The following is a 71,805-nucleotide window of genomic DNA, read 5'->3' as shown; positions in this document are numbered from 1 at the left end:
GTCTGGAAAAGAAGCAACTTTTATCTCACTGGATTTGAACCCATGACCTCAGAGGTTTGGAACTAGTGCCTTAGACGAATGAGCCACATTTGTTAATGCTTTACAGAGAATTAAGTGTCTACAATATTTAGTAGTAGCTTATAAGTGGTGACTGTCAGTTTACATGCATATGACAGGAATTTTCAGAAAAATTAATAGAAGATGTAGTCAACCAGACGACGAACACTATTAACAGCAATTATTATGTGATTGCATAGTAAGTAACAATATTTGTTTCAGGGTTAGCATCATCTGAACAGACTTTCCAACACCCTGAAACCACTGGTAAAAAACATAGCCTACTAATGAAAATACCTCAAAAGATGTGAGATGTGGAATTTAATAATATATATGTCTATATATACACACACACACACATTCACAGACAGTTTTACAGATTAAGATTGAAATCTTAAATATTTTTTCTTAATTTTTCTTGATTCTGCTGTTTCCAATGATTCGAATATAATCATGGTCAAAAACTGATGTCATGGCAGTTTGAAGAAAAGCTCTGAATTAAACAGAAATGTTGTTTTACTGTGGTAATATAATGATCAAGGTAATATTGTGCATAATAGTGTTTGGTATTCCGTTCTTATTTTGCAGATAAAGTGAGATAACTCTTAACATTGGCAATGTTGACATTACAAATGAGGAATTAGCACGATAATTTGATAAATCACAACTGTTTCAGATGATTTGCATGCCAGCCAGTGATTGAATCATGTGAATACCATTTCTGATTGTGACATTTGAGGTACAAGGAAACTGTGTTATTTGCAACATGTTTGCTTTTACTTAAACATCAGATAGAAATGGAGAACGATTGATATATACAGTTACAGAGAATTGATGACTGGAGAATTCATGTGAAGTTCATGTGAAAGTCTTGTGTTTGCATTAACTTTTTTATTTATGGTAACAATATTATGGTTTTATCAGTACATTACCATGAAGGTTTAATAAATCAAAGTTAATAATGTTAAGAGATTATTCTAATTTCAGGAGGTCACAGACATTGCCCCCTGGTGGTATTTGGTAATTGGTACATATGTTTGTATAATTTTGTGCACAGTCTAAGGAAATTTGTAGAAGATATGTTCAAGAATTGTTCACTTTAAATTATTTTGAGCACATTTGTAATAATGACACTACACAGTGGCTGGTTTGTTCCCTTTTGAATGGTCTCTCCCATTGCGATGACACACTAATGGGGAAACTGCTGTTTACTCTGATACTGATCCCTGATTTGTTCTCATCCATGTAGCTGCACGAACCAATGTTGCTTCAACCTGCCAAAAGGAGGGAGGATCTGACCTATATACAGGTGCATCTCAATAAATTTGAATGACGAGGAAAAGTTCATTAATTTTAGTAATTCAATTCAAATTGTGAAACTGGTGTATTAAATAAATTCAATGCACACTGACTGAAGTAGTTTGTCTTTGGTTCTTTTAATTGTGATGATTTTGGCTCACATTTAACAAAACCTCAACAGTCTCAACAAATTAGAATACTTCATAAGACCAATAATAAAAAAATAATAATACATTTTTAGTTGTACTCAATACTTTGTAGGGGCCCCTTTGGCTTTAATTACTGCCTCAATCCGGTGTAGCATGGAGGTGATCAGTTTGTGGCACTGCTGAGGTGGTATGGAATCCCAGGTTTTTTTGACAGTGGCCTTCACCTCACTGCATTTTTTTGGTCTCTTGTTTCTCATTTTTCTCTTGACAATACCCCATAGATTCCTTATGGGGTTCAGATCTGGTGAGTTACTGGCCAGTCAAGCACACCAACACGATGGTCATTTAACCAACTTTTGGTACTTTTGGCAGTGTGGACAGGTGCCAAATCCTGCTGGAAAATGAAATCGGCATCTTTAAAAAGCTGGTCAACAGAAGGGAGCATGAAGTGCTCCAAAATCTCTTGGTAAATGGGTGCTGTGACTTTGGTTGTCAAAAAACACAATGGACCAACATCAACAGATGACACTGCACCCCAAATCATCACAAACAGTGGAAACTTAACACTGGACTTCAAGCAACTTAGGCTATGAGCTACTCCATCCTTCCTCCAGACTCTAGGGCCTTGGTTTCCAAATGAAATACAAAACTTGCTCTCATCTGAAAAGAGAGACGCCTCTTACATTGTCTGTGGTTCAGCAAATTCCTTGACACGTCTGTGTGTGGTTGCTCTTGATGCCTTGACCACAGCCTCAATCCATTCCTTGTGAAGTTCACTCAAATTCTTGAATCAATTTTGCTTAACAATCCTCATAATGCTGCAGCTCTCTCGGTTAGTTGTGCATCTTTTTTTACACACTTTTTCCTTCCACTCATCTTTCTGTCAACATGCTTGGATACAGCACTCTGTGAACAGCCAGCTTCTTTGGCAATGAATATTTGTGGCTTACCCTCCTTGTGAAGGGTGTCAATGATTGTCTTCTGGACAACTGTCAGATCAGCAGTCTTCCCTCTCTAGATTAGAAAAAGAGCAAATTCCCAGCAATGTTGATTCAAATGTTATGCCACAAGTGAGTGAGGCTTGTGCAGACAGGTAGAGTGAGTGTGTCTCATGACTGGCCAGCACCCACGCAGAGGCTGCGCTCACTGAGTCCTGCCCTCCTCCGCTCACGGATCGCCTTCTTTAATGAAGCCAATCATCCCCACTCTGCTCTCCTGTTTCCTCTCTCCCTTAAGAGAAAGTAACACCAGAGCAGCGTCATTTTAAAACCGGGCTCGTGTGAACTCACGCCGACACAGTCCCTGTGTGCTTTACTCCTACTCAATTCCTTGATTTGCTAGTGTGCTTCACACATGAGGATCATCGCCCCTCATCTGGTGTGAACGGCTTGATTTCCTTCAGGGCATCTGAGGAGGAAACCACCGTGGATGACTCCATATCATTAATGGGCTTGGATGCTGAAGAGTGTGTGTGTTCTGGTGAAGAGCCCGAAACCCTGCCTCTGATGCAGACAACATGGCCTAACAGGGACAGCGAGCAGATCCACATTATATCTAAGGCTGTTGAGGATTTCGGCCTGGCTTAGTAGGCTCTAGAAGAGCACACCCAACACTTGACGAGTGGTACCTGAAGGGACATTACTCCAACCAACGGCCTGTTCTGTTCCTGCTGGCAGTTTACAAGGATCTCACCAGGATGTGGTGTGGCCCCTGCTTGGCCCATGTTAATCACTCCACTTCCACCGCTCTTACTACTGTTGTCAGGACTAAAGAAAGAGGTTATAGCAAGCTCCCCCCTCTGTAAAAGGTGGTCACTGCACATCTGTGCCCTCCGTAGGCCCGGGGGTCTAAGCCCTGCATGACTACCTCAGCAAACAGGGCTTATTCAGCGGTTGACCAGGCTGGCTCAGTGCTTCACACAATGGTGATGCTTCAAGTGTTCCAGGCCAAACTTCTCAGTACCATGGACTAGTCTGGCCAGAGTTCTGATTCCTTTAGAGGGCTGCTCAAAGCAACTAACCTGGCTCTGCACTCTACTAAGGCCACTGTGCAGTACTGGAGCACCACCTTTAGCTAAATTTGATTGCGATCATGGATGCTGATAAGGTCACCTTCCAAGACTCTCCAGTCTCTACTAAGTGACTATTTGGCCCTGGTGTGATGGGTTTACCGAACTGTTTACAGTGGCACAAAAGTCATTGCAGGCAATGCATCACTTCTTGCCAAAGCCCTCCAGTGTGGCAGCTGGTTCAAGTCACCAAAAGGCTCCATCCGGTCAGCAGCCAGCCAAGCCAATCCCACTTCAGCCCCAACCTAAACCTGACAGCGAAACGCTACCCATTTCCAAAGTGCCAAGGTCCCCACCTCTGTGCAGCAAACTTTCTTTTGAAAAACTGGAATCACATACCGCCTGGCTTCAGGCTTAGAAAGCTATCTTGGATGTTTTGCTTGCAGCCAACTCACTTCAGAGGAGTTTTTCAAACTTCAGTATGGAACAATGATTCTCATGTTCTCCGGTCCGAATTACAAACGCTGCTTGCAAAAGGAGCCAAGGAAATGGTTCCTTTAGCAAACAGCGAGTAAGGGTTTTACAGCAGCTACTTCCTTGATCCCAAGAAACATGGTGCAGCCTTAGACCTATTCTTGATCTCCGATATTTGAACCACTCACTTAGGAGATGGCCATTTAAGATATTAACTTTGAAACAGATCCTGGATAAAGTATGTCCCGAAGACAGGTTTCTGTTAGTGGATCTGAAAGACGCTTACTTTCATATACAAATAGCCCCTCATCACATATCGTTGATCAGATTTGCATTTGAGGGATTGGCCTATCAGTACACAGTCCTTCTAGCCTGACTGTCTCTAGCCCTGCGCACTTTTTACAAAGTGCATAGACGCAGCTCTTTCCCCTCTGAGACATACATCTGCATTTTTAACTACCTCGATGATTGACTGGTTTTAGCCAGGTCAGAATGGGAACTTATCACTTACAGGTTGCTGCTCAGCCACCTGGAGCACCTTGGGTTGAGAATCAGTTTAGTCAAGAGCTCCTTGTCTCCCAGCCAGAGAGTAGTCTTTCTGGGGACAATTATTGATTCTGCCCAAATGAGGGCATGGATTATGCCGAAATGCCTTCTGACTATTCTAGTGGCATTGTTAAAATTAGGGAATGTCCCCTCAGGGCTTTCCAGGTGAAGATTGATCTCATGTTGGCCTCTTCTTCTGTGATTCCTTTGGGCCTGCTCAATATGCAGCCCTTTCGGTACTGTCTCAAAGCCCATGTTGACTGAACTGAACTGTGAACTGTTGATGGCACTGAAGAAAGAGGTTATTGGGAAATGTGCTTGGCACCTGGGACGTTTTTCATCTTAGGGTAACCCACCGTTGCATCATAGCCGTGGTATCTTGCAAAACCTCTCATCTCTTTCAATCAGGCGCCCCTTTGAGAGTTTGGAGTTTGGTTAAACATGGAGTGGCGCTTAAACATCAATAGCCGTGTTTCCACTATCGAGCTAGGACCGGGCGTGCTAGTGCGTGCCAGGGCCAGTCGCGTTTCCACTGTCACTTCCGGGGCTTGATCGTGCCTCGCCGGGGCTTCCTCGGGGCCAACGGCCAGGTTTTTCCGGCCCGACGAAATCCTTGGGCCAAAGCGGGCCAGCTGGGGCTAGAGGAGGGGTTACGAACAAAGGCGGAGTTTCTCCGTGTCTGGAGAGCGTCAGCGCGGATCATTTCAGAAAGAAAACAACTTTAACACCAGCATTAAAGACTTTTTAAAATCAGTTGAGCTCAAAACTCACTCTTAGTCAGCAGCGAGTGTTTGAAATAACTTGATCCGATGTGGATTACAATCACTAAACAAGGCAGAAATATTTATAAGCGATGTAAAAGACTATGCACGATAAACATTAACATTAGCCTACCATGGTAAATATGACCGCTTGGAGAAATCAGACGTCAGCATCTTATTCTCTATCACAATTGTGTATTTATTAAGTAACATTTTATCTGTCGTCTTGTTTCGTGAGTTTAGCTCCACGTTATATCATCAAAATATAATAATGATTTTTGTTTGGGAGCTTTTATAAAAATAGAGAGTCTGCGCTGTGGATCATTTCAGAAAGATAGCCGCTATAACGCAAGCATTAAACGCTTTATTTAAATAAGTTGAGCTCAAAACTCACTTTCAGTCAGCAGCGAGTGTTTGAAATAACTTGATCCAATGTGGATTATAATCACCATACAGGGCAGAAATATTTATAAGCGATGTAAAAGACTATGCACGCTGGGCATTAACATTAAACATGGAAAATATGACCGCTTGAAGAAATCAGACGTCAGCTTCTTATTCTCTATCACAATCGTGTATTTACTAACTTATATTATCTATCACAAGCCTCGTCTCGAGAGTTTAGTTCATGTTGCCTATTATAAAAATATAATAATGTTTTTGTTCGGGATCCTTTATAAAAATAAAGATATCATTCATTCTTAATGTGACGTATAGGCCACTGTGACTACAAATAAACAGAAACAGACTCTACTGAATAAGCAGGCTATTTTCATAAGCGTTAAAAATAAATAAATAAAATATAAAGTGGATTTATGTGCGATTAATTTTGAGTCTTGATAAATAAAATCATTATGATCAGTATCACTTATTCTATAGTTAAAACATCCATGCTTTTGAAATTGAATATATAACAAAGCATGCAAACAAACGGCCGCTTTTATCATGTTCGTTTTGTGATCGCGCATGTTCCAGTGACTTATTTCTTAGTTTTCTGATAACTTCTCTTTTTTAAATGAAATTATGAGGTTGCATGACGTTGTTCTGAGAGGCGTGTAAAGGGCGTGTTTTAGTGACGTGAAGCGGCGCTTCAAGCTCCACTGTGGAAACCCTGCGCTACTCTGGCCTCGGTGCTACTGGCCCGAGGCTATGAGCCCCGCCCGGCCCGCTTTAAGCCCTGGCACGCACTGGCCCGACAGTGGAAATGCGGCTAATTGCCCCTTTTTCTGGCCCTAAAAACCTTAAAGGGGCACCATGCTTTGGCCCGTTTGGACAATATGACGTTGGTAGCCTTTATCAATTACCAAGGCAGTCTAAGGTCAAAGGCTACCTCAATGCCTCTTTCTATGGGCACAAGAGAGCAGTTAACCCTTAAATGCATACCTCAGGTCTATAGCGACCTGGGACATAATTCTCTACCCTCTCCCTCGTTCAATTTTTAAAGTTAAACATCAACTTTCTTAGTATTCAATCTATTCATTATAAAAAAGAAGGCAACTTTCACTGAACAATATACTTTTGGAGACAGCGAGATGCCTGGGTCAGGGAAGTCAGATGCCCCGTCCTCCTGGTGGCCCCACTCTGGAGGAATCAGATGTGGTTCCCCAAGTTGATTTAGCTGCTATCTGAAGCCCCTTAGCCAAAAGCACTGAGGGAGAACATTTTCTCGCAGGCAAAGGATTGATGATTTGGCATCCTTTTATGGCTGGTCAATCAGTTGGCAAAAACAACTTATTTGTTAAGTATCTGATGGGAGTTCAGAGATGGAATCTGCCTTTTTCTCATTCTGTGCCGACTTAGAACCTTCTAGGTTGACGCCTTCCTTTTGGCTCTATCATCAGTCAAGCAAGTGGGTGACCTGCAAGCACTGTGAGTCAGTGCTTCCTGTCATGAGTTTGGGCCAAACAACTGTTGAGTCATTCTCAAACCGAGACATGGCTATGTGCTGAAAGTGCTCTCCACTCCATTTAGAGCACAAGTCATCACCCTTCTGGTGCTCCCCAACTCAGATGGTGAGCAGGGTCCCAATACACTCTTCCTGGTTTGGGGCTCTTAGAGTTGAGTGCTCTGGCCTGTTTAGACACTCGGAGCAGCTCTTTGTGTGCTTTGGAAGCCACTCTAAAGGGCAGCCAGTTACAAAGCAGAGACTCGCTGGATTGAAGGGTTGTGCTGATAGAACTGTCCCCGACTAAGGATTTTCATCGTTGAATCAAAATTTTCTAATCTTGCTGATATTCGACTGGTGGTTGAATCATATGTTTTATATATACATTTCCAAGAGTCAAAAATTTGACAGTCGTAATTACATTAACATGCAGGAAAAATGTATAACGGATGTCTCAAAGATACAAAAGTGGTAAATCATGTTTTATGTTTTGATTAAAAGAATTTTTTTTTACAATAGTGCTTTTATTATAATGTTATGTGTATGACAGTAGTTATTAATGTTCTGTGTTCTGCTGAAGATGACCAGTAGAATGAAGCAACAGGTTTTTAATCAATGAGATTTAACTCATTAAATAGAATATGCTTTGTTATTTATACAACATAACATTAATATTACGACTAATAGGTTATCTGCACAAAACAATGCCTCAAATGCACATGAACATACACCCACTGGCCACTTTATTAGGTGCACCTGTTCAATAGCGTGGTAACACAAATTGCTAATCAGCCAATCACATGGCAGCAACTCAATGCATTTAGGCATCTAGATATGGTGAAGACAACTTGTTGAAGTTCAAACTGAGTATCAGAATGGGGAAGAAAGGGGATTTAAGTGACTTGGAATGGTTGTTGGTGCCAGATGGGCTGGTCTGAGTATTTCAAAAACTGCTGATCTACTAGGATTTTCATGCACAATCATCTCTAGGGTTTACAGAGAATGGTCCAAAAAAGAGAAAATATCCAGTGAGCAGCAGTTGTGTGGATGAAAATGCCTTGTTGATGCTGATGACTGATTAGAGATGATAGAAAGGCAACAGTAACTCAAATAACCACTTGTTACAACCAAGGTATGCAGAATAGCATCTCTGAACACATCGAACCCTGAAGCAGATGGACAACAGCAGCAGAAGACCACACAGGGTGCCACTACTGTCAGCTAAGAACAGGAAATGGAGGCTACAATTCACACAGGCTCACCAAAATTGTGACACTAGAAGATTGGAAAAACATTGCCTGGTCTGATGAGTCTCGATATCTGCTGAAACATTCAGATGATAGGGTCAGAGTTTGGCATAAAGAACATAAAAGCATGGATCCAACCTGCCTCAACAGTTCAGTCTGGTGTTGATGGTGTGGGAGATATTTTATCGGCACAATTCGGTACCAATTGAGGATCATTTATATGCCACAGCCTACCTGAGTATTGTTGCTGACCATGTTCATCCCTTTATGACTACAGTGAACCCATCTTCTGATGGCTACTTCCAGCAGGATAATGCACCATGTCACAAAGCTCAAATCATCTCAGACTGGTTTCTTGAACATGACAATGAGTTCACTTTACTCAAATGGCCTCCACAATCACCAGATCTCAATCCAATAGAGCATCTTTGGGATTTGATGATGGAACGGGAGATTCGCATCATGGATGTGCAGCCACAACAATCCATGAATCCATGCCATGAAGCATTAAGGCAGTTCTAAATGCAAAAGGAGGTCTAAAGGCCCGTTAACACCAAGAACGATAACTATAAAGATATTAGTGTCCACACCAGCGAATGATATTGTCTGTGTATTCTAAACACACGCGTCTGCTGATTGTAATTGGCTGTCAATGTTTTTATCATTCATCAGAAAAAAAAATCATTCTGAAAGTGATTCCAATTATATGGTTTCTCTGTGCCTTTATCATTATAGCTTTGGTGTGGACTCTGCTATTCCTTAATATTGAGAACGATTTTTAGAACTATATCTTTATCATTATTTTTATAGTTCGTGCGAACGGGCCTTAACCTGGTACTAGCAAGGTGTACTTAATAAAGTGGCCAATGAGTGTATAATGTTATGTATATGACAGTCCCAGTCATAGTTATTTATAATCTGCATTGTTGTTTGTCCTGCTCGCTCACGTGGAAGAGATAATCACTGTAGCACTACAATGAAGCAATTTATTGCTGTGAAACTCAACCAAATGCATCTTACACAAGTTAAAATAATATATCCATGATATATGTAAACCAGCCGAAATGTTTTAAAATCACTTGCACCCTACCTGATTGAAAAAATCCAGTCTTTCACTCTGTCTGTGTCAGATTTAAATCCCTGCCGCCAAATTGCTTCTCCTCTGTTGGTCAGGGATTATGGAAAGTGAAACTTAAATCTATAGGTGTGGTTGGATTTATTTACGCACGTTAAAATATTTATTTGAAGCTTATTTATTTTCAGATTCTTATTTATTGTATTATTTAATAGGCTGTATATTAACTTACTGGGAGAAAACCAGTAGATCTATGTCAAATTAGACATCATGAGCACCACCATATAGCCAAAATGGCAGGATCATAACACCCCACGAATATTCAACTGTGAGGGTGCTTCTCAAACGGATGGCTGTATCCTACTGAGGCTGCGTCCTTCCTAGTTGTCCTTCAGTGTCTTGTAGGCTAGACTACTCCTCGGAATTAAACACTAGAATGAGACAGTCTAGTAAGTGCATGTGTCTACATCACATATGTTCCCTCCCTCACCGTCACAGCACTAAAACACTAATAAAATGTAGTTTTGGAAAAATACTTTGTATTACAAATCTTTATATTATTTAGCTTTCTATTAATGCCATACAATGAATCAGTCGTTTAGTCTTCCCGTGGCTTAAATTATTGGCCGTTTAGTGTTTTGTAAGTAATTTACCCCAAACAAAAGATAACATCTGTTCTTTCAAATCCGAAAACATTATTTTTGTCTTACATAGCATAATAAATACAGATAAGCTCAGTTTACTGACTCGTTTTTCGTCCGTTTATTTTCATGAAATGGAATGGGTACAAAGGATTGTGGGTGATTGAAGGTCACAGAGGATACATTCCATGCATCCTTCAAATTCAGCTGAATGAAGGATGTGAAACGAAAGCTGCCTTCCAAGGATCCTTCTGATTGAGTTGGCCTTCAGCGACGTTTGATGACGTGGCAGGCAAGATATACAGGCTTCACAGGATGCAGCTTTCCGGTTGAGAAGCACCCTGAGATTGGTAGTTGAATCTGGCTCCTCCTATCGAAGCATCATATCTTTGACTATTCAGGGTCACCCCTAATTATAAATATTATTATTATTATTATGATTAGGCAGCCTATTATAATTCACTTTAAGCACCGCATTTCACACACACACGTGCAAATGAGGATTAGAGCCTGTAGCCGGTGAAGGAGTCTACTGATATATGAAGGTATTTCATTGCAGTTTAACAAGTAACCTGAATGGCTTATTTATGTGCAATATTTTAACCGAGCCCTCACTAACTGAGTTTAATGCCACAGTTGGGCTATGATAGAATGCATCTCATTCTTGTTTCTGCGGCGGTGCATCAGGCTCATGCGTGGTCCAGACTGCTGATGTATCCATTCAATTTAACTTTACTCCAAATATATGAACTTACCTGTTTTAAATACTTTATATTTAATGTGTTCGTTTATGTATATTTAGTGTTAAACTGTTGGTCTTTAAATTAAATATACTACTGATTTTGCAGACCTTTAAGACCGATAACATCTGTGCGCCGATGCGGCAAAATTTGTCACAGGACGCAACTGTTGTGTCCGAATATATATAAACTAGCTGTTTTAAATATAGTATTTTTATATTTAACATGTTAGTTTATCAGTATGTTTGAAAGTATATTTTTCTGATTATTGGTGATTCCATAGGGCTCACTCTTGCGCACCCGTCAGTTTAAAACACTAAATAGTTATGCTATGACAAGAACTAAGAGTCTCTCTCTTGCCCCACCCATGCACGATAATATCATGTATTGTCGATCTCATGGACTGACGATATGATGATTTGAAAAATATTGCCCAACACTACTGGATATTGGATGCTATAGCCTTGGTTAATGCCTCAGCTGACTTGCAGTGGCATATGCGTGTGAGAGCCCACTCCACCAGAGGAATGACCTCCTCCTGGGCTTGGTCCAGCGGCATTTCTATCGGTGTTATTTGTGTGCCCACCAGCTGGTTGTCGCTGTCTACCTTCATGAGGTTCTAAAATTTGGACATCTCTGCCCAGCAGGCATGTGTTATTTACCTAATCCCATTATAAGTGGTTATGGTTATGTTATGTTTTTTTTATATTATTGGCTCATGCTTACAGTAGCCCAGGGCTGGGCTCATAGAGCGGGTTCGTTCTGCACTTGCTTATAGCACAGCACTATTGGACGTGTTCCTCAAAAGCATGTCAATGCATTGGGAGAGACCATTCAAAAGGGAACGCTCTGGTTACTAACATAACCTCAGAGTAAAGAGGAGTTTACCCATAAGAATGTCAACGCAATGCTTGTTCCCTTATCTCAGGGAACTGAGGTTATGTTAGTAACCAGAGCATTTCTTATACATTAATTAGACATTTGGAGTGCACAAATCACTGTTTTCAAACAGTTTTCCCAGAACACTCCCCTAACTGCTATGAGAAAACAGACTGCTCCACCCTGATGCATGTCACTGATGATCAAAGGTTGCTGTATAAATGTTTGTTTCTCATTTTAAAGGCAATCAAATGTGATTAATTAATTATTTTATAATCTATCCACAGGATCTATTATCTCTAATAAAAGCTTTCTGGATCAGTTAACAGAACCTGACAGAACAGAACTTAAATAAATGACAATCAGCTAAAATCTGATCTCCAATAAATTATTCTACATCAATTTATATCTCAAGAATGTGGTTTTACTGTCATATTTTTCTATTTGTCTGTTATAGCCATAAAAAAAAGAGTCAAATACAGTGGATAAAAAGTACTCCTATTATTTAATCTTTCAGATCTCATAATCTATTTTAGAACTTCATAAAGTTGTGAATAAAACATTACTTGATTGATAAATTCTAATATAAGTATGTTACACTGTGAATGAGACGTTGAAATGTTTTTTATGGCTTTCTGTACGTTGAATTGTTCCACAGCAAATTACTTGTCAGCTCTTCTCAGTCAGACCACATCCTCTGAGAAACTGATGCACAGGTGTTTGCAGACTTTACTGTTCATTTCTGATCTGAAACCAGTGATATGGTTTCTGTTAGTCACTAGGATTGGGCTTTGGGCAAGGAAGCGTAGCTTATAAAACATCAGGGCAAATGTTGGGTTTGTTTACTAAGCCTTTGAATAAAATAAATCAATTTCATGCCAAACTGTATGTATTAGAATTGAATAATCCAATTTGTAAAGTTACTTAAAAATCATAAGGGCACTTTACCAGTCACCACTATCGACATTGAGAGGGTAGAATTTTGAATGTTAATTTCTTCAGTTTTACATTTTGTTCCCCTCTTATCTTGAATATTGATTTACATCTTTTTGTATTATGGAAAATTTAAGAAGTGTAATGTATTAATTTGTAGACAAGAATCAATAAAACTAATTAATAACAACATTTGTTCTAATTACTTAAAGAGAATGTGTATTTTACTCCTTGAAACAAATGGCATTCCTTTTCTAAATAATAATCTAAATAATAATGATAATTATGAATGATTGAATAATTTAATCCAAAACGTTAGTGAAAGAATGTGTTTTATTCGCGGTCACTATTGTAACCAATGGAAAACTACAGAATTAAAAAAAAAAATGCTCAGTTGCTCAATAAGAGCCGAAAGAAACAAAAGAAAAAAAAAAAAAAACAATGTAACATTATTTAACATTGACATATTTATTATTAATATATATTAAATATATGTCAAAGTCGAAAATAGTTACTTTTACAGTATTACTGTTAGGCTATATTGTATTTTTTATTAAGCTAAATAAATGCAGTCTTGGCGAGCTTAAAAAAAAAACATAAAAAAATTACCCTAGGATTTTGAACGTTGAAGTTGCTAGGATGATAATCAAATTAGAAAATTATAGACACTTTGAATATCATATGACCCGTGAAAGTTGAATCTGTATTAGCCTAACATTTTGATCTTTGACACTGCCATCATCTTTTAGAGATCTCTTTTTATTAGACTTTATACTAGCCATATAAAATCTTCACGTGAAGTCAAAACATCTGCAATTTCATTCATAACTTTGATAACTTGAAAACACAAAATCTATTTTAGAACCCTCAAACTCTGAAGTATGTTCATATATATTACCAATGGGATATATTTCCATTCAACACAGAGATTTCCAGGCAGATGAGATCCTGAATTATTAGATGGCTTGGTGACTGTCATGAGTGTTAGTTAGTCAGAATGTAAGTTCAATAGGAGTTCTACACAACATCCGGGCATTCCACCGCTTGCGCAGAATCGGAATGGCGGAGGTAAGTGAGCTGCGAGGCTCGGGGGAAGAACAACACAATGATTAAATGATTCAGCCGCTCCGATACACTTTAACAACCAACCGCGCATTAACGGACAGCTTAAGACCCGGTCCGTCTGATCGAGCGACTCAGAAAACGGCAAAGCTAGACGGTCATTAATAAGGAGGAAGTTAAAATGGGAGCACTCCTCAGCGTTTCGCCACTCTATCTATCTCTACGTCTGTGTGCGTTCACGAGCGTTTAATTCGCCAGATCGAGCGCCGTTCGAGACAACGGGAGAGCAGCGCGAGCGCTGGTGCTGAAGTGTGCCCCAGGTGCGCGCGGAGCGGGACGGATGGCTGGTCTAAAGTTTCAAAACTTCAGACACTGTCACTGCCTCCTCGACTTCCCTAAAAGTGTTTCCTTCTCGCACCGGTTCAGTCACGGTGCAAATGTTCAGCACTGGCTTACAGGAAAGCGCCTGAGTGACTAACTTCACCAACGCTCACGCATACAAATATACAAATGCGTTTAGCGGTGACGACGACAAGAAACTTAAAAAAGACGCTTTAAATATGTTTGTGGTGTTTAGAACTCTCTGCTTTGAGTTTTAGACTAAATCTAGAAGTGTTTTATGAGGTAAACAGAGAGAGAATTTAGCGCTATATAGCTTTTTCTAAGGCAGACTTGTTATATTAGAAGACAAAGTATCTAGATTTTACTTATAGTGGTGATATAGCAATTTTGGTCAGTTTCTTGAAGGTTAATGTCACATTTGAAACTACCAACAACTCTTATTTTGGTGTAAACTATGTCTAACATAATAGCCTATATTTTTGCAAGGGCTTATATTCTGAAAGATCTAATAGAATTCATAGCTTTTGTCTAATGAGTTCTGAATATCTTTTCTTGGAACATTTACCACACAGCTGAGTTTTGAATATATTTCACTATGCTCTTCATAAACCATCTTGAATTCGTCTAAAAGTCTATGAAGAGTAATTAACAATAATTGTATCTATGCTATTGTGCAATTTATGGTTTCTGTGTTAGAAGTTTGCAAGGATATTCTATGAGTTTGTACAGCCATAAGGTTTACTGTGTAAGTACTTAATTTCAGATGTTAAATAGTAGGCCTATGTGACAAGTGTTATTGATAATCACACTGGTTTATGTATTTTCTGTCTGTCATAACGTTTATTTACCAGGTGGATTTGAGATGATGTAACTAGTGGCTTTTGCCCCCATAAATTCAGAGGCTAATTTTACATTTAACCAACATTTAACAATTCATTTTAAACAATTGTTGTTCTAAAATTTGAATTTAATTAGAATTATTTGCTCTGGCTGTGCTTTAGCTGTGCGAATGGGCTCCAAGGACCAGTGGTTTAGTCGTTTAGACATTTTCCACCAGGGCTATGCGTGGCCGCTGGAGGCCCTTCTCCGGGCAACAACGTTCCTAGAGGAGCAGGACAGGAGCCTGGAGGCCCTGCGGAGGCAGGCAATAAAGATGGCAACCAAGACCCATGCAGTGAGTGAAACATTTTCTAGCTATGTATTGATAGATTGTGTAAGATTCCCATTGTGTTCGATCACCTTTCCACAGGGTGGTGAGAAGACCCTTGAGCAACTGCTGGCACTTTATGGGTACAACGTGCCTGATCCTGTCCTGCAACAACAACAGGAGCCGAATGAACTGGCAGCCAGTCTGCCTGAAATGACACTGGACAAGGTTACTATAACTAAAATAATCAAAGTATTTGTTTAAAGTAACTATCTGCGCTTATTTGTAAAATGGGTGCGACCATATTTAAATTGAATGTGCGAGGCTTCCAATGTAATTTGCTTAGAATTATTTTACCTGTATAAAAACTAGGGCTGCCCGCTAATAGTCGACTAATCATTAGTCAACCAGAAGAGGTTTTATTAGAGGTACAATTTTATTCGTCGCTTAGTCGCAGAAAGAAAATTCACGTTGGCAGATCCTTAGTGGCTGATCTATGGTAAATCAGTTTTTTATCTAAATTAGTTGATTAGACTACTAGTCGACCAGAAAAATGCTTAATCGAGGGCAGCCCTAATAAAAACAGTCTGGTTTTTGTATTGGAATAATTAATAAAAATAATTATTTTATTATATTATCATGATCTTAAAAACACAAGTTTGTAGTACAAATAGTTTACTGAACTTTCTTATTCTTCAAGACATTTACCAATTAATGAATCGGAAGTCTCGCACATTCAAAGAGAAAGCTTACCTCCGTGTCGCAAAGTGTGGATAAAAAAGCTATCTTTTAAATAAAGGTGTATCTAAAAAAGATATTGTATGCACTCCAAAAAGATAACCAGTTTGTTCTCAGGTGCGTAAAACAAGAAAAATGTGCTCAACCAAAAATGTCCGCACACTGAAAGACATACAATTACACCCAAGGCAAGTGTCTATCACAAAAATTACTTGAATTTAACATCTACAGGGTGACAAAAGTGCAAAAAGTGAAGTGTAAAAGAAATATTAAAAAAAAATACACTTTTCTAAAGGTGTGGTAACCTTTAAAAAAAGAAAACTAAGAAAATCAAAAGTGTAGCCATGTAAAAAAAAAAAAAAAAAAGTGTATTTAAAAGTGTAGCTATTAAGTTCAACTCACACATAAGTGACTTTTAAACAATGCAGTTTTCTGTAGGTCAACTTGGCGAATTCGTGTGACCAAATTGAACCCATTGTGAAGTAATTTGCCTGCAAGTGAAAATCCCTATATCATGGATATCTATTTAAAATGACTTGATATTGTCCTCAAAAATTCACAGAACAACAATAAATGCGACTACAACTTATCTCTTTTTTTTTGTTGCTTGACCTCCTCAGTAGAATCTTAAAATGCTCCTTGTAACTTCTTTAGGAAACTTAGAAAGTGAAAATTCTGCCTTATAACTGGAAATTAAGTAAATCTTTTTATAGGTTCAGCTAGGTAAAGCTCTATTCTCAGGAGGGGAGGATCTGGACAGCCATTCCTCTGCTGAAGACCTCACACTCTCTGTCACGTCTCATTCATCTGACCTCTCACAGTGTCACCTAAGAGGTACAACATCAAATTACAAAGGCACTTTTGTCATGTACTGTCAACTCCTAAGCTAATATTCTTCTAAGCAGTGTCAGTCCTTAGCAGTTCTGGTTGCGTTTTTTATTTTATATTTTGTTAAAGCTGATTTTTACACACTGCACATATATTTGGAAATTTTATCATATTTGTCTGTTACATATCTTGTTGGCAACTTAACACATTTAGTGTGAATTTTCTATGAAAAAATTATTTTTTGTTTTCAAAAATGTTTGGGCTCAACTCTTAAAAAGTTCTTTACTTTACAAGGTGATGACAAAGACACTTCAGTCAGCTGCTCCGAAGATGACTCAGAAAGCACCTCTATCCCGTCCAGTGATGGCCGCAAGGTAAAGAAAAATAAATAAATAAAATTAATGTTATAGTTTATTGTGTTTATATTTTATTTCATGTTTATGATCATGATAATAATAATAATTATTTTTATTAATTATTACAATACAAATACCAATTTGTAATAACAAGCTGCATAACAAACTAATAACAAACAGACAATAATTGTGAATTGCGAATGACACTGGAAGCCTTGCATATTCAATTTACAAACGGTTTAATTTTATTTTATTTTACTTTTTATGCATTGCTTTGCATCGCGCCACATAAACATAAAACCATGTCTTCATTTATGATCGGAGGAATGACAAACAACAAGCTCTACTCTACACTGCTCTAAACTCACATTTGAATCATCAGTGGCAAATCCTTTAAATATGTAAACGTACTTACTGACTGTGAGTCAGAACAGCCGACATTGTCGTCTTCTCTCCCAGGATCAGGAATCAGTCCTCCATAAAATGTGCTGAACACATCTGAATATTTGGGATGAACTGTTCTGGAGCAGTGTTGTAAATACAACTTAACCACTCATTTCTAGTTGTGTCCTCTTTCGGAAGGCAAAAAGAAGTATTGCTGCTTTCACAATGATGCAGAGTCTCCACAACATGGTGCCGGCGGCCTTATTTCTTTGCGTAAACATTTGGGGGTGTTATGCAAATCTTCCCACATCGTGACATACCCTGTAGACGTGGGGGCGTTTAAACAAGGCATTTTAGGAAGGCATGGACAAGTCTGAACTTTTATTAAGAATATCTCTTCGGGTTTGAAACTTTAGTCCGTGCAACTTTATGGATCTTATCTATTCATGAACAGCTTGTAACACTCCAAAGAGAAAGGAAAACTTGAAATTGCATCATATGACCCCTTTAAAAACATTGCAGTAATGCTTTTGTGCCATGTTTTGTTTATCAGGACATCATGGTCGGCCCCCAGTATCAGGCTATAATTCCTTCTCTCTGTACACACACTTTTTCTGAAAGAGGTGAGTGTCTTCTGTTGTCTGGTGTTCTTTATGCTGGCTCCAGCGATGTGATTTCAGTGGTCTGTTTTGCATAACTGACCTGTTCCCTGGGATCCACACCTGTTTTGTTACTGTTATCCCCAGTCTATGAAAATGAGGACCAGTTATTGTGGACCCCAGATGTGTTGTCCAGTCTGGCTGTAGAGAAGTTTTTGCTTGAAGTCCAGAGAAAAGGGAGTGACGACGGACCTACAAACACTTTGACCACAGGAGATATAATCAAAGACAATGACCAGGTTGGGTTGAATCACACAGATGCAGTACATGTCTTTTTATACAGTTTGGTTGCTGATGCTTACTTAGCAATGTAATTTTGGTATTACTTATTATTAAAGTACTGATATATTTGTTATATATTTTATTATATATTATATTTTAATGTTCTCAGGTTTTGTTTTAATTAAAGATTTAGGATTTTTTATGTTTTTCTAATATATATTTCTATATAGTTTTTATTTATTTTTATTTCAATTCTGGTCATTTTAGTGCATTAATTATTTCACTTATCTGCCAAGACAAAATTTCTAATTTTCGTTTACTTTTAATGAAAAAATAATGGTCCAAGAATAGATCCCAGTGGGACCCCTGAACTTTTGTTAAAATCTACATGAAATCAAAATTTACACTGTTTACTAGGACTGCACGATGAATCGAAATTAAAGTGGAAAGTCGATAAATCCTGATAAGGCAGAAGCTGTGACAATATATGGTTCGTCTCAGTATAATTTGTATTATAATAAAGTATATAATAATGCAATGCTAATCGACATAGACTTTATTTATCACTGCTTAGAATACTGTGAAATATATTGTGTGCCCTATTCTGTGCAAGAAGCCACATCATCTCACAGAAGGATTTATTTCAAGCACATGAGTTTGGAGTAAAAACATGTTATTAAATCTGGTATTTTCATGTGCTTTCAGATGGAACAGCATTTACTACACAGAGTTCACTGACAAGATACGCACTCAAACAGATTTCACAATCGCAGAAGGATTTCTTTGATTTCAGAATCACTGTGATTATGAACGTGATTTTGCATAGCATTGTCAGTGACCTACTGCTCTGTGTAGTAAATGCCGCTCCATCTGAAAGCACGTGCTGGAGATTTATTATTAATCACAGAACCAGCTTTACTGAAGCTAGCCCTGCTATTTACTTTGTTAGCGCACAATACTAGCCTTGAGGTGAACAATTTATCAGTGCAATTTGATCCACAGAAAAAAAAACTTGTCCCTGACCAAGGATTTTCATAGTCAAATCAGAATTTTTAAATTTTGCTGATATTCGACTTATAGTCGAATCATTATTTCGGGGGGCGGGGCGAAATACATTACCAAGAGGCAAGTTAGACATTTGACAGTCATAATTACATTAACACACAGGGAAAATGTGTAACAGATGCCTTGCAGATACAAAAATAATGTTTTAATTAAACGGTAGTTAAAATGAAACATAAGGGCTCGCTACCCCGATGTCCCAGCACTATTGTGTTCTACAGTCTTGCTATTAAAATGTATCAGCACTCCACCCAATGTCTTAAATACCGATCTCCCGTGGCTTGGATGTCTTGAAGATAACTGACTGTCTTCAGAAAGCTTTCATTGGCATTTTGATAAATTTTACCTATAATTCCTGATAAAGCAGCGTTTATGAGCGCGGAGCTGCTTTGTGACCAGCCGAGTGGTGAATGCTGAATGAAGTAGTATTTGATAGCAGGTTTTTAATCAATGGGATTTAACTCAATTTATTTCCTATAATAAACGCTTTTTTATTTGTACAACACAACATTAATATTACGACTTAAAAGCTATCTTCACAAAATGCTGTTTCTGAAATCATGAACATGTCTGTGTAGCTCTGAATGAACTCTTTTTGTGGACGCGTTCTTCACGCAACAATGTGTCACTGACAATATGAAGCGAAACTTAAATATATAGGGCTAGTTGGATTTATTCATGCACGTTAAAATGTTAAATTTAAAGCTGCTTTTTTACAACATTAACATAATAGGCTGTTTATTAACTTTGGGAGAAAACCGGTAGTTCTATGTGAAATCAGACATTTTGAGCACCCCCATACAGCCAAAATGGCATGATCATAACACCCCGCGAATATTCGGCTGTGAGACTGGTAGTCGAATTGTGCTCCTCCTATCGAAGCATCGAATTGGCAACAATTCGGGGGCACCCCTAGTAATCTTTAATCGTAATCTGAAAATGTACTTCCTCTGGAATAGCATTCTGTTTGCTGCAAGCAAGAGATCAAAATGTCAGGTTTTCTTTTTTTGTGAATATATGTAATGATGTTTCAAACAATGGAATAAGAAAATAAGAAAATATATTTAAATGCTTAAGATTCTGCACTGTTTTAGTTAAGTAATCAATGATTTTGTGTGTTTGAAAGATTTTACTCCAAATTATGCTGGAAAACATTATCATCAGGTTTAGCCCAAACTTGTGGAGTTCATGCCGCTCTGGTGCTGCTGTCATTAAAGCAAAACAGTAACTTGCCAAATATTAAGACATTTTGTCTCTTGTGTAGTGGTCTCCTTCTTTTTGTTCCTCACTGTAACTTTTTGTCTGTAGTGGTTCATATTTGATCTTTCAGTGTTTGAACTTGCTTTCAATGGTCTTTCATTCGATGTCTTTTGTAGGCACTATTTGAGCTAGTGAAATGCAGCTTTAATGCAGAAGAGGCACTAAGAAGATATCGCTTTAATGTCAAGGTTTTCAATGGTAAGGCCTCTGTAATCGTCCTGCTTTTTCTCTCTTTGTGTTATCAAACCTTATTTAGAAGGCAGTCAAAAAAATTAAATCCATGCAACCATTTCCCAGGATGTATAGCAAGTTAATTTTATTGTAAAAAAAAATATATTGTTCCAGAAGAGCTTTGTGGCTGGAGTGAGGAGGAGTGTCGTAACTTTGAGTATGGTTACCGTGCCCATGGCAAGAACTTCAACCTCATACAGGCCAACAAGGTGAAAGCCCAAATCTGAACAAGTTTTCTCATGACATGCATTGTTTTCAAGTAGAGATTGCTGCTTATTTTTTATTTTATTTTTTTAAAAGAAATGAGAGTCCTTTAATGTGTAGGTATCTCTTATTTGCCTTCACACAGGTCCGCACGCGCTCAGTTGGCGAGTGTGTAGAGTACTACTACAAGTGGAAGAAATCAGAGCGGCATGAGTATTTCACACAGCAGGCCACCAAGCTGGGTCGGAAAAAGTGCAATCTGCCATCTGGCAACATGTGAGTTTTTTTTTTTTTTTTTAAGAACTGCTCACCAATGAATCCTCTGCAGTGAATGGGTGCCATCAGAATGAAATTTCAAAAAACTGATAAAGCATCGCAATAATTCACAAGTAACTCCAGTCTATCAATTAACATTTTGTGAAGTGAAAAGGATGTGTTTTAACTTCTGGCTAAAATGTTATTCCATAATCCAAATAACGCTTCATCCAGTGAAAAGCTTGTAAATGGTGATTGATCAGTGCATATTTCTCTTCTGATTCAGATGTCTTAATGATTTCTTTCAAGAATGTATCATTTCACTTCACAGTACATTAATTGATGAACTGGACATGTGTGGATTATTGAGATGTTTTTATCAGATGTTTAGACTCTCATTCTGACGGCACCCATTCGCTGCAGAGAATTTCTCCAATTCTGTTCGACATGTGTGGATTATTGAGATGTTTTTATCAGATGTTTAGACTCTCATTCTGACGGCACCCATTCGCTGCAGAGAATTTCTCCAATTCTGTTCAGCTGAAACACAAATTTATCTACAACTTGGATTGCATGAGAGTCAGAAAATCAGATTTTTTTTTAATCTGAATTAAGTTTACAAAATGTTTCAGCCTTTTTTTTTTTCAGCTGTGACAAATGAAAAGAACCAGGACAAATTTTGTCAGACTAAAGAGTTTTTACTTTTTTAAAACAATGATCTGATGATCCTTAAATGTGTTTCTCTCAGAGAAGATGCTGGGCCAGATGGAAATACTGGTGATTTGGAAGGTGCCAATCAAGGTTTGCCAGTTAGGACTTCCATTCAACTCCAACCTCCATCGCCACCTGCAGTCATGGAGCCGGATAAACAAGGTATGCTCTACTAGTTCTTAGATATTATACACTTACTTTATTAGTTAATGGAAACCATCCATTGGTACCAGTTTCTTAATTTTCGTCCCTCATTTATGTTCATTTAATTCCAACATAATATCATTTTTTTCTTGATTTTGGTCTGGATGGTCAATGGGTTATGATTTGTTTCATTGTTGTTTTCCATCTGCCAGCATTTTTCCCATTGTGTTTGTGTTATGTTTTGTCATCTTTAATTTGGTCATACGATCCAGAGGACAGCCTGAATTGCACAGCTCAGTTTCATGGTCGTCCACGACGGAAACGCACGCCACGCTTCCTATTAAAGCCCTGAGCTTCCTGCTCACTGACAGCCTAAAACTGACAGAAACACAGGTAAAAACAGGAAATGGATCATTCCTGTTATGCAGCACATTTTCATGCCCGTGTCATTTATGTGTCATTAATATTTAACTTAAAGTTAAGTTTGAAATCATATCAGTTAAATTGTATCATAATGTATCATATTCTCTAAAGTGTTTCAAGAAATAGTTATTTCTTTCATTTATATAATCAAAATGTTCTAAACACAACTTTTTGAGGTTTTTTAAATGTATTTGTTCCTGTGTCCTCAGTATCCTGTTATTCATGTTAAAACATTCCACCTTGTTAGATAAAATTACAGAAATGTACATATCAAAATTTCACAATATGGGTAAAAAAAACCTAACTTTTGCTATTTGTTTACATCAGTGATATATTAGTATAAATTACAGTTATTACTATTTTAGAATTTTATAACAGTTTGAAAAGTTTTTTTGTATTTTCCGTTTTCTTTTAAGTGCTTTTGCCATTTTTATTAGTTTTATTTAGAATATTTCTACTTAGCTTTAATCAATTTCAGGTTCAGATTTACCAATTTTAGTACTTTAACCAACTTCAAATGTATTATAATTTTCAAGTTTTTCCATCTATACTATTTATTTCTTACCGCAGCCTTACTTCAATTAACCAAAAGTAATTTTTAATAGTTTTTGTTAACAATAACATATCAAAAACTCAAAAGAAACTTTCAGGTCCCTAATTTTAGCTATTTGTTAACACCCTGTTCAGTTCCATCCTGTTCTATTTTCATACCATTGTGAAAAGAGCTAAGCTGTAATTAATTAAGTTAAAGTGTCTGAACTTGATCAATGCATATTTGTTAAATCTAAGAACTGCAAAACAGGTATGACCCAAATACTACAATAATACACAGAGTGGAACTTCTAGAGAAGGTTCTTGCCAAAGTACAAAAGAATCTCAAACACCTTAAATTTTTTTCGGTTTTCCCTCAATATTCATCCACATTTTCTTTATTCTGATTGTTCCATTGTTCCAGGTTCTGAGCGAAACAGTGGAGAGATGGAACTATATGCAGGATCTTGCTCAAGCCCACAGGGGCAGCAGTCGTTCAGCCAATTCTCGTTTCAGCCACCAGCGCTCCAGACGTCAGATGTGTCCTCCCGGTCCCCCAAGCTTTACCTCTCCTCTCTATCCTGTAGCCACTCCATCCCTTCTCCTCAGCCAGACTCAGGGCTCCTTGGAGCAGGTTTTTCCCAGCTACGACTGGGGTCCTTTCCTGAAGATCCTGCACCTGCTTGCTCAGAGACCATTGCTCCCAGAAGGCTTCAACTTCAACACCGTCCTCGTCTGTCCCATCCAGCCCAGATTTTGGGATAATAGGTAGCCTCTTGTGCCCACCTTACTGCGTCAGCTCCGCACCCATCAAACACAGCGACTCACCCATTCCAGATCTCTCATTCACCTGGAATTTGCAGTTGTCGTTTTCAGGCTACATAAGAAAAGCCTGAGTTACAGGCAGAGTTTGACCAAAAAAATAACATTCTGTCATCATTTACTCCCCTTCATGTCATTCCAAAACCTTCTGAGGAGCACAAAAGAAGATATTTCAAAGCTGAGTTTGTCAATACAATGAACGCCAACAGGGTCCAAAACTTGCATAATCCAAAAACAAAAAAAATGCATAAATGTAGCATAAATTTAATCCAAAAGTGCACTAACTTCATCTAATTTTCAGATCTTTTTCTAATATTCCCCATTGACTTAAATATTGAAGAAAGTAGGTCGTACAGGTTTGCAACAACGTAAGGGTGAGTAAATGACGATAGAAATTAAATATCTGGTAAACAATCCTTTTAATCAAAGAATGTGTTTATAATATTTAATCTGTGTTGCCTTTTAAACTACTAAACTAGTAACTGGGTGTTTTAGGGAGCTGGTTGTCTCGGTCAAACTGCTGTTTTTAATTGACTACCTAATTTTAAGCAGCTTTGGAAATATAAGAGGGTTTCCATCTCTTTGAGCTGTTTGGTCTCACTAAGACTCATTTTCAGTAACCGTTCAGTAATTTACTGCTTGTACAGTAAATTAGTTCCTTTCATTGCATATAGATCTTATAAACTTTTGAAACTACTTTATTAGATCACTTATTTCTTTTTGTTAAAGTAATGAGTTGACCCAAAAAATGAAAATGTTCTCACCCTCAGGCCATCCAAACTGCAGATGAGTTTATTTTTTTACACTTTACATCACTTGCTCACCAATGGATCCTCTGCAGTGAATGGGTGCCGTCAGAATGAGAGTCCAAACAGCTGATAAAAACATCACAATAATCCACACCAAATCTAGTCCATCAGTTCACAGTGACATGAAAATCTGTATATTTGTAAGAAACAAATCATTAAGGCAATTCATCTTCTGGACAAAATACCAGCCCATTAATCATAAAAATGCTTCTTCCAGTGAATAAGTCCAGCTACTTTTGTCCTCTCACAACAAAAACCACAGGCATATTTATTTTAAACCTCTTATTTTAAACTGGACTGGAGTGGTGTGGATTACTGTGATGTTTTTTATCAGCTGTTTAGTCTCTCATTCTGACGGCACCCATTCACTGCAGAGGTGAGCAAGTGACGTAATGCTGAATTTCTCCAAATCTTAGATGACCTGAGGGTGAGCACATTTTCAGCAAAATTACATTTTTGGTTGAACTATTTCTTTAAAGCATAAAATGTTTTGCTTTTAAAGAAGATATCGCGTGAACTGCTAATGCAGTCTCTTTGTCCTGTTTGTGGCGATACCCTCTAGCTTCCCGTGGTAGGTTGTCTTTGTGCAATAAAAAAAATAATACAAGTTCCTCAGGGGCTCCGATCGTTTCCCTCTCGGTCTGGTCCGTCAGTACTTCAGTACTAAGTGTTGAAGAGGGGTTTTTGTAATGGTTTATGAATATACGCTCCACATATGCTTCGCCAACAGATGTAATCCTGACGTAAGTGGCAGATTCACTGCATTAAGTTTCTCAGGTTTTGCAGCCAGTTTGGGCATCTGTTGGATTTGTGTGAAGCCACAACCTTTCAACTCCGCATACTACCCACAATCCCTCGCTACCCAGAGAAAACTGGCAACGTCAAATCTAGTGTAGTACCTCATTTGTGACTGGACTTCTGTTAGTTATGATTTGAAATCATCATCCTCATCCTCATGTACGATTCAGTGTTTTTTTTTGTTCATTGTTTAGTCGGCTTTAAGTTTTGACTATAGTTTACACAAGGTTCAGAAGATACGAAAGGAGACAAACACTGCCTTTGCTTATTTCACTTTTTATATATATATATATATATATAAAGCAATTTATGTATTACTGCTCCTGTTATTGATTTATTGTTCCTGTTATATTTTGTAAATAATAATAATAAAACTATTAGAAAACAAACTGTTGTATAGTTGAAATACACACTTAATGACAACTATACCCAGGTTTACCTATCAGTATTCATCATGATTAATTAATTTACACTAACATTAAAAGGTTTGAGGTCTTTTTTTTTTTTTTTGGAAGACATTCATCAAATTAATAATTTCAGCAAGGATGGATTAAAAAAGGTGATTAGTTAAGACATTTATAATATTACAAAAGTTTTTTTTTGTTGTTTTTTTATATAAATGCTGTTACTTTCATTGCATTAAAGAATCCTAAAACAAATGTATCACAGTTTCCACTACAGTAAGCATCACAACTGTTATTGATGATTAAGATATTTCTTGAGCGCCAAATCAGCATATTAGAAAGATTTCTGGAGGATTACGTGACACTGAAGACTGGAGTAATGATGCTGAAAATTTTTGGTTTGGAAAAGGTTTGTCACAGGAGTAAGCTACATTTTAAATGTACATCTATTCAAATAGAAAAAAAGTTATTTTAACTTGCAATAATATTTCACAATATTAGTTTTATCAAATAAATACAGCCTTAGTGAGCATAAGAGACTTCTTTTAAAAACCTTACCAAACCCTATATACATCTATAATTATTATTTTTAAATACCTTTAATATATTCGAGTTCTCTCTTCCATTAAGTCATAGTAAACATAGTAAATCACATATTAATACTGATTGATTTCCGTGCTCAGTTTTCATTTGTAATTACATCATTAGGTGACGTAAATGTAGACGCAATGCTTAAAGCACTCCTGTAGTAGTGTATTGTGTCCACTAGAGGGCAGATTAATATACAAGAGTCAAGCAAGAACAAATAATTAAAAAATTGTAATAAAAAGTAATCCGTCATTAAATCCAGTGATGTTACATCGCATTAGAGTACAACAACCAGTAGCCTGTTAATCATCAGGGATGCTTTTTTTTGTACCAGGACACATGGCTGTTACCTTCATCTATGAGCATTTGGAAATTAAAAGACCCAGGGGAACCAAAACATCCCTTTTAGTATTTTTTTAACAGTCATAAAGTAACGTTTCCCCGTAACGATCTGTTAGTTGGGTGTATAGCATATAAACTACGCCTATATTGCTATTTTTCTACATTTCTTAGCTGGGTAGGCTATAGCCTACTCTATAGTTTGTGACGATGTTCTCACGTTTTAAAATAAATGGGTGTTCCCCAAACTTCAAGATTGTAAAAGCACATTATTTTGTGTCATAGGACTACATCATATTCTCAGAGAGGTGTGTTCAAGAAGTCAACTAAAAATATATTTTCAATAAATGTAAAAACAACCAGTCGCACACCAAACCATGCCCACACCATAAACATCTGTCTGTCCGTCCGTCCGTCCTTCTCTATCTATCTATCTATCTATCTATCTATCTATCTATCTATCTATCTATCTATCTATCTATCTGTCTGTCTGTCTGTCTCTCTGTCTGTCTATCTATCTATCTATCTATCTATCTATCTATCTATCTATCTATCTGTCTGTCTCTCTGTCTGTCTATCTATCTGTCTATCTATCTGTCTGTCTCTCTCTCTCTATCTATCTATCTATCTATCTATCTATCTGTCTGTCTCTCTATCTGTCTGTCTGTCTGTCTCTCTCTCGGTCTATCTATCTGTCTGTCTGTCGGTCTGTCTGTCTGTATCTCTCTCTCTCTGTATGTCTCTCTGTCTGTATATCTATCTATCTATCTATCTATCTATCTATCTATCTATCTATCTATCTATCTATCTATCTGTCTCTCTGTCTGTCTATCTATCTGTCTGTCTCTCTCTCTATCTATCTATCTATCTATCTGTCTGTCTCTCTATCTGTCTGTCTGTCTGTCTGTCTCTCTCTCTCTCAGTCTATCTATCGGTCTGTCTGTCTGTATCTCTCTCTCTCTCTATATGTCTCTCTGTCTGTATATCTATCTATCTATCTATCTATCTATCTATCTATCTATCTATCTGTCTGTCTGTCTGTCTGTCTGTCTGTCTCTCTCTCTCTCTCGGTCTATCTATCTGTCTGTCTGTCGGTCTGTCTGTCTGTATCTCTCTCTCTCTGTATGTCTATCTATCTATCTATCTATCTATCTATCTATCTATCTATCTATCTATCTGTCTGTCTGTCTGTCTGTCTGTCTTGTCTGTCTATCTATCTATCTATGAGGGCTATATTCACACAGATATCGGGCTACTTGTAAATCACCACATGGTCAACAACGGATGTAACGATTTAAGATAAATGTAGTACAAATAATTGGATAGGTTCATATCTATGTTATGATATGCCATAAAAGTATGTGTCATATTCTGTTTGTTTGCGCTTCGGCTCAAAGGGCAGCTGTGATGTGAGTGTACGCAGGCGCGTGCCACACTCACTGACTGTCAAAGGTGTGGACACGGCGGGAGCGCGAGTGGGAACACAGTAGCCTGCTTTTGGAAAAGAGGTGGATGCGTCCTCAAAAAATATAACAGCCGGAGGGGTGAACACACCAGCCAGTCCGTTTTTACAAAAGCAACATGTGCACCAACGTGGCACTCCCGTCACCCTTTGAAGTGCTTGATATATAAAGTCGTGAAGGTCTCGCGCCTTTCACCGTCACCTCAGAGCTGAAGTGAAGCGCGAGCCGCGCAGGTACAGCAGCAGAGCCGGAAGAACTCGCGTGACTGGTCGCGTTAGGTTTGTTTTGCTTCTTCCAAGTGGATTATCTTTGATATTAGCTCATAAATGAAGTGAGTTTTAAAGTGCTAGTTTTTTTTTTCAAGCGCATCCGAGCTAAAAGAAATTATGACGGACTTGAGGAAAAATAAACTCTTCGTCCTGGTGGACTTGCTTTGTGTTGTTGTAGGTAAGTGAGTTCAATATTTCAACGTCCAATGTACTAATTTGAAGTTCATCTTTAAACGTGTAAGTTGTTGGTTCAATGCTTTTATGTAGCTTCCTCTATTTTATTCAGTTCTTTAATGAGATTTTAATTTGTAAACAATATAGTAACTGGGTTACTGACGAATAACAGATATGGAAAAAGCTTTAAATGTATTTGTTTTGTAAGGGGAAAACGATTTTTAAAAACCGATATGGAAAAAGCTTTAAATGTATTTGTTTTGTAAGGGAGAAAACGATTTTCAAAAACATAATAAAAAAATTAAATATTTCTGTGTGACAACAGATATGTACAGATGTGAAAGTTTGTAACTCTGTGAATGTGTGGGCACGTGCGTGCGTGCGACATGATAATCTCATCGACTGATAAAATACAGCTGTGCATACATTGACTCACACACACACACACACACACCAATATAATTTGTATCATTGTTGTCTAATGCGTATTTTTCAGTTATAAAAAAAATACAAGAAACTTGGCAACTAGCATTTTAAGAGACAGTTAGATGATCATTGCCATTAAATCAAACTTTAATTCTCTTTTGATATTTTTAATCAGTTTAGCTTTTCCCATAACCTTGCATATGCACACAACCTTGCAAAACTGGCTTGTGTTTGCACCAAATTGCAATAAACTATTTTGACCTGTTGTTGATACAAATCTATGATGTCATGTATAATTTTAAGACCAGTCTGGCCTAGTTTTTGACATTTGTCAACATGTTTAATATATATTATCTTACTCATTGCAACAAGAAAATGGTTTAGGCCAGAGGTAGACAAGTTCGGTCTGTGGCTCTCTAGGACCGAACTTGCCTATCCCTGTTTTAGGGCTATATGTCAGGTGTGTTTGTGTCTTGATAAGGTGCCGGTCTTTAGAAGTTTTTCATGTTTAATTATGTATTTGGAGGCGTGTTCTATGAGTTTACTAGTTGATTTGCATTCTTGCTGGATTCTTGTCCTGGATTCTGCAAGTTCAGGAAGCTTAGTATTTGCTTATGGAAATGTGATCCAAGCCTGTCAGTGTTTCCCGGTGTTTGGCAGCATGTAGTGCCGCAGAAATGCTCCTTTTCTTGCGTTTTTGGCTTCATTCAGGACTTTGCTTGCAGACCAACCATGAAACAAACCCAGTGACCGTAAACAAGCTAACATAGTCACATAGTACCCAAAGATTTGACTTGCCTCAGTGCTAAAGTGAGTGCGAAGCATCATGACCATTACAACCTTTGGAAACATTGTGTTTTTCTTAACCACGTGAGGTAACCCTGCTCTGACTTTTTGGAGATGAAGTTTCTGCACCTGCCCTTTGAAGCACTTTTTTGTGTCTGTGCTCTCCAACCTCCAGCATTAGATTTCGTGAGGGCTAACAGAAATACCATCACCATTTTTCTTACTTGCTGCATATATGAAATAAGGGCACATCTGAGAAAGGTCAATAACTTCTTCAGTGTCGCCCATAACTAGATGAGTGTGTATGCATAATTTGGTTTCTGATTGATCTACAAGGACATAAAATCGTGCAAAGTCCTGTAAATTTGAAACACTTTGACTTGAGCTAATGAAAGCAAGCACAGGTGGAATTATTCAGTCATTTTCAAATAAATATCAGCCTCTAAGATTGCTTCAGTAACAACAGAAAGTCCCGGAATCCAGCTGAGTTCAGCTACTGGAGAATTTCTGTAAGCGTTTCTCGGCAGTAGTATCCTTTTCCCAACCCTGAATTTGACATTCAATCCAGCCCGCCACCCTCTGCTTCTCTTTTCCTTCAAAGTAAAGTTTCCCTCCAGACAAACACAGTCTGGCCTTTGCTTTCGCTCACAAGCCGACAGTGTGTATTTCACTGCTCCCTGTATGCTGCTGTTTTTTACATCATCAATCATGAAGTATTGACAGAAATAATGTTTGACAGATAATATTCCGCGTCTATTCTAGTGCACTGATACATCCGCAAGTCAAAGGTGCAGGATCAGTGTTTTACTTCAGTGAAAGTGAAATTGCTGAGCGTTATCTAAGCTTATCTGTTCAATATTAAGCCAAGCATTTGGCCCTGTACTGAAGGACTTTCCAGGCCTTTTTTCCCCCCGGTATCTCTGATGTACTCAGTTTTTTTTTATTTATTAACTAATATTGTACGGAACAGTGAAAGAACACTTCTTGTTTTAGCAGACCCTTTTTGTACATGTTAATTTTATTGGTATTTTGTCAAATTTCCATGACATACAAGGATGCTTTTTATAATGCTTTGAGGGCCTGTATGCAAATGCTGCTATCCAAAGTGACTAACAGATGAGGAATGTTAAAACAAGTGATTTCATATTAAGGTAATGAAACATGAATGCTGCAATAAATAGTTTCTTCAGAAAAGTACAAACTAGAACAGACATGTAGTTTACAAGAAGTAGATAGAATTAATTTTATGGAATGCTATAAAACAAATGTAAATGCAAAAATTCTCTCTCTCTCTCTCTCTCTCTCTCTCTCTCTCTATATATATATATATATATACACACACAAATATACATACATTTAAAAATAAATGACTTTCGAAAGAAGTCATTTATCTGCTCAAAATACACTTAAAAATGGTAATAATTTGAAATATTTCTATTTTAATATATTATAATAATATATATATATAATGTCATTTATTCCTGTGATGCAGAGCTGAGTTTTCAGTATCATTACTCCAGTCTCCAGTGTCACGAGATCCTATAGAAATCATTATAATATGCTGATTTTGTGTTCTAGAAACATTTATCAATGTTGATAAGTTTTGTGTTACCTGTAATACACTTTCAGGATTCTTTGATGAATAGAAAGCTTAAAGTACAACATTTGAGGTAGAAATCGGTTCATTATAAATGTGAAAAAAATACTCTGCTGTTTGGGTTTAAATAAGAGAATCATTCCACCAGTGAGGAACAGTTTTTAGAGTTTTTAGAATCATAGTATTATGGAATAACCAGCAAAGACATGTTGCCCCACAATTTGGACTAATTTCCAAAACCTACTGGCGAAAAGAAATATAAGGACAAGGAAAAGTTCAGGCTGTTGGAACTGTCATACATTATATTTCAGGTCTTGGTTAAATTGGTTCTGAAAGGTCTGCATGAGATGGCAGTTTCAACATTAACAACAAAATTGGTCAGAAATTGGTCAGATCATGAGAATATTAATATGAGGGATAAAAATACTGTTTTTTTTTTTTTTACGCAAAACTCAGTTGCTTAAACTACTAGCATACTTTAGTACTATAGTTACTATAGTTAACCTGTTTCCCACGTAGTGTTATAAATGTCCATGGATTTGATGAGTGTAAATCAAACACTAGCATTAGCGTGGGGAGCTAGAGGGCTGGGACGACAGACTTTCGTGTACGTTAAAAGAGACGAGGAGGAGGGTGGGTGTTTCTTCTTGAAGTAGGATTCCAGACTCTCCTGCGAGGCTGTACGCTCTCCACATAACTTCCAAATGAGTCAGGCGGCCTTGCCAAACTACAGCTCAGGGACTGCTGCCGGCAGACACACCGCCCGCAAAACTCTCACTTAAGGGGCGACAGGATTATATTTTTGTAACACTTATGATGATCCTCCAGAAAACCCACAAAGAAAATCAAGAACATCTAATTTTCATCTTCAGAGAAGGAACAGAACGTGATGATTGTGGGTTTGGCTCATATGAGTTATGCTTCGAATGTTGAAATGAAGTCCGAATGGATCAAGTCTGGTGTTGAAAGCTCAGTGTTTTTGTTGATGCACCTTGAAACGAGTTAGTATGTAAGATAAGGGCATAAAACATAGGGTGTGTTTGATAATGAAAAGTGGTGAACCAATATCAAGGTGAAGGTCAATGCTGACCCTAAGAAAATAGACTACTCCCTACCAACTGCGGTGTAGCCAAAACCAAAGACACTGGAAACAAGAAAATGCACCAACTCATGCGTTCTTGAAACTGCAAGCAGCGCAATTCGGATTTACTGTAAATGAGCAAAATGTTCTCTGAATTTTGGTTTCTTGGACCAACATCATCATAGCAGGGCTAGGAAAGCTACACTGTTTCTGAGTGAAAATTGTTTCAGAATAAATCCTACACCAGTTTCTTGAGACGTTCCAAACAAGCTGCTCATTATCTACAGAAGTTAAGCTCCAGTAAAGCTACATTCTTAAAAGTGCAAACAGAATTTATCAAACTTGTTTTGAATAAATTCTATATTTATTTATTTCCACCCAGATCAGTATTTATCTGACATTAAAGACTCCATTAAGGATGATCGTGTTGAAATGGAACAGTCAGCACTGTAGTGCTGCTTGTTGGAAAAAAAGTATCTTTTTGTTGGAAAAGCTACATTGTTTTGAGCTACTGAATGCTGAAGGTCAAGGAAAGGTTCTCTTGAAACAAAAAAATGTGCCATTGTTTATCGTCCCTCTGTTTTCTATGGAATGTCAAATATGCTCTTCTCCATACAATGAAAACGAATGGCGACCACAGATTCTCACACATATGAATTACAAAGAGTTGGAATATATATGACTCTGGACCACAATGGTGCTTTCATAATGCGTATTCTTTGTCTTTATTTGAACTATACAGTCTCTGGTACCCATTCCCTTTCAATGTATCCAGACATTCTGCTGAACATTTACTTAAATGTTCTGTGCAAGAAAGAAACTCTTCAGGGTTGGGAATAACATGAAGGTGAGTAAACAATAACAGAATTTTATTTTGCGGTGAACATTTCCTTTTGAATACTGAATGAAACTGCTGGTTTGGTGCAGTAATGGCTCTGGCGTTCCTCCAGTGGTGTGAGGGGAAGCGTAACTTGCCACCAATCGTCCCACATACTGTAACTGCACATCAGTTTGAACCAAATAAAGCAACACTCTGTTCTGCCCTTCGTGTTTATAGTGATTGTGAATGAGGGGGAGAGTGCTCTAAACAAAGAGGAAAACATGGATGAGGTGGAGACTATGGGAGTGGCAAGCTCGTTTTTGTCTGTGAGATGAGCAAGAGGACCACAAAAGGATGTAAATCATCAGTCCTTCAACATTTCCGCAGTCACCAACCTTAATTATCTTGGTCGCTTCGTCCACGGTGAAAGACGATTCAGCGATCCACAGCGCAAAGTTGATGTATTTACTCAGCGACCAGCACTGATCAGCTCCAGGAATGATGAAGCGGATATCATCCTGTTTTGGAAGGCCAAACAAAGTAGTTTCGCTTTCACAGTGAAACGCACAGCGTCTATACAACATGGCGGCAGCAACAACAATACTACAACGAGAATGAAAGGTATGCCGCCTTTCTTTGGGTGAACCTCTGTACAGCATTAAGCATATCTTCCCACATACTGACATGGATATGTGGGGCGTGTTTGAACGAGCTGTTTCAGGGGGGCGTGCACAAGTGTTAACTTTTATAAAGAATATCTCTTTGGATCTGAGACTTTAGTTCACCAAGAGCTTGTAATACTCCAAAGAGAAAGTAATATTTCAAATCTCATCATATGACCCCTTTAAACTATAACAATTTCTCATATTGACACAAAATCCATAATTTTTTGCCAGCATAGTCTAAAGATAAAAATTTGGTGAAAATCGGACCAATGGTCTAGGAGGAGTTTCGTAACAATTTGCATGTGTTTGTAAAAAATAGCATTTTACATCAAAATAAAAAATGGCTAATGCCCAAAATGTCTGACACGGAAACATTTGGTATGGTTCGTCTAGGCATGCTGCACTGAATCTAAAGAGACCAGTTTTGTGATTTGAGAGTTTGCCTCCTAAACCTAGGGTTGTGGGTTCGACGGAGGTGCCCTTGAGCAAGGCATCGAACCCCCAACTGCTCCCTGGGCACCGCAGCATAAATGGCTGCCCACTGCTCCGGGTGTGTGTGTGTGTGTGTGTGTGTGTGTGTTCACTTATGTCTGTGTGCACTTCGGATGGGTTAAATGCAGAGCACTAATTCTGAGTATGGGTCACCATACTTGGCTGTATGTAATGTCACTTTTAAATATTATTATTTTTTTATATATCTCCTGACCACTAGGTAGTGCTGTGTCTAAACTATGCAGTTTGCTTCAAGTCACTGTTATAATGACACACACCAAATTTGGTCAGAATATGCTAAACATTGTGAAGATATAGCCTCATGTTAAGTTTTTCATTTATTTCTTTGAATATGTTCGAAAAATTTCTTTGTGAATAGTTTGATCAACTTGAATTCCATAACTTCTTGCCAGCAGGGTCTAAAGATGATCTGAGCCAATTTCGGTGATAATCAGACAAAACAGTCTAGGGCAATTTTGAAAAAGTAGGTTTTACAAACTATAAAAAAAAAAAAAAACTTGACCTGCAGGATTACAAATTTTGGTGTCCATTTGACTTAGCATGAGCCAAGGAATGAGAGGGAAACAAATCCCATCTAAATATAGTTCAAAACTAAATAGCATTAACTTAAGTACAACTTTGGATGCTAGAGGTGGCGCTGGAGGGATTGAAAGACTCCAAAGTTAATCAACACATTTTTTTTTTTATAATTGAGGACTGAAATTTAATTGAGGAATCATGACAGTACTAATCATATGACTTAAGACTTGGAATAACTTGGAAGAACTAAGAGGAATAGTGCATTGCTTTTACTCTCATAGCACGAAGAAGAAAAAAAAACATTAAAACACTCGTAAAAAGACTTCATACCCAAACGGAGTCCCTTAATGTTTTACAGGAAATTTCACTTCCTCTACCTTCAAATGGAACTCATTTGTTTCAGGGAACGGTTGAAGGGTGATGACTGGCAACAGCTGTAGCGAGGTTTGCTTTTCCTTAAAGGGGGGGTGAAATGCTATTTCATGCATACTGAGTTTTTTACACTGTTAAAGAGTTGGATTCCCATGCTAAACATGGACAAAGTTTCAAAAATTAAGTTGTACGTTTGAAGGAGTATTTTTGTTCCAAAAATACCTCTTCCGGTTTGTCACAAGTTTCGGAAAGATTTTTTCGAGTATGGCTCTGTGTGACGTTAGATGGAGCGGAATTTCCTTATATGGGTCCTGAGGGCACTTCTGCCGGAAGAGCGCACGCTCCCGTATAGCAGAGTACTGAGAGCACAACAGACTTCACTGATCAGAGCGAGAGATCGAAATGTCACAAAAGGAGTGTGTTTTTAGTTGCCAGGGCAAGACAACCCTGCACAGATTACCATAAGAGAAAGAGCATTAAGGGACCAGTGGATGGAGTTTATTTTTACAGAGCATCAACGGAGTTGTGCAAGTGTTTGTGTTTGTTCCCTGCATTTCGAAGATGCTTGTTTTACAAACAAGGCCCAGTTTGACGTCGGATTTGCACATCGTTTATTTCTTAAGGATAATGCAGTCCCAACGATAAAGGGTCACGATCGTGTGTTGGAACCACAGGCGGTGAGTAAAACTGCTTCAAATATCTCTGTGTTGTTAACTTAGCTATCGGCGCGTGAGCACATCAAGTAAACAACATGCGATGTTGGCATCAAACTGCACTTTCTACATGTACAGCTTAAAAAAAAAAAGACGACAATAAGTGGAACTTAGTCATTTTTCAAAACCGCTAAGCAAATATATACAGTTTCAGTACATACCACATAGAGACGCCTTTGCTGATGCTGCTTTTTTTAAATTTCAGCCTCTGGATCTGTGTCACAGCTTCACATGCTCTCAACTCAAAAGCCTACTCGCGCTCGTGATTCTTTAGCTCCGCCCACACGTCACGCCTCTAGGCGCTCGTGTTTTTCCGGGAAAAATCGGTACAGACTATCTTTCTCTTATAAATATAATAAAAATAAAGACTTTTTGGAGTTATGAAGGATGCAGTACTACTCTATAGGTACTCAAGATTAACAGGATATTGAGTGAAAACGAGCATTTCACCCCCCCTTTAAGCACAGTCCCAGTGAGTTGGGTGTCAAGCACAACTTTCTTCAAGCACATCTCGCCCTCTCACTCCTTTGCTCCACATCTCTCCCTGCAGTCCTGTTTCATTGCGTAATTAAATAACTGCCGACCTTAAACCTTCCAACTGAGGCTTTGAACTCAAACCCTTTGAAGCTCTTTCGCATTGACCTCATTTAATGTACTTTTATACTAACTTAATTCTTGAGATACACAGCCTGGAAAAAATTTCAGGAGTAATACTGATGAATTACACGGAGTACCAGATTATATAGCTTAGCCATTTTAAATGTAAAGTTTACAGATTTTAGACTCAGTCCTTTATATTTCTACGAGTTTTGGTAGAAATATCTTTTTGGGCCTCCCTCAACAGGATGGTCTATGAGACCCGAGGGAAAGTTTCTTTTTCTTGCATTGTATGTAAAGAATTCATCTCCTTAATGGAAACAAAAATACAAGTTTCTGTTCGGTAATAACATTTTCTGCAAGTGGATCACATTATTTTAAAAAAAAACTAGTTAGTGAACGATTTAAGGTACAAATTTGTTTTCTTTTAGCATTACACAACTTTTATTACTTCAACATTCAAAATTGTCTGTTGAATAACATACAACTTAACATACAATAATTACTTTTGGGGCCAGAGTTACATGAGCTGTATGGTTTTAATAAACAGCTTCAAGGTTTGTCAGTGCATTGTTTTTTTGTCTGTGTATTGTCACTTTGCAGAACACAGTGCATGGAAATACAGTGTAATTTCAAACACTGTTGTTCTTTGTTTTGGGAATACAAAGACATTTATTTGTACTTAATGGTCTCTATGATTATATTACTCTTTGTCTACTGTCATGACAACATGAAGCTACATTATTTAGTGTCTCAGGAATACACTGGAACTGTTTTGGATATTTTGCACCATTGCATTTCAACTTATTTTTCAATAATTTAAGTTTCTAAGTCTCTAGTGCCAAAACTTTTAAAATAAATTAAATGTAAATTTAAAGTGGTAAATAAACTCTTATTCTCTCTCTCCCTATAAACTGACAACAGAAGATGAATGTGGAAAAACTATTTTTCTTGTGCATTTTCGTCAGTGTTCTGCATGATTTCATTCATCAGTTAGTCTGCTGCTTATGCATTTAATCAACAGATCTTTTTTTTTTTTTAAACATCTAATTTTTGTTTCAAAACCACCAAACAAAAAATACATCCTTGTAAACACTAAAATGTTTAGTTTTGAAGGAAATCCAACATTTGTGTTGTTTTTTGTGTTTTGTTAGGTGCAAGTTTGGGCCACATTCTTGTGTCAATGGGGCTCTATAAAAATGTTTTAGTAGTATATTATGTGATTATTTATGAGCTCTTTATTGACAGATTAAACTTTTTTTTTGTGTATTTTAAAAGGCCCTCGTAGGATCATATTGAAGAAATTTAAATATGAAAAGTGCCTTTGTGAAAGCAGTTCCTTCATATTAAGCCTAGAGTTAAACATGTGACAGAACTGACTATCTGTCTCTCAGATCCTCTTTTACATTGTAATAACACAGTGGTATAAATGACAGTTGAGCAGTTCTGGATTTGAGTCAACCAGAAGATCCACCATTAAATGTAACATTTTGGACTATGTTTTCCTGCTCGTGTAGTATCTTTCTGATAATCTCTGTAGGTCCTTTGCATTCATAGCATATCTAAAATATCTACAAATTCTATAGAACCCTTTCAAACGGGAGATTATTTTGTGGCAGTAAAGATGCGCAAACTTACGACAACACTATTCTTTTATGCACCCACTTTATCAACAGCAAATGGATTTACAGGAAGTAGCATTGCTCTGTTCTCTTCAGTTGCTGTGGATTAGGATAACATGGTTGCCAAATGATTTTGTTAAATCTCTGAATGTCCCAAGAAAATTTTCCATTCATAAAAGGATCATGCTGTGGCTACATTCAGACATGTGCATCTCCAGCCACATCAGTTCACCAACCAAGGCATTGTTGAAAGGATGTGTACGCTCATGTTTATGATATGGCTCACAACGTGCTTTGGGTAAAGATGGCGTGGGATAAAATTCCATGTGACTCTTTGGAAAAAAGAAATACGATAAATTGTCACCGCTTCCATGGCCAAAACAAACAAACAAATGCATTCACAAAAAAGACAGAGAGAAAGAGCAAGGGAGGCTGCTAAAGGCAAGGCAGTTCAACATTGCAAACATGAACACAAAGCTCCAGAAAGCCAGAAGGTGCATTCTTGTAATTACGTATATTTCCCATTATGATCACTTGTCTTTATACTAGTAATCTAAATCATCTAAATCTAAAAATGTGTAGTTTATTGGTATATAATATAGATTTATGCTGGCTCAGTTAGCCCCGGGTTTGGGGTAAGTTGTCAGTGCACTCTGTGTACAAAATCGGCCTGAATCTGATTCAAACCCATTTATTTTCTTGGTTAACTTTAACAACATAAAACCAACCAAATGAAGTTTAAATTTCAATATTTAATTGTTTTTGAAACCATATTATGAACACAAAAGTTGTAGCCTTCCTAAAAACAGACTAAACCGTGTTTGTTGGCCATTAGTGACTACAGGTGGAAAGATATTTTTAATTGTTTTCATAGCAATATCGGGCAACACGGCCAGAACTTAAACTGATAGTAATCAACAGAGCCCACGGACATGTTTTTGCTGTTATTCCCATACATGTTATTACCACATACGGTAAGGCAAAAGGCAAAAACAACCCATATGATATTATCTGTCAGAAAGGTTATCATCGCTATCAAAACAGTAGCATATAACACTAGTGCAGAGATCTGTAGAACAAGTATGTTACGTCTATGCCATACTGTAGTTACATTTTCACAAAGTCGTGCCAACAACATTCATAAGGGCACTAAACAAAGTTATCATCTATGTAGCAATGGTTATTAACCAAAACTATAACAGTAATAGGCCTATGTGTTGCTGAATGAACAATAAACAACTGATAAAATTATATACCCTTAACTTAAAGTAATGGTGCAATGTGAAATAATTTAACAATGCTCATTCCTCCAAAACAGAGATAACCTATTCAAAGAACAACTAACCAAATGTATTGCTCCATCCTTTATCATGACTCCAAGAACTAAAAACAACAGACATTGTATATTAATCAACACTTTTCTAGACAATAGTAGCTGATCAGAGCTATAACGTGAGGTAGCTGGAGACCTACACAACACAACTACATGTTTTGTGTGCTTGACAGAACATTACAGCAGCAATTATCAGAGGATCAAGCTGGTCTAAACAAACCGGGCACTGAGCCATCGTTCAAAGAAAACCAGTTTTATGAATCCTGTGTTGAAGTCGTCAGTGAAATGATACGAACACTGCAAAAGTTTGGGATTGTACTGCTGTTCTACCGTAGTAAAGAAGAACTTTATCCACTGATTCTTTACAGTCTCATCCTTTGGAAGTGAAAATATACTGAATTTACTTTCACTGCGCCTTGTCAACATGTTATCCACACGATCGCGCTACAGCATTCTAGTTTTTGCGGGATGTCCATGAAGAACATTGGCAAATATGGTAACCTGTGATGTGAATTTCACGGAAATAGAATTCAAATTTTAAACGACTTGTTTTAGAAGTTCTGAGTCAACTCTTTCTTTTGAGAGACCATAACTTTATTTATGATGCACTTTCAGCTTTACAGCTTTGCAGACTGTTTACATTCACATACAGCTACGTTACACACTGCATTAAAAGCTAATTTTCAAAAATCCATAATGTTACAAAATTTTGTTGTTGTTTTGAATTCAAGGTAATTAGAAATGGTTGAAAAAAAATGCTAAATTTAATTTTATTGAAAATATGACCCAGCCAGGCTTCAGGATATTCAGCCTATATATTCTCCATATAAGACAAAAACTTCTTATTTAAGCATTATTGCTTGAAATTGCTTTATTAATTTATTTGTTTATCTCTTGTCTCATCTTCTCTTTCCTGTAGCTTCTCTGCCCTTTGTGATAATGAATATTACGTCCCAGCCATACAAGCGAGGCATCTACTGCCAGGACGAGAGCATTAGTTACCCTGTAAAACAAGACACCATCACCAACGTGACACTGGCTGTAGTCACCATCACCTGCACTATCATCATCGTGAGTTCCTCGTTCATTGATCTCTATCATCCCTTCCATGATCTCATCATCCCATGAGTCACGCGCTGATTCTCAACAAAGTGTCCGTTCATGACTCTGCACAGCAGAGGGTTTTATTATGCACAACAACACGCCGTTATGTGCTCATGGAATTGTTTTACATATTTACAACTAACTTAGCTGTTTTAATATTTGTTGCAAGCTACGGAAATGCATATTTCTTAATATTTTTATTTCGCTCTTTTCCTCTAGATATCGTCAGGTGAAGCATATCTGGTGTACAGCAAAAAAATTCACTCCAACTCCACTTTTAATCAATATGTGTCAGCCATATATAAGGTGCTGGGTGCCTTCCTGTTTGGGGGAGCTGTCAGCCAATCACTGACAGACTTGGCCAAGTACACCATTGGGCGACCACGCCCATATTTCTTAACCGTATGTGCTCCCAGAGTCTGCAAAGGATACGTGGCCTCGATCAACTGCACTGGCATCCCAAGTGCAGTAACTGAAGCCCGGTATGCTTCTTATAATAAATCTTTTTAATGGCTTGATTTCAGTGAATTTCTTTTGAAACTGTGTGACTTGTAGGTTGTCCTTCTATTCTGGTCACTCCTCCTTCGGGATGTACTGCATGCTATTTCTAGCGGTGAGTGCTATTCCAGCTAAATGCTAACCCTCTAAACATTACACATATAACAAAAGTCTAGGGGTGGGATTATCTGTTTTTGTGACCAGTGGTAGATGGGGGGGAAAAAAAGTGTTCGGGTAACCGGTTTGAAAATAGTCATTAATTGTGCGGTTGTAATTGATGTCAATATAGGCATTAAATGTGACATTTAAGTGACGTTTGCTGGTATTAAAAAATTTAAGGCAAAATCTAGTTATTCGATAGGAATCCACGCGATTGGGAATTTCCAGCATGAAAGATTTCCTCACAAAGATTTTGCATAGTTCAAACTGTTCATGCAAATTCATTCTACATTGACTAACAGAAAGCGGCTTGGTTTGAAAGTAACCTTTTTTGTGAGCTACATTTGACCGTGGACCTTTTTGCCGATTGAAATTTTGCGTTAAAGCTTATTAAGGAGCAATTGTTTTTTGAAGCACATGGAACATGGTATAGATATGACATAAATCATAAACAATGAGGAACATATGGTGTACGAGTAAAAAATTTTGCAGGTATTTAAAATAATCATTTTATTGTGGGGCTTGCAAACTAACAAGTTACTAATTTAATGCAACTGTCTGAGAAGAAAACAATAAAAACTAATCTCTGTCAGGTCTCGAGTCTCGAGTCAGGTTCTGCATCATCCCCAGTACAGGTTCCTGATTAATTACAAAGCAAACATACAAAACTTAAATGCTTTTAGACAGATTAGGAATGCGCGATAAATATCGTCCGATAGATATCGTCCGATTAATTAATGCGCATCTCGTCAGTAAAGCCGGTTCTCTAATCAGCGGTAAATTCGATCAGGTGCGTGATTTCACATTAAGCAGCTGTTACTACACAGAGCCGTTGTTAACTGACAAGCTGCGGAAATAAATGCTGATAATGAACGTGAAGAGACCTGAGACGTGACGAACTACTGACGAGATGCGCATTAATTATCGGACGATATTTATCGCGCACCTCTAAGACAGATAATAAAATTCCTCTTTTCTCTCACCAGTTCTATGTTCAGGCCAGATTGAATGCAAAATGGGCTCGTCTCCTGAGGCCCACTATCCAGTTCTTCCTGGTGGCCTTTGCTGTGTATGTAGGTTACACTCGTGTGTCCGATTATAAACACCACTGGAGCGATGTGCTGGTGGGGCTCCTCCAGGGGGCGCTCATTGCAATTCTCACTGTAAGTTAACCCTTTTTTCATTTAAATGGATAGTTACCCCTTTTATGATAAAAGTGTCAATAAATGTAACATTGGGATGTTATTATTGCATAACTGCTAACAGTCATTGTCTCTTACAGGTGCGATACGTTTCAAATTCCTTCAAGGTCCGTACTTTTCCTCAGTGCTCAAGTCCAGAGACAGCGGAAAATGAGGAGCGGAAACCAAGCTTACATTCAAATGAGGCAGAGCAGAATAACCATATAGGCTTTTCTGGAACTGTGTGAAAGAAATGAGGCCGAACACTACATCTCCCACAAACCACTGGACTGATGGGAGGGGGCGGAGCGAAACTGCACATGCTCACAATGGTCCTCCTTGGAAAAAAGCTTTACGATCTCTTTCTTTCCTTTGAATGAGAGAGAACTTTTTATACATATTTAATCAATTTATTTTAATTCAAATGATTTGCAGAGGATGTTGAGGGGCCAGATTTCTTTTTTATATATATATATTGAACCAGGTTTTATATAAAGTTATGTACGGCATGTATAATCTTATTTGAATTGTGAATCTTAGTGTTGTGTAAATAATGGCTTGCTTTTCTCATATCATTTGAAGAACCAAACTGAACTCAACATTCTGTAGTTACAAATGTCAGAAATCACTTAATGTTTCTGCATTTCTAATGTTATGTGCCTAAGTAATTATATCTGAACTGCAAATAGTGAATAATCTTTTTTTTTTGTTCCCGTATGTTTAAAATTTAAACGTGAGATACCACTACAGCATCTGCAAGCCTGCTATGCTTCTTTGTATTTCAAATTATTGCATTTTAAAAAAGCTGGCTTTATTGAACTTTTGAATTGTTGTTTACATTTGTCCTAATTCCTATTAAATATTGGTAATATTAATCTATTTTTGGTTGAGTACTGCAATGCTATATATATATGTGTGTGTGTGTGTGTGTGTGTGTGTGTGTGTGTGTTTTAGTGTGTTTTATATTACTCCATAAAGTATAAATCTGGTAAAATGGATTTTGATTACATGTGCATTCTACTGCAAAACATCAGCACTGTACATTAAATGTTTGCATATCCAGTTAGCATATTTTAATCCAGAAGTACTACTTCAATAATATTGTTAATGTAGGGATGATGTCAATCTGCATGTAAACTTTAGTTTTACATACCGAAAAGGACATGTCAGCCAGAAGTGGATGTCAAAAACATTTGATCTTATTTGGTTTGCAAGCAAGGTTTACTTTGGCCATGATCTTTTGGGTGCTTTACTGTCAGTCCAGCACTGCAGTAGACATGAATTTAATGTTGACCATTTATTTAGCCACAGCCATGACTACAAATGAGATTCTCAAAATAAGTAAATCAGCTTTCTTTCGAGAGTTAATCTCAAAAGTCCAATAATAATCCACCAATCACAATAGCCATGTTTCCATCACCCTGTGTTCATCCGCATTCTGAAATACCACAACAGAAACGAGTGATGGACATTTTGAATATAAATCCCTTAATTTGCAAAGGTTTTTAAGCTCGCTTGAGGTGGTTTTTAACGTGTGCGAAAAAGAGTTAATGTGAATAAAGGGAGATAGAAATGCATTTACGCAATACATTTCTCCATGCACATTAAAAAATTCACTTTGCGTTATGGAACGGCATAACCTGACTAAACAGTGGACTGATCTTATTGCACAGCATCTGAAATGTTGTTATGGTCATTCTGAAATGCCTGAGCAAAGTCTGTCGCCAAAGTATTTCTGTATTATTGCCTCCCAGAACAGTCTTGCATGACATCCACCTCCGAAAGCAATGACCACACTTATTGTTTCGTAAAGTCACTCTGAGGTGCAATCATTATTATTATATATGAAGATTATTATATTCAGTGGTTTCTCCTACTTTTCTTGGTAATATTTAGTGTCAGTTTATCAGGAAGTGACAATTTTGTTTTCTTCGACTCCATCCATTTCCATTGGATGGAAATGGTGCTTTGTTTGCAATTGTTTTAAGTGATATTCCAGTTAGTGTGCATAAGTTCAATTTTCAACTTGAAATGGAAACATAGCTACTGCCAGATCAAGGCGAAGAAGCTGAGAAAAAATGCACTGTAGAATAACCATATACTAATGTTAAATTGCTAATAAAATTGTGTAAATTTTATATGAAGTATTTAATAAGCCGAATTCATATAATTAACTCTTACTCACATTATATATTATAAAATTATAATAGATTTTGCACTGATAAGGTGGATGTGAGTGACCAGTCTGTAGTTACACGCTCAGCTCTTTGTTTGTGTTATAACACGGTTATTTAAACCACTGGTAATGATGGTAACAAAGTGTTCATCTTACCCTTTTGTTCCTAAACATTTAAGGGAAAATACTCTTCCTACTCTAGCATGTTGTGTTGCTTTTACATCAAATGTAAGTTGTTATTTTGTGGGTTTCCATCTGATTCCTCTCAGCTTATGCAAGATTGGGCTTTATTTAGCACCTTTATTCCTTTGGGGATATTTTAAGGTCTGCTGTCACATTACTATGTTTTCAGCTATTTAAGCTGAGTTCATTATTGGACAATTATTGTCCAGAAAGGCCCCCTTTCTTTAGGAAAAATGGAAGGTGTATGTGGCATGTAGCCTGGCAAAAGTAAATAATCCAGAAGGGATCTGCCATCTGACTTCTGTTCATTTTGAAAAGCACAGAGCTGGAGGCCCAGAGAGACAATGCTGCACTTCTTCCAGCCCAGGGGTCAGTGAAGCCTGGCTCCCGGCCATCCCCACCACCGCCTGGATGGGTTTATATATTTATACTCGCTCACTGTTGCTGCTGTTCTCTGCGGCTCTCTGAGGAATCATAACTGGTTTGTGAGTGAGTGGTCGACAGTCGTGTAAAAAGGGAGAAATTAAACAGTTCTTTGACTAGCCAAAAGCTAAAATGTTTCCAAATTTAGTTATATTTAAAAGTTCAAGGTATTTTTAAAATTGCTTTTATTAGATGATTATTAACCCGTTTAATCCCACCGATCACAATAGTGACCGTAAAAAAGGTTTTATTTTTATAAAGCTGACTCACGTTTTAGTGTACTTCCTGCAAATATGGAAAAAATAAAGGGTCTCGAGCAATATGTGCACTCTCACATGATTAGTGCAAATTGTCACATGACCAGAGCAGCTTATTTCCTGTTTGCACCTTGAGAAGATGAAGGCTGCATCAAAGCTCCAAAGCTAAAGGCTACAAAATGTGTCTTAACATAAATGTATGACAAAGATTTTTGGTACACATGATCTTTAGGGTGTTTAGTATTAATATATGCATTCACATATATTTAGTTGAGTGTGGTCAGAATGAGTAAACGTGTTGATGGTCACAATAGTGAACGGTGGGATAACAGTGAACTTAGGTATACAATATAAATTGCAGTTGATATGAAAGTGACAATAAAATATCGCAATGACAAAATTTTGCAATTTACAATAATTATGTTGTAATATTCTAGGCTTTAATATAAAAATTATGGTGTTATGGTGATTATTTATTTATTTATTTTTTAAAAACATTAAGTAATTAATTAAATCCTATACGATCTTCTTATTAAAGTAGCAGTAAAATTATAAACTCAAATCATAGACTTTTCCCACACTTATGTTATATGTGATATACTGACTCCTCCTGGACATTTGAAGTGTAACACCTCGATATGACTAAACCCCTGAAAACTCTACTTTGGCGCTTTAATTCATTGCATTATCAAGGCGTTATTCCTCAAAGGTTCTGTGTTCAGGCGATCAAAATTCATGATTTTTGTACTCGATTAACGTCGATTAAAAATTCAATTTATACATGAATACAACTGTATTCATTCCTGAAATGATATCTGGACACGACTCGCGTGAGACTGTCAACGTGTAGCATACAACATTTTAAATATTTATAATTTAATAATATTTACTGTTTAATTTACGAAACGATTGGTTTAAAATTATTATTAAAAAAATCACAGTTAAGTATGCTAAGTAAATATAGCCATCAAATTAATCTTCATCGAGTTCTACTCGTTTTCTGCATGTTACTATTCGCGATGCTTAAAAGAAAATAAAAACTAGGTTCTACCGAGATTTGAACTCGGATCGCTGGATTCAAAGTCCAGAGTGCTAACCATTACACCATAGAACCAGGTGCACTACAGTCTGCGGCACAGCCTAATATTTGAAAGCAAAACAATTGTCATTGAATATCAAATCGCTTACACTTGTAACGTTGATCTATAAAACATAGTTAACGTTAACTAACGGAAATAGCCTGTATGTTAAGATAACGTTTATCGTGTCTTCCCAACTTTGAGTGGCATGTAACGTAAGTGTTGGTTTTTCTTTTTTAAAGTACGAAATGTATCGTTTTGTCTTACTATTAAAGTGATTTAACTATAATTAGCAAAACAACAACAACAAAACACCGCGAGATCCACGAGCTAAGCTAAAGTGAATAACGTTACTTGATAGCTGCGGATGATGATGATGGAGACGTACCAACCGTGAAAATCACAAATCTGTGTGAAAATTAAAAAGCGACATGTGAAGCTTGCGATTACGTCCACGGTCAACATGTTTTCCACACTTTAACGCATCTTCCGTGAATTTTAATAGTAATCTGACGGCCTCACTTTTGCAATACCGCGATTGAACTGAAGGGGGCAGCCGGAGCTCGTAATACATTTGATGTGTGTGGTCATTATTATTATAATTATTATTTCAGCAATTGCAATCTTTATTAGAAGCAAATTAGGACAGTTACAATTTGCAACAATGACAATACAAATTAAGCCTTGTTTTAATTCAATACACATAAATTAAAAAGCTTCATAGCATAGGATCTTGCTTTACTAGTAATATGTGATTAAGACAGTTTTAGGAAAATGTCCTCACACAGCTGGCTCATTTAAATGCCAGAAATACAATTATAATAATAACAATCAAATCTATTTTGTATTTTCTCTTGTCAATATAACACTGGATATGAATTTGTTCAAATAAAGAAAGTACTGCTAGGCAGCCAAGAGAATAATTGATACACATCTATGATTATAGAGACATATCTCTAGATATGCAAATACATTGTCTTGGTTACAGGTTGAAGCATCATTTTTGTCTGTATGAATCATTTTAATTATACTTTGAATAATTAGTGCGGTGGAATTTCTGGTTCCTGTGTTTTGAGGGTTGCTCTCCTGTGAAGGGTGCAAATGTGCTTCAACGACAGTGTGTGTGTGTGTGTTTGGATGCTGATGTGGGTCATTACCCCTTCTCTGCCCCCTGGGGGAAAGCAGGAAAGAGGAGGAGGGATGGATGGATGGGGGAGAGTTTAAGGATGGGAGGGGGGTTCCCAGGGGAGGAGAATCCAATAAATCAGCCTGCCGTCTCTGTGCTGACATGGGGCTTGTCTGTGAGGGGTTTGTGTTTGTGTGTGTGTGTGTTTGTAGAGGGGATCATGACAACAGCATAGCCTTGTCTGGGTGTCAGTCGCCTCCATACTGGCCAGGCAACATACTCACATGCCTCCCGCAGACCCTCATTTCCATTCATCCATTAGTTTCATCAGTGCTTAATTCTGGCAGACTGGTTACTTACGTCTCCTTTTCTTTCTTTAGTCTTTTGGATGTCGAGTTCATCCAAAAGTGGAGTTTGCATCATTGATATTAAGTGTTTCCTTAGCAAGGTCACATCTTTTAAGTGCATGTATTGCAACAATTACTTGAGCAGACAGTCAAGTAGGTTACTACAAGTGTCACACCAAGAGAAAAGTACCAACACAAATGCAAATAAATGATCTCTACGCCACTGAATAAGTGAACATTTCTGCTCTAAATATAGACCTGTAATTGGAGAATGTGAAGACACCTCTGTCAGTTTGATATATGTGTGCAGGTATGTTTGCACTCAAGTTGCCTGAAACTCTATATCCACCATGGAAACTGTATGTTTTATATATACAACATTAGAAAATATATACAATTATAACATTTAATATATGTAGGTATATTTAATTCAAATATATAAATAAAATGTAAAAAAACAACATGGTGATTTAATTGTCCATTAATGATGAAAAAAGCCTTTTAAAATATTATGAATTATAAAACAGGGAATGATGTCATAAAGAGTGCCCTTGAAGACGCTTGTGACTGATGTCTCAACATGTGTCTTATCAGATATTTCACTTTGAAACTAAAAAAAAAAACTCTTTTTTACCTTAATTTTTTTTTAATTATATGTGTGTGTGTGTGTGTGTGTGTGTGTGTGTGTGTGTGTGTGTGTGTTTAATATTCTCCCTACTGCCAACTCTGAGTGCTAAAAGCATATTTTCTTAGTAACGAAGCAGAAACATGTTGGCCTTTTTTCCTGTTCAGCTTTCAAAATACTCATATCGATGTTGTTGCAATATTGTGTGGGCTGCATGTGAAAGTGAATTACAGGGGAAGACCATTGATCAAGTTTGGTACTTGCGAGGGACGACTGTGGAATAAATAATGTCAATCACTGTAGGGGATAAAAATGTGTTTTGTTCAGTTTTCTTGGCTCAATTGGAAAGCTCCTCTCGTCTGATCTGAAAAATAGAGATATTGACCATTGCTTGTTAAATGTTTGTGAATTCTGCGCTTTAAAATGCTCTTTTTTTCTCTCACTGATAACACACACACAAACACCAAACAACATATATCAGACGTCCTACACCATGATTCTTATATGTGACTCGTTTATGACCGTTTCCAATATGGACTGCAGTGGCCAGGAGACCTGCTCTGTGCATTAAAATTAATGAGAAAAATGGCAATAATGACCCCCCCCCCCCCCAACCACCACCCCTGCAGTCCCTATACATCCTCTAAATCTGTATCTCTCTATTAAGCAGATCCCTCTACACTCCTCCCTCCCTCTATTTTCTCTCCTCCTCCGCATCCCTTTCTTTCTGTTTTTCAGCCACACTGCTGCCAGGTAGTGATTTCTACAGTGGGAAAATTGCTTTTTCAATATCTGCCTCTCTAATTATGAGCCCAGCTAAAGGGGTCACGCCACTGGAATACTAATACATGTCTCCTGCCGTTTTGCATTTCTTTACACCAAAAGAGAGTTTATGTATTATATTATTTATGTCATGACGTTCATACTGTTTTGTCAAAAAAGCAAATTCGAACTATTTATCCAATATATTCCTCAGTGATAATGTCTTTGTAAGCTTATTAAGCTGTATTCCCTGACCCAGAGCAACACAAACACACACACATACACCCACACACACACACACACACACACACACACGCACACACACAAGATATTTGATTTAGGTCCTACACTGATTCCTATTGGCCTCCGGAGCATATTATCTTTATAGCGAAGCAGTGTTTCATGTGTCTTGGAGATCAAAGATCAAAAAATTAATGTCGGACTAACAATCTCAGGAATCTTCAGAATCAAGATATTTCATAAACGGATGGAGAGACTGGTGGTCTAAACAAAAAGTGATTTACATAGGAAATAGGCCCTCGTTTTAAACCACTAGCCGTGGGATTTCATTGTGGTCATTTTCAATGCAAAGCGATTTAAAGTAATAAAAAAAAGAGGAGAAAGAGAGAAAAAAAAACTTTACATCACAAAAGGATTTTGAATTTGCGCACCGAAAGAGTTAAACGGTTTTCTTGGTCGCTCTGAGCGCCTGACTGACGTTTGGGGTTCTATAATAGTGACACGCACCAATCAGCGCGCGGTCAGCGCTCCCCACGTGGGGCTCTCTCGGCGTTGATTGGCTAAAGCAGACAGCGTTGACTGTGGCTGGGTCAAACCCCACGTGGAGATTTCATTCAATCATTGTACAGTTAGCTGCACCCTTATTTTTCAATCGAAGTCCTGTGCATAAAATAAGACAATGTGAAGAGAACGTGTGAACAGCCGACAGAGGCGGAGTGCTATATTTAAAACTACATCACAAAATAAAACTTTTAAACATTTGGTAAATATATATATATATATATATATATATATATATATATATATATATATATATATATATATATATATATATATATAATTACTATTATTATTATTTTATTTTTTTGATGTGGACCTGTGCGCATCTGCCCAGAGTCCATCAAAATTAATTAAAGTCTCATTATAAAGTTTAAATATTGACATAAGTAGTAAAGGAGCACTGAAACAAACTACTTTTGCTAATATTTGAAAAACTGTGTGTGACTAAGATAGATTCAGGTAGCCATTTTGTTAAGACATGATATGTGTTAAAGCCATAAAATATAAAACATTTCATAGACTATACTATAAAAACAAACGGTTTGTTCATTTTAATAGGGGTAACCACAAGACATCTTAATTTCAATATTATTTCCTTCAAAACGTGATTAGGCTGTGTACACACCATGTATTGTAGTGCTTTTCCTTGAGAGCAGCCTAACAAAACTGAGCATTTTTGGAGTCATTAAAATCCTTTGGAGTCATTAAAGTTTTTCAAACATTTAGCCTATTAAAAACCAACAAACAGGGAGACCACATTTCTATTGACTTGCCACGAACTCATTCATAAACGATTTCTCCTTTTAATTAAACCAACGCATCTTTATTCTGTCACTGATCAATATAAACAAATACAGTACAGAACAGATCTACCCGTCTTATGGGTTCCTGCTCCCACAGCAGCCTGAAATGAGTGAAACTTGAGAATTGAACTCTTTGCTTCTGGTTACCACAAGCCAAACCCCTTCTCTTTTTGCACAGGGGGGCATGCGTTTCTTTTGAAGAAAACAACTCGTATGTCCCATTGAAGAACAGCTGAGGATACGAAAGGAAGGAGCGGATGAGGAAGGAGAGAGAAGCAGACAAAAGAAGCCGCCTGCAGCTGCGTGGAGTGTCGTGTCTCGGGAGCACGATAGCTGGCCATCCACTTTAATATTTTTCATCGGTAAACCGCGTCAAGGGCGGGGGAGTTCTGAAGGCCGAGCGCGTGCATTCGGATATTTCGAGGTGCGTCGTATTGAGGGACTTGATACCGGACTGAGCGCATCTTATATCGCTCGATATAAGCAGAACAAAGGCAGTCTTGAGCGAGGAATGCAAGAGCCGAGCCTGGCGCCACCGAAACAGGGCCAAATGTGCTTCTGAGACCCACAGAAAGGCGCAGACTCTTCTGAAACAACACTCTTCTTTAGGCAACACCGAAACGCAACCCCCTCAAACCGCAACTAACCCGTTATTTATCATGTTTCCCCAAAGTCGACCTCCGGTAAGTTACCTTACTACTCCGCGAAATGACCGACCGTCTGCTTGGTGCGCAATGCGCTTTTGTATGTTTCATACATATGCTAAAACAAAGTGTGTTTGTTCCCTTTGTCTCATCATTCGGGGTAAACGTTCACATGGATTGTGAAACTGTTGTTGGCCGAGTAGTGAGTGGGCTGCTACTCATCAAGGCATGATTAGATCAAATCGAGCCACGCTAAAATGTGCTTTTAAATGAGGCTATCCGAGATATTCGAGGTAACCAATGCTATAAGTGTTCTTAAAGGATACTACTTCCCTTTTATGTTATTGTTGTTGTACCCCATTTGAGCTGGTAGACATATCACTGTATTTCTGGTAATGCACTTGAAGTTTCAAGAGTGACACACTTTTTTTTTTCCACCTTTCATACATTTAATTTACTTATGCGATTTTTGTTTGTTGCTTTTATCATAAGGCATGTAAAATCTCTTTAAAAAAAGCTAGCTGAGATTTTTTTATTAGTGACATTTCAACCGATATATCTGCTGTTGTTTGGATAAATTGAGGTTAATCGGCCGATAATTGCATTGCTTGTTCGATTTTAATACGCGCTAGATCTCTGTTGCTTCAGAATAGTTCAAACGTCCTGTCAATACATAGTACAGAATGTGATATAAAGAAAATATTGGGGAAACAACATTTGGTTTCAGTGTACATGTGTAAATCTCAATTGCTGTAATAATTAAAATTTATATGTGCCTGTATCACAGATATATCGGGCATGATGTTGGTCACCCAGGTCTCTGATTATCGTATTGATATGATTTGCTGTTGAAAAACCCATATTGGTCGTCTGCTATTTAATTAATGTCAGTTATTATTATAAGACACTGAACTGATAGAATCAAGCTATGTATATTAGACTCCTTCCTGAGGTTTCCCTACAGTTTCCATACACCCTTCCCCCAGCACCCCAACCTTCCCTATGAATGCTTGGACATTCATTTCCCAAGGGATGAAAATTAGATTCCACTGGGGTGTGCAATTTCGTGATCTGAAGGAGATATATAGGTGAAGTATTTAGGTTTTCCACCCCTTTCAGATGTTGTTCTGCAGTGACCAGGATGATTGATTGGTCCAACCTGTTTTTCCAGGGAACACAGCTACTTCTGAATACGGTCTCTTTCCACTCACTTTGAACAGCCTGAAACATGAAGAGTTGGTTGGGATGTGATGCAGCCATGTTTTGTCATCTTAATAAGTAAAGAGATCTTCTTGAGCCCAAATCATAGTTTTAAGTTTTTAGAGATAATCTGTAAGTATCTATATTAAAAACAATCTGAAGAGGGATTAACTATGGCCCAGGCATTTATTTTAGTCAATCATGAGCAAATATAGCTTGATGAGGTTGGAATAAGACCTCCTGCATTAAATAAAGAGGTTGAAAAACAGACTGAACCAACCCACACATTCCTCAACAGGTGAACAAGGTTAATAATACATCCAAAATGATCATCTTGTTTAAAACAAGGAATTTAATTTAAAAACATTTTGTTTGATATAGGGATGGCTTGAGTCAAAAATGAGTCAAAAAGTCAAAAAAAGTGATAAATTGGTTGAAACAGTTGGCAGTTCCTACAAATTGGCTGTTGATACCTGCTGATTGGTCCTAATTCTGGTTTCTGGAGAGATCTGCTCCAGCTAAGACCTCTCCAACAGAGGAGTCATCACTGTCCTTTCTATTTAAGGTGTTTATCAGTATTCCTGCCTGACACTGTTCCCATTACTTCCAGCCTTCTGTATCCAGAGGAATCCAAGAGAAATTAAGGCATGCCCCATTCTGGCCATGGCACATGCCTTGGCACCCTCAGTTTGCAATAGTCATTGGGAATAAGCATGGAATTCCTTATAACCGAAAGAACAAACAGGCTGCGGGTTACCTCAAAAAGGAAGCACCTAGAGCAATTACCACAGCTGACAAGCCAACGTCGCGGCGCCGCTAATGTATCCTGACAGCGGGGAAATTTGAATAACGAGCTTGCGGAGAGGGTAGAGAAAAGATGTGTGATGTTAATGAAACAGGTGCCTGGCACCACACTACACCCCACATCCCCTCCCCTGTCTTAATAAGTGATTGTTCGGGCATTCCTTAAAGCTCCATGTTGCCGTAGAGTACGGAATCAATGAAACAAGGCCGCACCTAGGTCAGATTCCCGGGGAGGTTCTTTAAAATGCAAATGCCTGCCAGGTTGTTGACACTGTAGTCGAAAGATATGCAATGCCTGAATTTCAAACGTTGCTGAAGAAAGCATTGCCTAGTTCTTTGGATTTGTGTGTACACCTAAAAAGAGGTTCTTCTTCAAGATACAGAAGGTTCATTCCAATTATTTTAGCCTCAGTCCTCTCCATTCCGTTTTCTAGGGTAGATGTTTATGTGAAAGCTTAATTTTTAAAAATGTGAAAGGAAAAACGTTGTATAATTAGCAGGCTTGCTGGTTCTCAGAGGCTTCCATGAGAAGACACCTAAAGAGAATATACAGCTGTTTTTAAAGAAAAGTTATAATTTAAGCAGTGATCTCAGTGAAGAGTTAGAAAGTTTGGAGAATTCCAAATTGGGCCCTGTAGCTATTCTCTGGGAATGGAAACACCAAGCATGTGGTATGTTTTTCCAAGTGATTTGTGTGTGAAAACAGAAATGGCTTTATCAAAGGTTAGGCCACTGTGTTGACAGGTTTTGGGATGTCAGTCATCATGGCCGGCCGCAGCATTTCACAGGCTGTGTAGCAATTCTCAGATGTAGGTCATGTGGGAGTCTTGTAGGCCCCTCAGCCAGACCTCTGGAAGAATGAAAGAAGCTGTGGTTTGGACAGCTCAGTGGACATAGGCGCAGTATTTTTCTCTGTGTGTATGATTGTTTGTAGTGTTTTGCAGCTTATTGTTCATTTAGAGTCTCAGTAAGTGGGTGGGTAGGGGGATTTGGGTGATCATTATGGTTTGATGCAACACAACATGTAATTAGAAAAAAAGAAATGAAAACGTTGCATGCAAACACACTTTACAAAAAACGCATTGTGAGTGTGGTAAAGAAATGGACTTGGACATACCTATAATCTATACACTGGGCTTTTCATAGTATCGAGACAGCTCAAGCTATAATTTCCAGCAGACTGCATCTTTATCCTGACCCGTTCCTAACCAAGGGTCATGTGAGAACTTGTTTGTGATTCTTCACTATTTTAAGTCTAAAAGTGTGAGATTTTTGTTTAACATGATTGCAGTCGTTACTGCCTCAAGATGCCATTTTTGTTTTGACCCATCTGGATGGATAAGAGTTAACCAGTCCAATCAGTTTGGGTGTTCAGAGTTTTGCAGTAATACAGATTACTGTGTCTGTGACTTTCAACAAGGGTGGACCACAATGCTAATTATGCCAGGTCCATGCCAGGTTTAAATCTTGTTGACAAGGTCAAGTGGACTATTTATTGTGACCACCATCAAGGAAACTTGCACTGAGGATTTACAAGGCGATTTAGTCTGAGAGCCAGGTTATAAGAGCATTGAATCAAAATGGCTGTCATATTGAAACTCGATACATAGAAAGAACCACAATAACGGCCTCCGAGAGGTGGTGACACTCTGTGGTTTCTGAAACTTCAATGTCTTATTAATGAACATTCAGTCTCCAAGAAGCTCCTTGCAACTGGCTCTTTGGTCTCAAAGAGCCAGCCTTTCAGAAAAGGCCTGCTCTCTTTGTCAATCCCTTTTTCTTTCTTCCGGAAGTCTCTTAGCACCTGTACGCAAAATTCAATAAAAAGAGGTGAATATCAGAGTGAGAGGCTGGGTGGGGTAGAGAGAGAAGAAAAAGAAGAAGAAGGGAAGTAGAGCCAAGTGTCATTCCCCCTTCCTCCCGCCTCCCTCCGTCAAATGGCCTTCCTCCTCTTGTTCTCCAGACTCTTTTCTTTGGCCCGTGAGGAGTAATTGTAGTGTGTGTGTGCTCCCTGCTAGGCTGGAGCTGTGAGAGCCTGGGGATCTGGACAGCAGATTGAAATGCAGGGCTGGAGAGAGGAGCTCGTTAGAGTCTCTAACAATGCGCCATGTCTCCCATGAGCCGAAGGCCGAGAGGCTCCATTCTCTCGGTGTAGATCGGTCCAACCCCCCATAGACATTCCCCCCCCCCCCCCCAAGTACTCCAATCCCGCTGCCCCGACACAGGGTGACCCCTTTTACCCACAGACACCCTCCACCCCCCATTTGATATTTGCAGTTGCATCTGTCCCTATCCCTCAAAGACAAGCCTAAACGTTAAACTGTCCATGCACTGTGTTTTCATTTTCTCAGTAATTCTTGGCAAGACAAGGTGTTTTACAGTGTTAATGCAGGTCACACACATGCTCATAACACCCAGTGACACTTTGCCAACGGTTAGCCACTCAAGTTTTTGGCAGTAAATGTGACTACCGTCAAAACCAAATGCTCCATGCTAATTGAAGTAATGGGGCTTTTTGCACTTTCACATTTGATCAATCATGTCTCTTTTGCCAATTTTCCCCTCTTTTAGCTCCGAAGAAGAGATTCTCGTGAGAAGTGCGAGGACCCCTGTGCGGTGCAGTCGTGAGCTCGAGGACCTTAGTCAGCAGAAGTGTTTAAAGATGGAAAGATGGATGGACAGATCCTAATGTACAGCACATAGGCTTTTGTCTGCCTGTCTGTTTGCATTACCCTGAGGCCAAGCTCCTAATTGCTGGAGTTGGCGGAATTCATTTATAGCTTGGAGGGGTCCCACCCTGATGGGGTCTTCTTTCTTGCGCCCTCTTCTAATCCATGCTTCATTTTAAACAAATGTCTTAATTTTAGCAGTAAGCATGGTCCTCACCCCAATCCCCCATCCTCAGCACACCCGCAACAACCACTGTGACATAGACACGTAATGTAGTCTGTAATGCTTTATCCCTTTACAATGGAGCCTATGTCGTGGAACTACCCCAGCCCCCACCCTCTCTCATTCTTTCATTGCTTTCTCTCTCATTCTGGGGAGCTTGTCTTTCATCAGTGTCCTTCATTTCTGCCATGTGCACAGAACTCTATCTTGCTCACAGACCTCTGTGCAATGAGTTCCTCAAATCATGTTTGCACTGAATGAATCGTTAGATTTTTTTTTTTTTAAGAATGTATAATTCAGTGTTTTAAGCTAAGTTTCATTATAAGTAATGAAATGATTAACAGCTCCAGGTCCATGCGTTAGGCCCGACAGCTATATGCATTTGCCAGAAATTTGCTTTAAGTTTATCTTATTTTTAAAAGCAGCTTTTCATTGAGTTTTAGATGTTAACTCTCCTCCTTTATTTTCCCACATAGGCACCTTTGCAACCACCGCCCGGGTCTTCTGCGGCCGCTGCTGCATCGGGGTCAACCCAACCTCTGAAACTCACTTACTCCGAGACCCTGGACCGCATAAAGGAGGAGTTCCAGTTCCTGCAGACACAGTATCACAGGTACAACCCCCTTTAAAATGACTGATTGAGCCTGTAATTTATCCAACCCATGCAATGCAATTAGGACTATAAAAGAGATTACATTTTAAGTGTTTAGGGTTGTCACAGTTCTTTTATTTTTTTTGGAGTGGCTAGTTTTATGATTGCCCAAAGACGTGTACGAACTATAACCAGCTTGACCAAGATGACTGACTTTAGCCCCAACAGCTGGCCTTCCATCTGATCAACCTTCTACACCAGAGGTGTCCAATTCTGCTCATGGAAGGCCATTTTCTTGCTGAGTTTAGATCTAACTGTTGATAAATGCACCTGAACCAGCAAATCAAGGTCTTTGGGATTATAAGAAACTTCCAGGGAAGTGTGCAAAAGGGTACTAAATATGCAAAAAGGTGGCCTTTTATAAGCAGGATTGGATGGAAGTAGGGAATAGGATTTTGTTGGTATTCAACAGAAATCCCTTACTGTAGCTTTGGAATGGGAAAGACCCACCACTTTCTCATTACACACATGCACCTTTGATTCTGTGGGTTTGAATTTGATGTGTACTCTGAGGCTGAGGAATGTGACCAGACCCGGCATGACCTACGTGTGATTTCTGGTAGGGGATGGCATCCTTTCTGATACGGTAGTCCATGCCCCTTTTGCACACTCATACACCCCTCCTTATTACTGGCAAGCCTTCACATGGCTATAGCTTTGATTCCTCATGCCAGCTTTGGCAAATCCACCTAGTCCCCACATTCCTATTGTCAGGGCTCTTCTGTTCCCGCCTTCGGAGTTCAGTCAAATAAACTCATATAATCCTCTGTACAAACTGAGTTCAGCCCTGCTGATGGCTGCTGGTTTTACACTTATATCTGCCTGGATGGTTATGGCTCTATTTGTTCAAAATCTTTCCCATCAGTGAAGCAGTTACTTTATGCACCTTTCTAAATTAATTTAATTTATAATACCACACACATGTGGCCCTCTATTGGTCTTCCAATGAGTTTTTAAGAATTGCTGATATGCTCTTGCTTTTTGCTGTTAGTTGTTGCTTAGATATCCAATGAATCTGGCTTGAGCCTGGTGTAGAGGACCAAACACCTGCACAATGTTTTTAATCAAATAATTAATAAATATAGCAGGAGCCATTTCTTTTGTTGGATTTTTATTGTCATTACAGCATGTCAACATAAGCAGGGCTCGTAAAATCGCCAGCCTGGCTTCCCGGGGCTATTCTGTCTTCCATTTGGGCTACCAAAATGTACCACCGCCCTGCCCAATGGGCTATCTTAAATATAGGGTTCCCACAGGTCCTTAAAGTCTTTAATTTAGTTGTATCAAATTTAAGGCCGTAAAGTCTTAATTATAATTTCAAGAGGTTTTAAATTTGACAACGGAAAGACAAGAATTGTGATATAGCTTATTGTGACTTAAACTTCAAAAGGCTGTGATTTCACTGAATAAATATGGGTGCTCCAAATTTTAAGTTAAAAGTTGGTGGGTGTTTTTTAAATGAATGTATCTCTGAAGGGAACCGAATGTCTTCAGAAATTTTCTATCGCCGTTACCTGAGAAACTGCAACATCTCTGATGCACTAAAAATACCACCTACTGGCGGACAATGAATTTACATTTTCAATAAGCCAGGCTGCTTTTTTTGTTCAGACCAATGCAAAATTAGAAACATAATTTTACATAGCAAACAGAGTTGTGAGTGTGAATGAAGCTAATGTGCTTTCTAAAAAAAAAATCAAGATATACATTTCTGTTTTAAATTAATATATGATATTTGACTTGCCCCTTTTCTTAAACGTGGTTTAAAGGCTGAAATGTGATGTTAATCATTTTGTACGATTTTATTTTGTTTTTGAGAAATCCTATTTCTGCCAGGATACCAGGGATTTAGACATTTTGTGAGCCCTGAGAAGTTTAATACTTTGCTCAAGATGTAATGAATTACATTTGTGTTCAGTTATGTGTGATCCAATCAGTACAGTATGCAAATACTTCATTATTATGATTCATGTAAGTTGTGCTTGTTAATCTATGTATATTTTCAATGTGATTTGGATCTGTATGAACTAAACAATGTGGGCACTTTATTTTCTTTAGTCTTTAGTAATTTCCTTTATCCCATCTAGTGCAACAAAATAAAAAGCAGAAGATATGCATTAGGTGTTCAATTGATGCTTTTGTTTCATTCTCATGCTGCCATAGAGAGTGATTGGAAATGTAGATTAAGATTAGATGCCTCATAATTGTGTGTCTACTACACCGTACAGTCAAGACTGACAACTATTATGATCAATACCACTCAGCTTCTGCCGGAAAGCTTAAATTGATGTGCCCCCCAACTCGATTTAAGGGTTTAGAGAAAATCCAGAGTTTCCCCACTCATAATTATAGTCAGTATTGTTAATGTATGCTTATCCTTAGTACCATCATTCAGTACCATCATTCTGGCACAACAAAGGCAGCATTATAATTTGAATGTCAAACATTCCGTGAGTTCAAGTCAATGGGTGATTTTAGAGTTTGACTTAAATTTCTCGATCGCACTGTAATTATCCCCCGAAGGGCACTTCATGAGGGATCACAATGTGAAGTCTGAAATCGCAAACCTCCTTTAGGTCAGACAACAAGATTAGCAGAGGCCTTCCCATGGGTTTTCAGATGCGCCATTTCCCAAAAGAATACTCCTGCCACGGAGCTGGTCCCGCTCCAGGTAGAACGTGGCAGGCACACACAGACCAGCACAGACAGCTCTTGGCTATATGTGGCATGGCTTAGATTTTAATTTTAGTTCTGGTAATTTGTGTCTGGAGTCTGATTGGTGTTGGATTAAAGGACAGGAAAGAGCCAGAGCTAAAGAGATTTGGCAAGATGAGCTGGGGAGAGGTGTGTTTGTGTGTGGGCACTGGTCTATGTGAGAAACACACTTAGGCCAAGGTCAGGTTACAGCGTAAGGTCCAGCAGGAAATGTGAACCAGGCAGGAACTGCATAACAAAGAAAGCTGCTCCATACGGTGCTACCATGCTGTGTTGCTTGCAGCACTGCACATGTTTTGCGTATGCTTCTGCGTGTTCATGATTGTGTGTTTAGGTTTTGGTGTTTTTTTGCAGAAGGCCTCTAATCAGCAGACAGGAGAGCTTTAGACCGGAGGTTCTCATTACAGTAGTTCTTGCTTTGCCCAGCCTTTTTCCGAACGCACAAGCTCACACACTTCAGCTCACCTACCTTGCTAATGTGTCCTCTGGGTTTGCAATGGCTCAGACATAAAGACCAACCCACAGATAGTCACCCACACAAACCGCATTGCTCTGATACCCATGATACCTTCTTTGTGCCCAGACAGAGTGAACTTTTTTTTTAGTGGATTCTAGGCGTCTTTATGATACAGTCTGGGTTAGGGTTAGGGTTTGTGGTTTAGGTCTGCTTTGCTGGATACATCTGTATGTGTGTGGTCCGGCATTCCCTCGTCGAGCGCATGTGTATTTAAGTGCATGTGTTAGTGGTGGGTGGTTTGGTTCACAGTTGCGCTTTAATGTGGGTGTGAGTCTGACAGAGTTTTGCTTCAGAAATGTTTGCCGTATACTTGAACGGGGCCGTTTTAGTGTCCACCATGTGGAATAATGTGGGCACGGTTTTCTTTTATAGCGTTATGGTTTGCCACCTTGGTGCATGACTAGAAACACAAGTGCACATAAAATTGTTCTGCTATTCAGGTAGCTAGCTATAAACATGCTAACAATTAAATGCCATTGATTTGTAACTCGATTAACAGTTCAGCAGTATAGATTGTAGTCAAGGTAGCACTGTATTAATTTCTTACAGGGATGAAGACGAGGCTGTGAAAAGTACAGTGGATTCAATGGATTGTACTTTTGTTTAACAACATATGTTTTGTTTGTTCAGCTGATGAAATGTCTTTCTGAAATAACTTTCAGTAGACAAAAACTCCATTAACCCATCCAAGGGCACACACACACACACACAGCAGTGAGTAGCGAACACACACATGGAGCAGTGGGCATCCATTTGCTGTGGTGCCCAAGGTGCAATTGGGGCTTTGCTCAAGGGCAGAAAAATGGGTATTTGAAGGTGGAAGAGAATGCTTCCACCTTTAATTGTTGCTGGTGCAGAGACTCAAACCTGCAACCTTTTGGTTACAAGTCTGAATTTCTAACCATTAGGCCACAACTGCCTTGTGGTATAGGATTTCGAAATAGTGGTCTACCATATATATATTGCCAAGGCCGATATATCGGCAGATATTTGGCAACTTCCAAATATCGGCCGATAAGTATGAACACTTTTATTTTTTTAATCCGGTGTCAAATGATTTCAAGTTTCTTAAATATTAATAAAAATTAGTTTTTAATTATATCTGCTATCGGCCCCCTGCTTTCCAAGATATTGGCATCGTTTATTAAAAAAAACAATATCAGTCGAGCACTACAACATAATTTGTTGACCTGAAGAAAATAACCATTAGTGCCCCCTGCGGCAATGCTGAGAATGCAACATGTAATTATAAATCTGTAATTTCTGAATACAGCAAAATACGAAATGCATCTGTGTTCATGCACTAGCATAGAGCACATTTCAGGCTTCAAAGAGTGCATGAGTTTGCAGAAAATGCAAATTTGCCAGGCAAAACCTTCATTAATCCTTTCTCGGGCAGTAATGGGGTTTAATTTAGCTCTGTACTGGACTATTTCACTAACTAATCATCATGTGTTCATGCGCTTTAAGCAGAGCGATGAAAAAGCATTACGAGAATACAGAAGACACAAGGGCTTTTACTAATGAGGCACAGGCATGGCAAATGAAGATGAGATCAGTGAATAAGTGTCCTGACTTTTTCTAATTGGACTGAAACTCCTCATCGTCAGACTGAATATTTGCTTTTTCACTCAAATTTCTCATTCAGGCCCTTTACTTTGAATCGTTTTTATGAATTCACTCTGTTGTGGTGTGCGAGATTATTAAAAGTGCAGTTAGCCAGTGTGTACATATTGAAGTAATGGTGCTTTGCTGGCAGGACTGCTGTGGCATAGGCAGCTTGCAGATTTGTTGGTCGTTCAGAGGAATCAACTTATCGGTTGTCAGGGAAAGAAATGTATCTTTTGAAAAAAAAAAAAAAATTCTCATTGTATGGATTAGAGTATTTAAGGGGGAGAATCATTATGTACGTTGTTTATGTGCCTTAATTCCATGTCAGTTTGGGGAGTGCATTTCTTGGGGCTTCTCATTTTCTCAGCAACATCATAGAGGAGTTGATGTTTTTTTAATTTATGCATAATTTTTACTATAAGATGTAATTTGCGGTCAATTAACACTAATTCAAAGTGAATCTTTTAAATGTTATTAAATTATTAGCATTTTTAATGTAATCTTTAGCAAATATCTTTTAGCTAATCTTAGTATCCATTTTTCAGTTGCCTAATTGTACTGCTTTTAAAAAGATTGATTTTGGGTTTTAGAGGTTTAATTTACACAATATATTATATAATTCCTGTCATGCTCATGAAGCGCCCTCGCTTTATACCTATATTTAAAAATTTTTTCCCTCTTCTAATCAACTAACAACACATTTAACCGTTCAAAGTTCGATGTTCAAAAAGACTTGCCGAAAAATGTACCACTAATAATTGAAGATGGAAACATCTTTTTTAATCTCTAACATGCTATTAAGTTTAACATGGTTAATTGTGGTAAGGGCTAGAACACCTAATGGTCAGTAATTGTTTGGACTAGGGCTGCACGATATTGGGAAAAAATGACATTGCAATATTTTTTTCTGCGATATATATTGCGATATCAAATCAAATTTTTTCTTACAAACTAAAATGGGGAGAGCAGATTTACATTCTCATTTTAAATGATTCAAACATCGACACCATTGTGTCAATTCATTAATATGCGCGAGGGAGAGAACAAGACAGCGCTCGTGTTGTTTGAAGACGGTGAGTGTGCTGCCGGGGCTCGCTCTCGCGCTCTATTTCTCGCACTCTCCACGAATCACATACGTCAAGGGCCGGGGAGCAGCTGGCCCGTACAGTTAATGAATAACGGATCAACTACGACAGCCTACATCGCAGATCCTGCGATGTGACTATCGTGGATTCATACATCGCGATATCGATGGTTTAACGACAAATCGTGCAGCCCTAGTTTGGACTGACAGAACCTTCCAGTTGCTGTTGTTTATGGCATGTCGAGGTGTCAATTTGACCTTTTTAAGTTTAATTCCACATTAATTTTGATATTCCTTTATAAATTCCCTCTGGCCTCGTGACACACTGAACTGTCTGCACACTTTTTCCAAGCGTGAGATGATGCAGAATCTAAATTATGGCATTTAAATCTCGTTACCTATGTAACTGTTAGCCCCAAAACAGATCTAGCATCTTTATCCATTGAACCTGAAAATATTCGGAGCCGTCATGCTGTTTTCTCCAACTTGCCCTACGATTTTGCACAAGGGAGCCATGTCTTCACCGCATCTCATAATTGAGGCCAACTCATTCAGACGAGATGGGAAATAAATAAATAAGCATAGACGGTCTCAGCGAAATGTGTACCGATAGATTTGTCAGTTCTCGGAAATCCCGCGACGGGGGTGACTTTTGCAGTGAGGCAATTCCAGTGTAATAAATTCTAGCAGGGGAATGAATTTAATCCTCCCCAGCTCTCTCTCACTTCCCAGCACCCCACGCCCATCATCCTTTGCGCTCTTCCTCACTCGCGGTGATAAATGAGTCAATTATCGACGGTTGTGCGCAGTCAGTGAAGGAGAGCGGATGTGCCGTTATTACCTGTTGCGGCGCAGTAATGTTGCGGTATTAATCATATTCTAATTTTCCCAGGCCCTCCTGCGCGCTCGCATAAATCTGATGCCTGCAAACAAGTCAGTGTGTGTGAAGAGCTGAAATACAGCCAAGAGATGAGAGAGCGTGTGATGTTTGATTCTAGTGGGCTCAGTGTTGGTGTGTGGGGTATCTGTCTGTCTTTGTTTGTCTGTCTTTACATTTTAGCTAATTTGTCTTTGTGCATCTTTTTGTCTGTCTGTCTGTCTATTTGTATGTCTGGCCATCTATCTATAGTTCTATCTATCATGTATTTCTCTGTCCATCTGTCTTTTGATCCTTTGTGTCTATATATCTTATAAAGGTCTGTCCATCTGTCTGCCTGTGTCTGACTTATTATGAGTCTATATAGTTGTTAGTCAGTCTCTCTGTCTATTCTTTTGTGTCTTTTTATATATTAGCGTCCGTTTAATTTCCATTCATCTATCTCTGACTTTGGTTCTTTGTCTCTTTGCCTTTTTTTTTTGTCTTTTGTTGTTGGTTTGTGTCTCCGTCTGTGTCTTCCTAGCTGTCTCTTGTCTTTCTATGATTTTTCTTAACTTGTATTTGCCTTTCTATATATGTATCCGTGTCCTTGTTTGTCTTTCCTTCTGTCTTTTGAGTCTTTCTGTATATGTCCCTCATATAATCTGTTTATCTGGATGTCAATCTTGTGTCGTTATATAGTTTCTGTCTGTCAATCTGTCTCTGCTCTGTATCTGTCAATAACCTGTGTATATTTTTAATGTCTGTCTATATCTTGTCTGCTTTTATTTGCACGTCTCTTTATTTTGTAAATCCAATGTGCTTGTATATTGTATAATTGTCAATCTTTCCTTCTTTGTTTAAATTAAGTTAATGTCTTTAGCTTTGTCATAACATCTGTCTATTTTTGTCTTGTCTTTTGGTTTGTGTTTCTGTCAGTCTCTTTCTGTGATGTGTCTTTTTATTTGGCTGTAATTGTCTATTTCTGTTTTTGTCATCTTCCCCTCTCTCTCTCTCTCTCTCTCTCTCTGTCTCTATCTATATATATATATATATACAATATGTGTGTATATATGTCTATCTTTATGTCATGTTTCTTTCCGTTAGTCAAAGGCAGCAGGAACTACATATTTTATAGTGTTACTGACTGTCTACTAAAATTATCAGTGCCTCTTTAAAATAATTTACCTACACTTATCTTAGGTTCAAAAAATAAATAAATGAAACTCCGCACAGCGCATCTGAACATCAACAGTCCGGCAGAATGTCTTTCAACCAGTCCAGCAAAACATCTCTCTCTCTCTGTTTCTTCTGCAGTCTGAAGTTGGAGTGTGAAAAGCTGGCCACAGAGAAGACGGAAATACAGAGACATTATGTCATGGTAAGACAAACACACACACACACACACACCCCCAAACTTAGTTTTGCATCAGATTCGACACGCATCCAAACAGCAGACATCTTTCTTCAGCCCTCAATCAGAAGTCCTTCAAACGCAGTTCATCCATCACAGAGAATGAGTTTACAGAGCCACTGCCGTGTGCCTCAGTGCCCACAGATATGGCAGCAATGTGCGCCTGGCATGCCATGTGCTCTTGGCAGACGACTTAACCCCCTTTTCTCTGTCCGTTTTCTTTCTCTCCATTTTATTTTATTTTTTTCTCTCTCTTCTTGGCTCATAATTTTTTTAGTGTGGGAGTCGCCTAGCAACACCGTGGGCTCTTGGCAGGGCTGGTAAATACAACAGGCAGCTGTCAGGACGGCTTCTTTTATTGCCAGGGTCTTTCTATCCCTCAGTCTCTGTTGTTTTTACACTTTTCTATCTTCCTCTCCTTTCCTTTTTACTTGATTCTCTCTATCTAATAAAATTACTCTGACTCCTCCATACCAGAATTTATCCAGCTAGCTGAAAACAATTGTTCACTAAAACGTGAACGCTGTTTATTTACCGTCGTGTTATTCCTTTTTTTTCCCCCAACTGGAAAAGATAAGTAGAAGTTTTTGACTAAGTATTTGAACAACAAAAAGACAAAAAAGTAGACCATGTTACTTTCATTATATATTAGGTTTACGAAGCCATTTTGTGAGAGACAAACCAAAATTATGGTGCTAGATACGGACTAGCTTCTCTAACCTATTTGGCATTGAATCATCTGCACAAACTGGTCTTAGATCAGTGCTAAACAACCATTTGTGGCAAGGTGTGCCCTTTCAAAAGGTGTGATCACATTTATCATTGTTCGGACAATTTTCTGCAACCCATTTCAGTAGGAATCCATATTTCGGATGAGGGTAAGTTTCGCCATGCAGATTTCACGACAGGTTCAAGTTGGTCACATGAATTTCGCCACACTGAAAGTGAAACTTTTATGATTTGAAAGTAACTTTTATCATACATCGCTACACTATCTTACAACAGAATACCTTTTTTCCCGCCAGTTTTCGGTAATGTTACCACACCTCTGCAGAGTGACTTGATTTGCAAACAAATAATACTGCTAACTAACATTTAAACAGCCAGCTTGACTAATGATGACATCCGTTTCTTTTTCCAGTACTATGAAATGTCTTATGGCCTCAACATAGAGATGCACAAACAGGTAAGATTGCTGATTCCCTCTGTTAATATCTTTTGATTTAGCAATTTTACACCAATTACGATAAAGCCAAAAAAGTCAAAAGATAAAGATGTCTGCTGTTCACCCAAAAACTAAAATTCGGTCATTAATTACTCACGCTCCTGTCGTTCCAAACCCGAAGGACCTTTGTTCATTTGATGAAATCTGAGAGCTTTCTGACCCTGCACAGACAACAATGCAACTGAAATGTTTTATGGCCCAAAAACGTAGTAAGGTCATTGGAAGGGGTGCACGAAATGGATAGTTCACCCAAAGAATGAAAATTCCCGCTCACGTCTTTCCAAAACGTGTAAGCCCTTTTTATTTCTTCTGTTGAACACAAAAGAAGATACTTTGAAGAATGTTTGCAACCAAACAGTTGCTGCTAGCCATTGACTTTCATAGAGGGGGAAAAAAACTAAACTCCGTTTTGTTACTGACATCGTGTATTGTGTTCAACAGATGAAAAACTCAAATAGGTTTGGAACAACATTTATGATGACCGAATGTTCTCTTTTTGGATGGACAATTTTTTTTATAGAATGGTCAAAAATGATCAAAATTTTTTTTACGTGTTTTATAATGAGCTTTGCATGCTTTCTATGGGATATAAGATGCAGCCTTTCAAAGATAGTTTTAGCTAATTAAAGCATCTTTGCCAAAAAAATTGAAGAAAAGAAAACTGCATCTCACTAAACTGCTAGTTATTTGTTGGATGACTAGCTGACCATCGTGGCCCATCCCTAGTCAATTGCTGTGCATGCAAACACACTCGACCGTTTTAACGTGGGCTGCCAGTGAAGAGTCAGTGTAAAGATGCTTGTTCGGCATCACGTTGTGATTTGTGCTGGAGAGTTTTATTATTCCTTTTGATCTTTTGTAGAATTCATAACTCCGATTCAATTATGCAGGGATCTTTTTTTTGCGGGCGTTTTATATAGTTGAAATCCTCTTAGGTCTGGCCTGTGGCACTTGTTGTTTTAAAATTAATCTGCAAACAAACTGATTAGATCAACAAATAACATGATTGCGGCACACACACACACACACACACACATACACACATTGCCTAAAAGTAGCTAGCCGTGACTTTCTAGCTCTCCTTCCTCAAAAATTGCATCTGCATTTCCCGACCTAGCTCGCTCAGTCTCTCTCTCTCTCTCTCTCTCTCTCTCTCTCTCTCTCTCTCTCTCATGTGCAGATGTCAGGTCAGTTTAAATTAGGTCAGCACTCTCAGAGCGTCTGTTCTCTCCTCTGTTTCAATTGCACTTGTTTTTTTTACATGCTCCACGAATTCCCTTCTCTAATGTAACCCCCCCCCCCCCGCACCCCCGTCTTGCTGCATCTCCCATCACTCTGTAATTTCCTTAACTGTGCCTTTCTACTAGCTCCTTTTTTTTCCTCCCAATTTCTCTTCTTTTGCTCCCTCCTTCTCCCCCTCCCCTTCTCCCCCCACTCCCTCTCCTCTGAAGATGTCATTTTGTAGTTGCCATTCCCTAACAAGAAATCATTGTGTTTCCCTGGGGAGGGCCGTGATGGATGGATATAGAAGAGATGGGGGTGGGGGTCTGTTCCTCCTTTCGGGAAAGTGTGGAGGGGAGTTTGGGGGGGGTGGGTGGGGTTGATGGTACTTCGCTCAGCCAGTAATTTACTTTAAGGGAAAGTGGGCCCAAAAATGTAAATACAGTCAACATTTAGTCACCAAAGAAGCAAAGAGACCTTTTGAAGAAGGTGAATTTGAAGAATCTTTTACAGGTAGGTTCAGTGAATCTAAAAGAATGCAAAAATGCAGAAAAGTACCATTTTAAAATAGTAATTCAGTGAACTCTTTCAAATTGGGACACTTTTTGCCATTGAGATGACTGCATGGGGGAAAAATGGCAGAGAGTTGAACTTGAAAACTTATCAGTTTGATTGGTGATCGAATCATTTGGGAGCTGGTTTAAATAGATTCATTGAACAGATCTTTTTTGAAAATGTATTGCTCCAGTGTTGAGTTGTTTATGTATTTATACACTGTAGGTATATTTTCCTGTGAATAATTTCTTACATTTTGGTCTGTTCGTCTTACGAATCTATCAAGCTACTTCAGATGGCTTTGAAAACAGTGCATGAATCATATGAATCATTTTCATTATTTTCATGGTTCTTTTGAGTCTTTTTTGAAGCTCAAAAACTTGTTTATTGTAACTGCATGGAAGAGAGCTATCAGCGCATTCTTAAAAATGTCATCTTTAGTATTTTACAGAAGAAATGGTGACATGGGTTTGGTACAACAGTAAAGGCAGTAATTTGTGAGTGAACTATCCTTTTAAGAAAGAAATTGTGAGATAATAATGTTAGTTTATACCTGTTGGCAAAAGAAACAGCCGTGAGAAAGGGTTGTGCTCAACTCAGGGGAGCTCTTGTTTGGGTTTATGGTAAATGATTACAATAGTCTTAGCATGTCAACAAAAGACACAGCAGCTCAAAGGACAAGACTAGTGTCCTGCTCACAGGGGGAGGCGTCACTCCTCTCGGCTGGACCGGAGCAGCAGATGCTGGGCATGAATATTTCAGGCATCCCCTCTCCTCGCTGTGCAACAATTAGCATGAACCAGATGTGGAGGGCTAAAATATTTACTAGCTGTGTGAGCGGAGGTAACAGGTTACACACCCTTGCTGCAACGTCTTGTGTGACAGATACGTTTTGGTGGACAGGATTGTATTTTATTTTACTATTGCTGAAGCATTTCAGTTGTGACCGTAGTCTCGGCCTTGGGCCCAAAGGAGTGTTTATGGGCCGCCTGATGCTTTGTGTGCGAAAAATGGCTTTAATTGGCATTTTTTAATAATATCTTTGGCTTTGCAAGGCAGAACGTGCAGCAAAAACAATTTGGTAGACTTTTTTTGTGCAAGTTGGTAAGTTCGTAAGGTTGTAAGTCATTTACAGTTTCAGATTCACTCACCCTTTAACAAACAAACACAATTTGGATGGTCACACTGAAATAAGTCGGTCTGTCTGAGTGGATGGTTTAGTGACCGTCGCTGCATTGGAACTAATGTATAAGTACTACTAAATGAATAGATTTTCGTAGTACTAACAATTTTTTGTTGTCATTAGGTTTATTTATTATTAATATTAGTAGTATTCCATTATCTTACATGCAATATTAATTTATAGTTATATACTGTATTAGTTTAAATGGGTCATATGATGCGATTAAAACTTTTTCTTTCTCATTGGAGTGTTACGAGCTCTTGGTGCATAAAGAAGATCTGTAAAGTTGCAAAGACTAAAGTCTCAAGTCCAAAGAGATATTCTTTATAGAAATTAAGTCAACCACATCTACCTAAAACGGTACGTCCTGATGTGGAAAGATTTGCATAACACAGCCGAAATGTTCACGCAAATAAAGAAGGCGTGACTTTTATTTATGTCACGGAGACTGTGTTTCGTTGTGAAAGCGAAGCTACTTTGTTTGGTCTTCCAAACGAGGAGACAACTAGAAATCAGTGGTTAAGTTGTATTTACAACACTGTTCCAGAATATATTCAAATATTCAGATGTGTGCAGCGCATTTTATGGAGGATGAGGACTGTTTCCTGTGAAAGTAGCCTACAGTGCCGGTGTTTGTTTCTATTAAGTGCGACAGTTCCTACTTCCAACTTTGCAAGAACGGTCTGAAAGTGAAAAAAGTGCTTGTTGTTTGGCGTTTCTCCAGACATGGTTTTATGTTCACGCAGCGCAGACATTCAGCCAATCACAATGCACTGGATAGCTGGCCAATCAGAGCACACCTCGCTTTTCAGACTGATGAGCTTTGTAAAAAAACAACAAGTTTCAGAAAGGCAGGGCATAGAGGAGCAACAAAAATGTACATTATCTGGAAAATGTATTTTTTGAACCTTAACTTGCATAAACGCATTGGATTACACCAAATTCAGAAAATAAATGTATTTTAGAAACGTCATGACCCTGTTAAATGTATAATAATAATAAACCTAATTAAATAACAATAATAATCAATTATTACTATTGTATTTAAATGATTGTTTGTAGTAGTAGTAGTATTATTAGTAGTACAGTAGTACTTGTTTATTTGATTATTTAGTAGTATTAGTAGTAGTAAATGTATTAATAATTATTCTAATTGTATAACTACTGTTAGTACTACTAATACTAAGAATAATGGCTGTGGTTGTACATTAGATGTGGCATCATAATAGTATTATGAATTATAATCATTATCAAAAATTGACATTAGGGTGGAAAAATGTCATTTAACATTTCAAAAATGAAAATTTTGTATTAATTGAAATCTTTTTTTTGCTTTTGATCTGCTTCTATATCCCTCTCACTCTTTTCATCTCTGCAGACGGAGATCGCCAAACGGCTGAACGTGATTTGTGCCCAGCTCATTCCATTCCTTTCACAGGAGGTGAGATGAGACCAGTACACGCACAGTCCCATAGCTGCACATTATGAGACTCACACATGCCACTTTGTGTTCAGACATTCTGTGACTGATAATTCACACTTTTGTGCTCTCTCTCTCTCTGTCTCTCTCTCTCTCTCTCTCTCACACTCACACACACACACACACACACACACACACAATATCGCTCTTTCTGTTTCTCACACACACGCATTCACACTTTTTTTTTCTCTTCCTCATATTTCCTCACTTTCTCACATATTCGCTCATTCGGATGCCTCTGGGAAGCCTGTTGTTGTTCTTGTAA

The 71,805-nt window shown here is 38.2% G+C and overlaps 3 protein-coding genes and 1 non-coding gene across 14 annotated transcripts in view; 3 read left to right on the top strand and 1 right to left on the bottom strand.

Moving 5' to 3' along the window:
• Positions 1–13,714: 13,714 nt before the first annotated feature.
• On the top strand, positions 13,715–26,011 carry LOC113065006 (mesoderm induction early response protein 2-like). Of its 2 annotated transcripts, none has more exons than XM_026236108.1 (13): positions 13,715–13,762; positions 15,100–15,272; positions 15,348–15,473; positions 16,697–16,817; positions 17,106–17,185; positions 18,105–18,174; positions 18,298–18,449; positions 20,871–20,952; positions 21,100–21,194; positions 21,335–21,465; positions 22,193–22,317; positions 22,572–22,692; positions 23,678–26,011. In XM_026236108.1, exons 2-12 carry the CDS (start codon positions 15,108–15,110, stop codon positions 22,649–22,651), a joined length of 1,227 nt encoding a protein of 408 aa, XP_026091893.1. In that variant the 5' UTR covers positions 13,715–13,762; positions 15,100–15,107; the 3' UTR covers positions 22,652–22,692; positions 23,678–26,011. The 2 variants fall into 2 exon arrangements, with proteins under 2 accessions (XP_026091893.1, XP_026091894.1); XM_026236109.1 differs by lacking the exon at positions 13,715–13,762 and adding an exon at positions 13,770–14,380.
• Positions 26,012–28,422: 2,411 nt separating this feature from the next.
• LOC113065005 (phospholipid phosphatase 2-like) lies at positions 28,423–43,765 on the top strand. 3 transcript variants are annotated; one of them, XM_026236104.1, is made up of 7 exons: positions 28,424–28,754; positions 28,841–28,923; positions 40,883–41,034; positions 41,287–41,549; positions 41,623–41,680; positions 42,711–42,887; positions 43,007–43,765. In XM_026236104.1, exons 2-7 carry the CDS (start codon positions 28,863–28,865, stop codon positions 43,151–43,153), a joined length of 858 nt encoding a protein of 285 aa, XP_026091889.1. In that variant the 5' UTR covers positions 28,424–28,754; positions 28,841–28,862; the 3' UTR covers positions 43,154–43,765. The 3 variants fall into 3 exon arrangements, with proteins under 3 accessions (XP_026091890.1, XP_026091889.1, XP_026091891.1); XM_026236105.1 differs by having other exon boundaries at positions 28,423–28,923; XM_026236106.1 differs by lacking the exons at positions 28,424–28,754; positions 28,841–28,923 and adding an exon at positions 33,642–34,250.
• Positions 43,766–46,986: 3,221 nt separating this feature from the next.
• Positions 46,987–47,058, bottom strand: trnaq-uug (transfer RNA glutamine (anticodon UUG)). The gene has a single exon. It is a non-coding gene; the product is annotated as a tRNA-Gln (tRNA).
• A 4,564-nt stretch (positions 47,059–51,622) lies between these two features.
• LOC113065003 (transducin-like enhancer protein 1) overlaps positions 51,623–71,805 on the top strand; it is a 28,503-nt gene continuing 8,320 nt past the window's right edge. For 3 of the 8 annotated variants that reach the window (XM_026236101.1, XM_026236103.1, XM_026236095.1), the window contains exons 1-5: positions 51,631–52,170; positions 57,504–57,640; positions 65,780–65,843; positions 67,018–67,062; positions 71,439–71,501. In XM_026236101.1, coding sequence (XP_026091886.1) covers positions 52,147–52,170; positions 57,504–57,640; positions 65,780–65,843; positions 67,018–67,062; positions 71,439–71,501 — 333 coding nt within the window. In that variant the 5' untranslated portion in view covers positions 51,631–52,146. Of the gene's footprint in view, positions 52,171–57,503; positions 57,641–65,779; positions 65,844–67,017; positions 67,063–71,438; positions 71,502–71,805 lie in introns of all 8 variants that reach the window. The other 5 variants (XM_026236102.1, XM_026236098.1, XM_026236097.1 and 2 more) reach the window with 4 other exon arrangements.

Source organism: Carassius auratus, chromosome 47 (genome assembly GCF_003368295.1).
Source record: "Carassius auratus strain Wakin chromosome 47, ASM336829v1, whole genome shotgun sequence".
NCBI lineage: Eukaryota > Metazoa > Chordata > Actinopteri > Cypriniformes > Cyprinidae > Carassius > Carassius auratus.
This window is presented reverse-complemented; position numbering and strand designations above follow the sequence as displayed.

Bases quoted from the DNA above. Each gene is read 5' to 3' on its own strand.
- LOC113065006 (XM_026236108.1), top strand. From the start codon at position 15,108: ATGGGCTCCAAGGACCAGTGGTTTAGTCGTTTAGACATTTTCCACCAG. The intron at 15,273-15,347 runs GTGAGTGAAACA...ACCTTTCCACAG, and splicing joins TGGCAACCAAGACCCATGCA to GGTGGTGAGAAGACCCTTGA. The intron at 21,466-22,192 runs GTGAGTTTTTTT...TGTTTCTCTCAG, and splicing joins AATCTGCCATCTGGCAACAT to AGAAGATGCTGGGCCAGATG.
- LOC113065005 (XM_026236105.1), top strand. From the start codon at position 28,863: ATGACGGACTTGAGGAAAAATAAACTCTTCGTCCTGGTGGACTTGCTT. The intron at 41,681-42,710 runs GTGAGTGCTATT...TTCTCTCACCAG, and splicing joins ACTGCATGCTATTTCTAGCG to TTCTATGTTCAGGCCAGATT. The intron at 42,888-43,006 runs GTAAGTTAACCC...TGTCTCTTACAG, and splicing joins CGCTCATTGCAATTCTCACT to GTGCGATACGTTTCAAATTC.